The 72,089-nt window shown below is 43.2% G+C and overlaps 2 protein-coding genes across 2 annotated transcripts; both read right to left on the reverse strand.

Moving 5' to 3' along the window:
- Positions 1-19,950: 19,950 nt before the first annotated feature.
- Positions 19,951-29,008, reverse strand: CD2 (CD2 molecule). Its single transcript, XM_010224554.2, has 4 exons — positions 28,681-29,008; positions 25,513-25,755; positions 22,228-22,347; positions 19,951-20,160 (listed from the first exon to the last, which is right to left on the reverse strand). The coding sequence occupies exons 1-4, from the start codon at positions 29,006-29,008 to the stop codon at positions 19,952-19,954; spliced, it is 900 nt and encodes a 299-aa protein (XP_010222856.2). The 3' UTR covers position 19,951.
- Positions 29,009-40,541: 11,533 nt separating this feature from the next.
- Positions 40,542-49,826, reverse strand: LOC104577111 (uncharacterized). The gene is made up of 6 exons (XM_088533277.1): positions 49,593-49,826; positions 48,575-48,853; positions 46,418-46,669; positions 43,420-43,557; positions 42,662-42,781; positions 40,542-40,816 (listed from the first exon to the last, which is right to left on the reverse strand). The coding sequence occupies exons 1-6, from the start codon at positions 49,651-49,653 to the stop codon at positions 40,656-40,658; spliced, it is 1,011 nt and encodes a 336-aa protein (XP_088389403.1). The 5' UTR covers positions 49,654-49,826; the 3' UTR covers positions 40,542-40,655.
- Between the last annotated feature and the right edge of the window lie 22,263 nt (positions 49,827-72,089).

Raw genomic sequence — 72,089 nt, forward strand, 5'->3', positions numbered from 1 at the left:
TGGGCCAGCCTGTGTTTTTAAAAGCAGCACGCAGGTTGCCCGACCTTGGATGGCTCCCTCTATTCCTCTGCGTTCTGACGTGTTCAATAATTCAGAGTGTTAAATGGCCCCTTTGGTTCAAACAGAGCTTCCTACCCCGTAGGGAGATGAGACAGTTCAGGGAGAAATGAAGCTGTGAGCACAAGGAACTCAGTACCAAAGCCTCTGGCAAGGAACACGCAATGTTCCCGAGTCCAAGCTACTCGTAGTGCTCAGCTGCCCACCCAGGCAGGAAGTCCCCCTGCACCACCTGGGGAAGGCATCCATCTCCCTCAGAACACTTCCCCACAGTTTTCCCTAATTTTTGAGGTGTGGAAGGGCTGCTCTTTCCTTAATATAAAAGGACAAAATAAAAGGACAACAGGAGTTTTCTTCTGCGTGTCTTCGAAACACTGCTGCCTGGCAAAAGTAGCTGTGGACATAACACCTGTCTGACCAAAGGCCAGACTGTCCCACATGCTTTGCCACCCGCCATGCTTTCTTTGGCTCTGTTAAGCCCCCCCCCACCCCCGGCTTTTTCCTAAGAGATTTGTCCCTGTGTGGCGAAATCAGCTGCTCGTGGGGCCTGCAAAGCCCTGTTCAGCTGCTTGTTTTGTGTGTGAAGCCACAGCAAAAAGTACTATGCACGCACAATATAGGACTTTTAAGCAATCAAAATGTGGTCACCAACCATCGCCGCTGGTGAAAACTGAGGGAGTTTTCCACAGCAGAGGTTATTTTCCTGCCTAATTTCAACCTTTCACTCTCCCTGGTTTTGGCCAAAGGGCTGCTTAAGAACGTTGTTTGCACTTCCTCGCAAGCCATCTGTTGAACCGCATTTCTTCATACTTTCCAGAGTCCTGCAAAGATCAAGGCTGAGGCAGCAAACACTGTTTGGAAGATGATCATTTTGAGCAACTGAGGAAAAAAGGGTCAGAGAGAAAACTGGTCCCCAAGCTGGCTGAGGCGCCCTGGGGTGCCTTGCCTGCCAGCCCCCCTGTTGTGTAACCACAGCTGCTGGCTGACACTCTCCTTGGCAGCAGAAATGAGGCAACCATAAGGCCTGTTTTCCTGAACATATAAGGGAACAAAAAAACTTTCCATTCACTGCTTCAGGCTTCTTTGCCGTTAAACTCTCAGGTGATGCTTCAAGCCCATCTTTGAGGTTTGCTCACATCTTCCTTTGGTGACATTTCTGTGGCTTTTCTGCACGAAGCAATACGGCCCCCTCCCGCTGCACCCGGCCTCCTGCGCTTACCTTCGGTTTCGCTGGTCCCGATCACACCTCTCCTCGCACGGGTCAGATACCTGACTCACCGTTTGCACAGCTCCCCTAAGTCCAGTGTGTTCCACAAATCCACCTGTTTGGGTCTTTTATACACAGCTTGAAAAGAGAGTGGCTGTTACCAATAGCTCCTGCCAATATCCATGCTGCTACCAGTTTGTTTTTAAATAGTGCAACTAACAGGACTTGAGACCTAAAAAAACTACATCAAAAATATTGCATGACTGCATGCTTCTGGGTCCTGAAGGCTACTTTTTTTTGTTTAATGTTTTCTGTGGCACTGAGTTCTTTCTGAGACAGGGTCAGGAAGAGAAGAAGAGCTCCTGAGAGACTTTTTGTTATTTTCATTATAACTACAGATTAAATAGGAAAGAGAGAGAAGGACTGTGTGAAAATTCCCTTTTTTCAGCTCAATTTGTAGTGCAGAGGCATTCATTATCTCAAGGTAAATCTCCTTCTTAGTATTGGACCTTGCTTTTTCTAGGCACGTTTCTCCCTCATTGGTTAATGTTCATCAGTTTACTGCTAATCTTATCACAGACTTTGTTCCACTCCTTGGCCAAAGTCATATCTACATCACATGACTCGTTCTTTCCTACAAGAGACCAGCTGCACTGAAGTGGTAAAGCTTTCTTCAGCGTATTTGCAGATCTAATGACACCTACATTTCATGGGCTCATTACAGTCTACTTAACTATTCATGTTAAAAAAAAAGAAAAAAACATGACCAAGCAACTCTTCAGGCAGCCAAAAGGTTTCATATGTTAAAAAAAAAAAAGAAAAAAAAAATGACCAACCAGCACTTCAGGCAGCCAAAAGGTTTCATATCTGTTTTCAAAGTAAAGCATCCAGAGCATTTTTTGCATTCTTTTCTAAAGCAAAAATCTCAAATCTTATAAAGAAAATTATATGAAATATTTTTTTAATTTGTCATTTTTAAATTAATCTGTTTTTTCTTCATCTATTTTCCTTTCAGGGGCATTTCCAGAGGTTGTGACAAGTTTCCAGAGCTGAGCTGCATGGAAAACTGTTTCCTGAACAGGGGTCCAAGCAATGTAGGCTCCTCTCCTATTCTTTTCCAAGAGGTTGCATGCACCAGAATATTATTCTAATCGAAAAGCATTTCCGCTGTAAATGATGGGCAGTTTGTCAAAACCCAGCTGGCCTTGGGCTGCCCAGAAGCACTTACAGCATTGCAGAGCCTGCACGAGCCATGCAGCACACTGACACATTAGCATCTTTGCTCACTGTGGGAGAGTCCTCTTTTGCCTAGTGGGTAGCCCATAACCACCCAAGCACTGCTGCCAGCATCTGAATTGCAAGTTTACAGTACATCTACATTTCCGTCCACTCTCCACAGATCTCATTCAGCGTTTCCGCTAACACCCTCTCGCTATCTGTTTCAAATGAATTGCCCCTGAAGATTGAGTAGATACATTTGGCTGAATTATTTCCTGCCAAGCTTCTAACATATATAGATATCATTTTTTTTGAAAGGAACATTCTGGCAGAGTATCAGAAAGGAAAACTCCCTGACGGGTGCAATTATGCTTTAATATGTAATAGCCATCCAAGAGAAGTTGGGAAAGCCCTGGAAATTTGGGCATGTGAAATGCAAGTGGCTGCTACACAAGGAGAAAATGAAAAATCCACTGGAGGCAATACTGCAGCTGGTGGAGGTGAATGGGCTCCATGTGAGTTGGCAGCTCATTTCCATTGCTGCCTTTAATACTGTGTGATAGTTCATGCTGATGAACGTTGGCCACTGCAGGAATATACATGAGTTGGAGAGTCTCTCCTCTTGGCCATAAGCCTAATGGGAAAATAATACCAGCTTGCTCTGATCTTTGGTTCAGTGACATTGATGGGGTAAGAGGGGGGTTTAATTCAAAATGATTGACCAAAACTTTACACTTTACATTGCTGTCACATATGATTAAAGCTGGTCAGGTTGCTCGCTGCAGACAAATCCTCTGACAAATGCAGCTCTGTTATCTGTCCCCGAGTTATCAGCAAGTCTTCTGTCTTCTTAAAAATGGGATTGCTTTTCAAACAAATAGTTTGTGTGAAGATGTTTTAAAGCATGGCTTAGTTGGGACCCTGTTGCTGAAAATATTCTACTCCTGAGTTGCTGTTTACATTATGCCTTTGGTCATGTAAGTCGTATTGTTTCTAGATAGATGTCATGTTTCATGCCCAGGAGAAACATCCTTCTGTAGTTGAAAATTATTTGCAATCATGCCGAATTGTTCAACAAGCCTTTTATGCTACTGATAGCGCTCTTCAAAAATGGTTCTGAGAATAATGCCAGCATGAGCATTCCATTATATTTATTCACATTACTCTAAAAGATAGCTTGCTTTCATGAGCGTCTTTGTGGGTAGAAAATTATTTCAAGAGAATGTTTGGGAATAAAATGGGTCACAGTCACTAAGGAAGAGAGTCCACATGTTTTATTCACAAGCACATTTTGTGAACGTTTATTGCTATACGCCCAGCTCACTGAAAATGGACATCCCTAGTTTTTCCCTCCGTTTGTCCTCTCTTTGTTCTCATTTTTCTCTCTCCTCATGTTACCTGCTATGGCAGGACCAGCCTGGTGTCACTGCCACCAGTCACGACAGTGCTCCCAGAGCCCTTCGGTTTCCCCCATCATCAGGGCTCAGGGCACCTTGTTCAGAAACACCTTGTTCAGCCTTTCTAGACACAGCATGCTCGCACTGCCAGGCTTTCAAACCAAATCACAGCGGGACTCGGTTTCACCATGACCAAATGCGAGCAGTACTAGTCACCCTGTCGCTCACAATCCTTCTCTCTGGGCAGCTTGAGGCACCAATTTCCATAGTGCCGTTTTCAAATTTGCCACAATTGCCACACCAGTGGCAAGAGAAAAGAGACCAAAAACATGTCTAGTATTTTGCTGGGGGAACAGAGGCCGTTAGTCGGGAAACAGCGGGGAGGTGGCTGCAACATTCCCCACAAACACAGCCAACAAGGACCTGAGGAGTCACAGATTGAGCATCCCCAGGCAAGGAGGAGAAGGAAGAGGAAGAGGAGGGGTTTCTGCCTTCTCCAGGTCTCTTCCCTGAAGGCTGTTCTTTTCCTCAGGGTGGAAAAGAAAAATGAATGTTTAAGCCAGCTCTAGAATAAAGATAACTATGTCTTTGCTGGAAGGCAAAATAAAAAGCCTAAGTTTATAAAAAGGAGGAGGAGGAGGGAAAAAAAGAAAGAAATAGTCTCTTGAGTTTTACTATATATTACTATCTTGGGAAATGTTCATACCTGTGCGGAATTTTTTCATTGCTACCTCTCTCAGACTCATCCAATATTTGCTGAGGAGCAGATGTGTGGTGGAAAGCACGTGGGGAAGTGCTGGTTTCTGCCAGGGTGCCGAGGAAGAGCTGCAGGTGTCTACAGGGGTGCAGGGGCTTGGGGACAGTCCAATTGTGTGTCACAGTCTGAGCTACGGCCGCAGAAGCTGCTGCTCATCTGTGCCTACAAAGGCCCATGGGGAACAGCAGCCTCTCAGAGAGGTCACTGGGCATCTCTTTTCTATAGGAGGACAAGGAAAAGAGACAGAGCCACAATGCTCTCACACTTAAAAACACTCACAGCCCCCTCTGCATGTGGTTTTTATGGGTATTTTACAGATGCTAATTAATTAAGCAATCCCAACCACTCCTTTTTAAGGTCCTAAATTACTGTTCCCATTTTACAGGTCGGGAAGCTAAGGCAGAGTGAGTGAGGAGGTTTGTCTGTGGTCCCATATGGTCTCTATCACAAACTGTTGCACTTCCCTGTTGCACTTCCCAGCTGCTGTGTGACTCAGTTGAAGTGCTAAACAACATCCCACATTTGCTGTCCTCATCCTTCCTAGCCAGAGAAGTGGGAAGTGCAGCTGCAAGTTAATGCTGGCCTGGGAGGTCCAGAGCAGGACCAGGACCTCTGGGAGCGAGCGCACAAGGCCCCAAGAGCAGTAAATCCTGCCATAGTGACCTTTTTTTGTGGATAAGATATGCCTCCTAGGGGACAGGCACAATAGCACACTGACACTAGCAAAAGGGGACACTGACTTTCCATAGAGGCAGGTTTCTAAGCATCTTCACTCCCTCCTTTCTTTCCCTTGCTGCAGGAGGATGGCAGGCGCGGCACACAGGATGTCCTCGCTTGACATGAGCAGCATCAGTGAGACAACACCACCACCCACACGTAGCTGCAGGATGTCGAAGTCAATGTGACAGCCCTGTGTGGCCTCCTGCCAGCCACTCTGCTCCTAGGTAAGTGCTCGGTCTCTGACCGTGCTTATATTACTGGCAAAAATCCCATCAAATCCCAGTGAGAAAAGGTTTACTCCTGGAGTTTGTCTCCTCAGCAACACAGTGATGCCGCACAGTCTTCTGGCTTCATTTAGGGGTTCAAAAATGGCCTCCAGGAGGTCTCTTCTAAAACAAACTACACTGTGACCCTACAATTCTCTAACCCGAAGGGAAGATGACCCAGAGAAGAGGAGCAGTTTGAGCAGTGCCACTCCTTCCAGCGTAATCACTTATATTTTCAGTGCATCTTTGAGAGAATTGTTCTTGGTTTCCACTTCAAGAGCGACATCCCTGTGGAGACACAGCTGCTGCTGTGTTAATATGACTGGTCACCCAGAAATTTCTGAAGAAAAATGGAGCATTTTAATTCACTTTACAGCAAGGATGCTGCTTCACTCCTTGCATCGAGTTTCAAAGCCATGACAGAGGTATGAGGGGAGTTTTCTGTGTGTGAGTTCAGATTACCCCAGACACATACAAATACACACACAGGGCCAGGGTGGATTTTGCAAGCAAAGTAAAAGGCTGAGGCCTTCTCATTAGCACTGGCAAATCACCTTGGCTAATACAGGCATTTCACAGTATTCATGGCTGCATCCAGCGAGATCCCAGAACATACATTACATTTGAAGTGACATTTTCAAGCTTAATCACCTCCTCAAGATACGCAAGGAAGCAAAGAAGAGATTTTTATCTCCTTGGTTAGTCTGGGTGTTCACCTAGCACCCAAAGTCAGTCCAGAGGAGCTGCACAAGACACTACATGTGACTCTACCACTTACTGGGGTTCATACCTTCCGCTGTGAAGATAAAACTTCAGTTTGTGCGAAGCTTGTGTAAGGCCAGTCATGGCTTCAAATTGAAATACACTGTGCTAGCTGCACCCCCTTGGCTGTGAGCTTTCCCCAACATCCTCTTCACAAGAGCTGACATCTACGGTTCTTTTAGCTTCCTGTGGAGATAATTCCTTAAAACGTGGCTGAGTGCCATTCACCCACGTCCAATTCAAGCCACTTGTCTCGGCCATTGAGACAAATTAATGTGCTCCATCCCCGTCTCGCCTGGCTCCTCCGCACCATCTGGACCAACCTTTCACCTTCCCACACAGAACAGCTGGTTCCATCCGGGCTCACATGCCTCTTAGGAACCTTCTGGGGGATGCACCAGTTTCCACTAACACTGCATTTTCTTTATGTCCGCAGGCCTCCAGATCAGTGAGCTGCCATTGCAACTGCAGGGCCATTGCTCTGCTGTACGCAAGATGCATTTGGCTCTTGCCTTTGCTTTGGCTGTGAAGCCTGTGCAGGAGCAATGGAGCATGGGCGCAAAGCGAGCTGGGGCTGCTCCCCACTGTGGCAGCACCAGTCTCGGTGTCAGGCACAGCAGGCTCACTGAAAAACAAATGACTTGCACAAAACCTGGCTCTGTTAGACATAAATGTAGCTCTGCTGTGACTGGCTAAAGGTTAAAATGAAGGGATGAAAAGAGGCAAGAAAGAGGAAACAGCACAGCTATGACATCCTTATAACGAAACCCCAGAGATCCTGTCCGGTAGATTGGCTGCTCGGAGGAGACCAGAAATGTCTGGTACATGTGCTGGCCTCTGTTTCTTTCCTTATCTCTCTTTTGAACAAGAGAGAATAAAATCATAGCATGCCCAGTAAAACTATAGAAGCTGTTCTGCTCTATAGCTGTGCCTGGGCTCCTCATTGATTTCAGCTGATGTACCTCAACTGCATCATGACCAGGACGGTATGGCAACACATCCCTGGGCTGGACAGGATCTGTGCAACCCACTAGCAGTGAAAGATGGGTAGTTTCTGCCATGGTAAAAGCCTGGGTGACACAGCTGCCTCTGCATCACTGCACTGAGGTTGCAAGGTGGCCTGTGTCCCCTGCCCTGCTCCTGCTTCATTAAGGGAGCTGGAGAGCAGTGTGGTGTGAGGGTGAGCCCAGGCAGGCTTGCTACCAGCACCTGGCCTGTCTCAGCAGGAGCCTCTCTTTCCTTGGAGCTGGCGCAGGGAACTTTGCTATTGCAACAGGCTCCAAGGATGAGCTGCCCCCCTCAGCTGGGGCACAGAATTGGGAGTCAAAACACTTTGTCAAAATGCCCCATCAAATTTTGTACCCTTAATGTGAGGACAGGGGGATTTGAGAGAGCAAGCACACAAGGAGCCGATTTTAACTGACCCTAAGTTGCCCCAGGAAAAGGCCTTGGACAAACACACCTTCAATGAGTTTGTTGGCCACAATTTGCAGCTTAGGTGAGAGCCTGAAAAAGCGTTAAGGAGAGCACATCCAGAAACAAGGAGAAAAAAAAATTAAGCAGGGAAGCAGAGGCAACCTGACAACAAGCTTTATCTGTTCAGGAGCAAGGAAAGTAAGTGTGTCTGTGCAAGAAAAAAACAAGCATGTTTATACTTCAAGTTGTATGGACTAGGTGAAAAAGGGGCCCATGTGTACATAGTTTAGAGTACGAGTTTGTTACAGAGTATTCAATGCCTCGCGTTCAAACAGTGGATGTGTACACATAAGCGTAAATCGTCTGTGGGTTATTTGGGCATGTCTATACAGCATGAAATATTTATTGTATGCATGCATTTGCTAAGAGAGCAGCGCACTCACCTGTGGAGGGAGCTGCAAGGAAGTGATACAATTAGTGCATGAAGCAAATCACGAAAGCACATAGCAAAGCATATAAAAAGCATTTGCTGGTAGAGATTTCATGCTTGGATCTGCAAGCACATATGAGAAATGAGGAGGAAACTCTGTGTGTGTGTGTATGTGTGCGTGCGCGCATGTGTATATATATGCCTATGCGAGATAAGGAAAGACCACTGGACGTTTGCACTCCCCGAAGGGAGGCATGGCAAGGATGCTGTATGGTTCTGTATGGTGAATGCATGTCAGAATTTGCTCTCAACAAACCCCAGGAGTTTTATAATCAGGATTATATTGGCACAGCACCCAGCCATCCCTCAGTGCAGCAGAGTTCTACACATTTCTCAAGGCTGACACCTCCGATTTGAAGGCTGATGTGCAGGATCTCTGCTTCCTTGTTTTCAGGCTATGAAAACACAGCTTTTCAGACTGCAACATTCAACCAGCAAAAGCAAAAATAGAGCCAGCACGTAGTGGCATTTCAAAGAGAGAGTAAAGCCCAGCACTGCCTTTGGCTTGACATTTGTGCCTGCTAAGGGTTGGCTTTTTTTTCTCGCCAGGCACCACTGTGGTTTGAATACAAGTGCTGTTTTACTGAGGTCTGCATGTTCCAAGGAGCTTTTCAGGTGTAAAACACATCCATTTTTGGCCCCGCAATTGCTAGTTTCACAGGGTGGTCACAATATACTTATACACATATGTGCGTTTTGTAGATGACCACATTTCTCCATTCAGACACATGCAAAATGGATGTGGACAATGGGTGAGAAGAGGGGACAACAGAGCAGGAGTCAGGGAAACTGCATGCTGCTGGCTGGCAGGGGCAGGCAAGAGAAGTGCTGCTATGGGCAGATAAAGATGGGTTTGTGCTCTCCTGGCAGGCCACAAATCAGGAAATTCCCCAGAAAATGAAAAGAGCTGTCAGGGGAAGAAAGGAAAAGGAAAGGGAAAAGGAAAAGGAAAAGATAAAAGGGGAGCCCAACAGCATACATGGCTGTGCACTCATCAGTTGTTTTCAGGTGCCCTCTTCTGGCCCTTCTCGGTTTTCTCTTTGCTCCTTCCAGGCTCCCTGTGGCCACTGGGCAGGGGTCAGCTGAGCTGTCCCACAGTGTCCCCGGCCACCAACAACACAGCACCCAAAGCCCTAGCCCCAGAGCAGGGTTGAGCAGGGCCCCAGAAAACCGCAGCTGTTCTTGGAGAGCCACAGCCAGCCTCCGAGCAAGGGCCACATGGTGGCTCTTTCCAAGGGACAGGCAAGCCTGGTACACAGGATCAGGCCGAAGTACAGAGAAATGCACAGGAGAAGTTAGCTGAGCTCCAGGCAAGGGCAGACAGGGCTGGGTTTGATGTCACAGGAGCTGGGGCAGGGAGTCTGGTGCAAAAGTGATCTCTGGGGCTCCCTGTAGAAATGGCTCTGGCAAACTGTCATTGTGGGGGAAACACCAGCCCAGAGCCCCCACCACTGCTGGCGGCACAGGACAGGGTGCTGAGGCTCGAACAGGCAGCCCACGGGTTACTGTCTCTCTACTCTGGCTCCAGCCACTCAAAGTGCCCTGTGAAGATGTGTCCCTGTCTAGAGATATGCACCAGAAGCTGAGTGATAGGTCCTGTGCTAAAATAAGGCATCCCTAAAAGCCAGCCCTCAATTTCCCCAAGCTGTTCTCTGAACAGTGCTGGGCCAGATGCCAGCCCACCTCTGCATCTGCTCCTTCTTCAGTGCTGTTCCCAACGCCAGGGAGAGGACTTAGTCTGGGAACGCTGTAGAGAGCCAGCCTTGGATGGGAAACAGGCACCGCATCAAATTCTCCTGGTTCATGCACATAGTATCCCCCACATAACATGCACAGGCTGCTCTTGCCTGGGAACACATCCAGCAGCATAGTTCAGGTAGGATTTCCCTATTGGCTCAGTCCAGGTTCTATCAAACTAAAGGGATAACCCTAAAGTGACAGCAGGTCAGTGTCCAGCCTTCTTAGTTCCCAAGAGACCATGGCAGATACTCCATGGACTGGGCTCCTCGTTGCTACTAGGTAAGTTTCTGCTTCCAGGACACAGCTGACCCAGGAGACCATTCAACTGCTCTGCACGTGCCAGTGTGATGCCCAGAGCTGTGGGAAGGTGAAAAGCAGGCAGGTTCCACACTAAAGACTGGGCAGGTCTGTCAGGTTCCTGCAGCCTTGCCCATCTCCAGACGCAATCCACATGTTTTTTTGCCTTTAGTGCTAAGCCTTAGGCATCCCACAGGGAAGCACTAGCCATATTGCTTCTTTCATTCTTCCTAGCTACAGCAGTTTTATTTTAAGAGGTCACATCATCCTCACAGAATCACATGATGGTTGATATTGGAAAAGACCTCTGGAGAGCACCTAATCCAACCTCCCTGATCAAGTAGGAACACCCAGAACATGTTGCCCAAGATCCTCTCCAGATGGATTTTAAATATTTCCACTGATCTTCTAGTTATACCTTGCAGAAGCAGAGCTTTTGGTTTCCTTCTGATCAAGTCAGATCCACAAATAATTCCTCAAAACTATTTCTTATTAGGACTTTGGAAGTAGCATGTCCTCTCTCCTTCAGGAGAGAGAAAGAACTAGTAGTTCTTGCTATTTGACATATGCGTACCTATGTTGACTCTGTTAAGACAGCTGCATTGCTCCCCCTGGTAGTTAAGCACTTTTCATCTCCAGATAAGACACAGTGCCTGTGTTTGCCGCCGGGTGCTGCATTACAGGTGCTTTCTTCCATCACAGATGCTTAGAGAGAAAGAGCATTCACATGTACTTCTCTCACAATTGCCATTTTGCAGTGTCCCTGCTCACTCGCCCACATCTCATCTAAACCCAACATCATCTGTGACTCTTTCTGGAGCTGCTCATTTTAGAGCATTCCTAGGGCTGAACCCATATTCCTGACACCATGTTCCCAGTCCACATCCGAGGCCAGGAGAGGCCTATCACCTCATCAACCTATGGCTGTTTGCAGAGCAAGATGGTGTGGGCTGACCCAGTGCAAGAGAGTCAGAAACACACGCTCTCCCCAAGAAGCCTGCTTCTCCCATCTCCCCACATTCCTCATGCTCGGCTTCAGGGAGCGATGGGCACACCTGGCACAAAGGAGGATGCTGCTTCCAGGGCTTGGGGTCGGGAAAGGAGGAAGGCCTCCCACCTCCAAGAGCAGCAGTTCCTAGAGTGATCCAGATACAGCCATGGCCCAGTCCCAGCCAGGGCTGCATCCAGAGGTGGGAATGGTTTACAGTCAGTCAAGTGTAAATCCAGCCTCTCTATCTCCTTTATAACATACCCCAGGCAAGCATTTCTGCGGTACAGGGATGACAAGGAAGCATGATAGGATGTACAAGAATGAGCCTGATAAGCAAGCATACTTTGGCAGCAATAGCCAGGCACACATTTGCTGTTGTCAGCACTGCAAGATGAGGGAGCCCACATGCTGCCTAAATTTCTAGGTAAGATGAGATGTCTGATAAAGAAAGAAGGCAAGGACACCATTTATTTATACTTGTTTTTGCTTATTAAACATACCTTCTGAGAAAGGCCTTGGATTTCTGGTAATTCCTCCAACGTTTAGAATTTAGTTTCCACTACAGGGCCTAAAGTCTCTGGAAAAATCACTTGCTGTGCAGACATTTCTTTCCTGTCAGTGCCTTTTTTGATGCTTAATATAACACATTTCCTCTTCTCTCTCTCTTTTTTTTTTTTTTTTCCCCTCCAGTAGCTAGTTCTTGGTCAAAGTTATTTCCTTCTTCTATCTTTTTTTTTTTTTAATGGTTAAATGAAAAACAGTCTATAGAAATTAAAAGCTCAGCAAAATCATGGCACAAGTTTTGCATGGCTGAGTTTTGAGTTTACACACAAGCACTTCCCATGTATTGGGGGCCACATCTTCCTTCTGTCATTCACTCACGTTGGCCCTTCTACTGAAATCTCAGTGATGCCATCTAGCCCTGAAAGTTTCACTATCACAGTGACCTGTGTGTCACTGGTACTTGGCCTCTTCAGTCACCTTGGCCAGAGCTGTACAGTCTTTCTCAGGGACACAGCTCCCTCAAGTGGTTCAGTCAGCATAGGTAAAAGCTCCAGGAAAGCGGGAATAGAGTTAAATTAGCTATTGCAATGCAAAACTAAACAGATGACTGATGTGCAAGCATTTCCTTTGCAGACACGAAGAGTAACCAGTACCCCGTCCCCAACAGGGGTACAAAGAGAAACATCACTGAGGCTCCTCAAGCCTACAGATGCCCTTACTCTCCCATCTAGATAGCAGTGAGAGCCCCCCAAGGGAAGTTAAACCAAAGGTCAGGAGCGAGAGCAAAGGAGGGCAAGTCTCCAGATGGATCAATCGCTGTTATCAAGCTTCCTCCAGGGCAGGCAGGCCAGCAATTTCCGTGTCCACAGGACCTGTGCCACAAACCTGCAAACACAGCAGGCTCTTGGGCACCTCCTTGGATGCTGAAGGGACGAGTGGGCTTGGAAAAGACTCCCCATCATGGAAACAGGTGAGATGCAGGTATGTTTTGTGGACGAACAGCATTAGCAAACACCACATCTCATTTCATTCCCATTCACCCCAGGAAAGTTCACCTTGCCTGGGATTTCCTGAGAGATGATGTAAACACTCAGGGAAGCAATGCTGTACAGAAGAAAAGGGATTTGTCTGACTCAGGCAGCTAACAAGAGCAGTCCTGGACTAACTCAAAGGACATCACTTCCCAGGTTCTTTGAGGGCGAGTTGTGTCAATGCACCGTCCTTTCCACCTGTCCCCACATCATTGCTGTTCAGCGAGGGCCTGGTACATGTAGAAACATCCCATGCAGGCCCAAAGTTTCAGGAAGCCTGCCATCACTTTTGGTGCAAAGTTGCTCTACTCCAGTGGTTCGCAGCCCATGTATCCCACAGTTACACCACGCTCTCACCTGCGCAACCTACCTGGAAGGGCTAGAAATGAAAATGCCCAAGAAGTGGGTATTTGCGTGGGAGGCCAGGCACAAAGTGCCTTTGTGTGAGAGGCCAAATGCAAAATGCTTTCCTCCCGTTATTATGCAGGCAGAGAAGCGGATGGCAAACAACCAGTGACTGCTCCTGGCTTCGTTGTTTAGTGGTTATCTCTTCCTGTTATCTTAGCTAAAGTATTTCTGAGGCACTGAAAACAGAGGCCATCTAACAAATGCACCCAAAACAAAGGCGTACAAAGAACCAGCACAGTTTTGAGGTTGGTGCGTGTTACACACAGCCGAATCAGACTTCCGCTTACTCATTCTCCCATCCTAGTTTTTGTCTGTTCCTTCTCTCTACAGATGCTTCACTCAAACCGCTACCCTGCCAGCGATGCCACACCACACTACCACACACTCAGCGAGACTTCAACAGAGAGGAGGACAGAGAAAACACGGTACTGAAGGGGTTTCAGGACAGCAAACGACAGGACGCAGAGCAGCAACAGAGAATCAAGCAGCAAATGCTGAAAACTGCCTGCAAAATATCTCTTTAGCAGGAATGCATGGCAGTCAGAGTCACACAGATAAGCATCAACTAACCTGCTATTTCCAGAGCAGGCAGACAACATCAGTACCTATTTGCCCATGCTCCTTAAGCACCCGAACGGCTCATGAGCTAGTGTATATAACAGTACAACAGGATGCTGAGGTAGGAAGGTCTCAGGATCCACCTCCTCTGGATAGGGGCATTTGGCTAAGGATTCACATGCAGCCCAAAGAAGACATAGAGGTGCTGTGCATCACAGGTGACCTGCCTCCTCTGTGAGGAGATGCACTCCTCTGCTTATCCTCAGCCTTTTACGAGCTAGCAGTTGTTTCCAACAGCATGGATACAGGCTGATCATAGCAAAGCGCCCCGGAGAAGGATTGCCCACAGCAGGCACAATAAACAGGAATCACTCTCTGGAGCCACTCAGGGACTTTGCAAATCCCTTCTCCTCCTCTGCTCAGCTGGCACATTGTCTTCAGACAGAAGCATATGCAGGTGAATCACAGAGGTTTCAGAGGAAAAATAAAGTCAGAGTGAGTGGTTTGTACGAAAGTAAAACAAGAGGAGGAGGTGACGCCAAAGTAGTGCTGTCTGGGAAAATGTCACGGGCGACAAGAAAAGTGAAGCTCATTCCGAGACTACAAAAGGAGGGGGAGGCAGGAGGCCCAGCAGGGCACACAGGATGTGTCACCACCAACCATTAGTCCAAGGGGTAGGTCACAGCACGGGCAAGATCTCCGCACAGGGAAAGAAGCCCCACACGAGGACTGAGAGCATGAGAGATACATGGCTTAGCTCTTGCTCCCCAGATTTTCAAATATCTGAGACTAGACCTCTGTCTCTCTCATAGCGTGAGAGCAAGCCCTCAGTCTCTCTGGGCCCAGAGTGACCACTGCTCAGCTGGGGGAGCAGAATGTGATGGCCCTGCCAGCTCACCCGCTGCACTGCTTGTGCCTCCATGCAGCGCTCACCCACCGAGGTGTGCTCTGCTCCTGCTACTGCACGCAACAGCAGGGCTGTGATCTGCAAGACAAAATCAGCATTTGTTGAGCCCATTGGAAGGTTCTGGCACAGCTAGAGAAACAGTGCCCAGTCAGCCAGAACAGAGAGGGGAGCTGACAGGCAAGGGAGTCCCAGCTGAGCTTTGCCTCTACATCAAGGCCTGAAGATATGTTACAGAATAAGGATGAAACAGGTCTCTCTTTCCCCATGCTATAATTTTGGCAAGCACTCCAAGACAGACATTTGAACTAGCCATGAGCTCCTGCTTGACCTTTCACAGGCACTAGGTTTTCTTTTAGAAATGAAATTATCTAACTAAAGTTCCAACACTGCCTCACTGCCTGTGCCAGAAAGAGGCCCCTCTGGAGCAGCTAATGCTCAGGTAAGATTTACAAGCAGGTTTTGTGTATTTTACTAGAAAGGCCAAATTTGGGCAGCAAGTTCTCCTGATGTTAGTGGAATCAAGCAACCCAGAACTGGGATTTAAGATAAAAAGGCAGGCCATTGCTCTCGTGGGCACCTGCTCAGACCACGTAATCAGCAAGCACTGTGTGACTATAATAGCACTACAGCCCCACTCTGATCCCAGGGTTGCACTTGCCTCCCATTCCTTCAGTGCTGGCTCTGCAACACATCACCAAACAAAATGGGCTGCTGATACTATCCACAAAAAGTAAGCTGCATTTCCCAAATCTGGGACAGATAAGCCAACATCCTTAGGAAACTCAGCTCACCCTGTCAATCCTCTCATCCCATTCACCTTGAGAAGTTTGGGGACAACACCTTGGTAAGGAGTAACTTGCTGAGAGATGTTTCTGCAAAAGAAGAACCAAGAAAGGCAGCACTCGGCTCAGCACTTCCTGTCATTTCTTACATCTTAATGTCAGCTCATTTTCCAGAACCGAAACATCCTCTGCAACATAGAAGGTTAAGATTTGAATGTTCCATGAGACACATTTAGAAAAAGTGCTACCTTCACAAATATGCACCAAACAGGATGTACAGGATACCCTCCTCAGAGTGCACCAAAGGAAATCTGAGACATCAGAAAAGTAATTGTGACTATGAAAGAAAAAAAGAGAGAAAGAGACAAAGAGAGAGACAAAGAGAGAAAGAGAGAGAGAAAGAGAGAGAGAAAGAGAGAGAGAAAGAGAGAAAGAGAGAGAGAAAGAGAGAAAGAGAGAGAGAAAGAGAGAAAGAGAGAAAGGGAGAAAGGGAGAAAGGGAGAAAGAGAGAAAGAGAGAAAGAAAGAAAGAGAGAAAGAGAGAAAGAGGGAAAGAGAGAAAGAAAAAGAAGAGAAAGAAAGAAAGAAAGAAAGAAAGAAAGAAAGAAAGAAAGAAAGAAAGAAAGAAAGAAAGAAAGAAAGAAAGAAAGAAAGAAAGAAAGAAAGAAAGAAAGAGAGAAAGAGAGAAAGAGAGAGAGAGAGAGAGAGAGAGAGAAAGAAAGAAAGAAAGAAAGAAAGAAAGAAAGAAAGAAAGAAAGAAAGAAAGAAAGAAAGAAAGAAAGAAAGAAAGAAAGAAAGAAAGAAAGAAAGAAAGAAAGAAAGAAAGAAAGAAAGAAAGAAAGAAAGAATCAAAAATAAGTACTGCCCTAAGGAGAATTCCAACTGTGTGGTACTGTGTTCTCATAGTGTATTCCCTTGTCCATCTGCAGGACTGTCTGCATTTCTGTGCAGCTCCTTCCTACTTAGCCTGTGGTATCTTGGCACCTAGGAGAGAAGCATTCATCTGAAAAGCATCTTAGCAAGAGTATAAAAACCTGGAGGAGCCCCCAGCAAGATGCACTGAAACCAGAAGTGCTTCTTCCAGCCAGACAGAGGGCAGTACTAAAATAGGTATCTCCACCTTTTGTTCATTCCTTCTGCCGCATTCTCTGGCCTGTCTTGGGCTCACAGTGTCTGCTGGCAGCCCTGCTCTCCAGGAACAGGAACTGACACCAGCATTAAGGTGCGCTCAGCCTTCACACGACTGAAGCTGAGATAAGCTTTCATGGTTCAGGTCTCGTAAATGGGTAGACTCAGTTTGTAACCAGTGGCAGCAAAGCTTCTTGCCTCTCATTCCCAGGGCTTATCGTTGTGTGGCCATTCCTTGCCAGAAGATCTAATACGGCCTTGAATTCGTCACTGCAGAGCTCCTCTGCACACCCACTGGTGCCTCCCCACAAGATCCTGTAGCAAGTGTCACCCCACAGGCACCACGGGAAGCATGGTCCCAGGCAGCAGCTAACAGGAAATGTAGGAGGGCTCATGAAGCGTGCGGTTCATGACTTCCTGCTGTGCACGTGTCAGGTACAGAGCTCTTGTTCTGCTTGCAGACCACTGCCTTTCGCAGTCAAAGGTGGAGAAAAGGGGCAGGAAACTCACAAGATAGAGTATTTTCTGCTTGCAAGAGGACTAAGCAGAGAGCTGTATGCCATGCCCTGGCTCTCTTCAGTTGAGGAGGAAAATGAGGAGCTGAAACCGAACCCAAGAGTATACTGCTGCTAACACCCTGACTAAACCACAGAACACTCACAGCCTAAGAAGTCAGCAACAGGGATCCAGCAGAAGGTAAAGGCTTGCTGCATGCTTCATAGAAATGTCAGTTGCAGGGAAGAGCTCAGCTGCAGCAGAGTAGGTAGCTCACTACACACTTACTGGACAGGTGCTTGTTTAGCTGCTACTCCAGAAAGCCGTAAGCACAGTTCAGCCGTGTCACGGGCTCTGCACAACTAGTCCCAGGTGATGAAGTAAAGAAGCCTGGCACAAAGCAGCACCTGAAGGTATCCCCACCAAATAAGCCAGAAGAGCTGATCTCATGGCATGTACAAGTAAACCACTTCACAGAAGCTACACCAAGCCTTAGCACCTCCAAAGAACTCTTACAACAAAACACTTATCTCCAGCACCAAAATGTCCCACCACACCTGCACCTCTTTCACATATTCCAGGCTAGGGATGGGACACCTTCACAGCTGTCCCCAGGTGTATGCAGGTGTATGCCTCTTAAACGGTTACCACACTTCCTCTCCAAAGGTACTCACGTGGAGGGAAAAGCCTAGAAGTTCTCAGACAGCCCGTTATCATGCCTCCCAGCCCAGGAGGATATTTTAGCCAGGCAGCAGGGAGGCTCAACAGTGACATAGCTCTACCTCAAGACTCTCAGTCCTCTTTTTCTCTGAAAATCACCCAGATATGAGCATAGTACTTTGTATTAAGGCTATGACTTCTCACTTAGAACTCATTCTCTTAAGCCCTGACAGCCCTACTCAGTGGCAGTTGAGTCAGAGGAGGAACCCTCACTCCCCCTCGGGTCACAGTAAGCCTTCTCCTCTCCCAGGAATGACCAGTGTTACCATAACTGCTCTCAAGTCCCACTTCAGCTGCTGGCTTTGCAGAGAGCACTGATAAACCTCTAGCCACGCACAATGGACAGAGCAAACCAGCACAGCAAAGAGGCTGGCCCAGGGTCTGTGCTCACCCTGCTAACCTGAGCCCACCAGCTGCGAGTGCTCACATGGCCACTGGGCCCTTCTGGGATCTGTATGGAACCTCCTGCATGCACGTTTTTAGCTCAGGGACCAAAATGTCTTTCCAGTCTCCTTTGTATCAAAGTGTAATGCAGATACATAAATGTCATACCATCACAGGTATGAGCTAAAATCCTCTTCACCCACTCTTATCTTTATTCATTTACCATTCATATTACAAAATAAACTACAAAATATTTACTAAATGCAACTTTAAATATTAAAAGCCCTAAAACAAGCTGCAGAAAGCTAAAGCAAGAACAAGTAACACTATAATTCCTGTGTCCATGGCTGGAGGAAAAGTTAAAGCAAAGTGACTGAACTCTGGAAGAAGAGGAACTTCCTTCATTGCAAGTTACATCAGGGCCTCTGCCAATATACCAGAAGATAAAATAGCCACTTTTCTAAGGCAAGATAAAGGATTAATGTTTAACTCCCCAAGCATGAGGATAGTGCCTAATGATCAAAATGGAGGTCAGATCTCTCACTGTCTTTGGCTCTGGTAGCTCACTCTTTTTCTACCTGTCTTTTACGCCAGATACTCTATTTTACCCATTCAAGTGTTGCTCTAAAGGGGTCTTTCTTCTCTTGGCTCCAAAGCTCCCCAAAAGAGGAATTTGTAGACAATTCCAAAATTAGAAGGATTAATATCATTGTTAATCAGATTGTTGTTGTTAATCAGACTGCTGGGAGATTTGGATATCCAGAAAAATATTTTGTCGCAGGATAAGTCTGGTATCCTTTGGCTCGTGAGACTCGTATTACAAACAGATCTGTGCTGAGAAAAAAAAAATTCTTCACAAGCATGTAGTCATAGAAAACAGAGCTGAAGTGGACCTTGGAAAGGTCATGTAGTACATTCCCCTGGTTCTCAGCTGGATGAGGATACCTTATAGATGGTTGTCTAATCCATCCTTTGAAACTCCTGGTAATGGAGATCCTCCCCCAGAAATCTATTTTGCTGCTTCATTTGCCTGTAAGAAAAAGACTTCTTGACCTGCTGCAATTTAAGACCAAGTTTTCTTGTTCTAAACATGGTAGAAACTGAATAGCTTACTCCTTTCTCACTTGCTTTTTCACTCTCCCCCACACAAAGGCTCTCACATCTCCCCTCAGTTTTTTTCCTGTCTGCATTAGACAGGACCAGTTCTTTCAACACCAGGTAAGCATTTAATTACATACAACTTTACAACTTTTTTTTTTTTTTCTGTCAAGGAGATCATGGATTTGATGCTGAAGCCAGAGGGCCATCTGAAGCTTCAGAAGCAGAGAAGAAAAACATGCGACAAAACCACATCAAACCAGTAAGCCCATGTTGTCTCACTGGAACTTTAGATCCTTCTCGATATACTCCATTCAGAAAACAAAAAGATAATGAGGTGCAATAAAAATAAATGAATCGCAGATAGATGCAGATTTCAAGGTTCAGTGCTCTATAGCCTAACCAAGAGTCACTTGAAGAAGAATGGCCACAGGGATGAACCTCCGTCACTACAAATCTTCTGTACCTGGACCATTTGAAGCATTCTCTAATTTTCTGCAACAAAAGCTGCTATTTCATAGCTGAGCATGGTTCAAGCCTAGGGCAGCAAGGGTTCCTCTTTGAAACTTTCCCGTGAATCATAGAGAGGAGAGTCTGTCATCCTGCCCACAGCAGCCACTTAGGGTCTTCCTCTTGGGTGGTTTGGAGTTCGCTGCTGTGTGCGTGGCCTAGGTCGTGGGGGTACTGCTTGCTGCTGCATCTGTGGCTGTGGCAGAGGCCGCTGCTGCACATGCAGCTTCTTCGGGGTAGGGTTGGAGGGTGGCTGAGGGATCTCCCGGACTATCATTTCTGTGTCCACCTGGCGAATTTGCATCATTCTCTCTTCATCTGCAATGATAGAAGGCCCAAGCAATCAGGCACAGACTAAAGTCTGACCAGAGACAGACTGTTATTTATGGTGAGCACCTGGGGAAAAGTTTTTGGCCCAAGCAAGAACACATTAAATGCTGGTCTTTCCTGGAAGGCCGCTGTCAGTCTCAGATAGCCCTGCTACTCCAGTGGAACAACCGAAGTCAGCATTGCCCGCTCCCATCAAACAAACCTGAAAGCTTTTTGGCTGTCTATCTGAGGTCAAGCCACATGTGGACATTTGGGGCAGCTCTGCCCTCTCCATTCTGGGGGACCTGACTCTGCTGGGGAGGTCCCATTTGTGTCCAGCAGAGATCCCCAACCTGAGCAGCTCTCTCATGTGAAATGGTTCACTGAAGGGAAAATGACATGAACCTACAGGCAGCAACAAAAAAATGTGTCTTGTCACTAACCATGCTGTGATGGTCCTGAAAATTTCCAGGCATCTGGAAACCTGAATTTCTACATTTTTCCAGCATTAATTTCCTCTCATTCATAAGACATAAATTCATGCTAATTGATTTTTAACGACTGACTTATCGTTTCTGATATGTCAGTCATTTTAGTTTAGGAATTGAGGAATTTACCACTTTACTGGACACTGAAATGACCTTAAACACACACTGAACTGTTTCAGACAAGCTGGTCTCTCTCTTATCTTCTCATTTTCCCTCACTTGTGCGCTTCTTGCTGAAGCCAGACCCCAGAATTGAGAATATGCTATCACTGCACTTTTGAAGGCAGTGATTTATCTTGATCAAACAAGAATAGACATAATGTAAACAATACTTAACTACGTTCCCACTGGCATTGTGCTCACAAACTATGCCACGCTTTCTGAGATGGTAATCCGTGCTTGTACTATCATCAGCTTTACTAAAGGACAGGTAAAACACTTGTCTATTCTTTCTGGTCATAACTTATGGGAGAAGTGAGAGAGCTCAGAGAGTGACCCATGCACAGATGGAGCAAGATTGCACTCCCGTTCAGTAAGGGGATAGGTTATGCTCACCCTAGCTGCCAGCCTGGGCAAAGCACCTTTGAGATATCAGCTGGAGTTTCTTTCAGACTTTACCCTCTTTATCTGGACAACACTGTTGTGATCTGAAAAGGAGCTTTTAACTCCATACTGTAGTTTGGCAACAGACTCACAGAGAGATTGACACTTGTTTAAGACCACACAGGAAGCCTGGCACAGTTTGAAGGTCAGGGGACTTGAAAGCAAGCCTTTGAGGCCAAGTTGCCTTCTCCAGCTGCAGCACGACCTCCCTGTTGTTTTAGACTCTTCTTCAGTGTGGGTCAGCAGACTCACCTCATACTGCAGCTCAGCATCCTCTTCTTTAAGTCTGTCTAGCCACCCAAATTAGGGTAGGCAACTCGTGGGTTACACCAGGAGTTGTCACCAAAACAAGCCATACTGAGAGAAGGGTTTGACAAGTCTGAGAACCTGAGTTCTCTCTCAGACTCAGTTCTGCAGTCTGAGAAGCCTGAATTTCAACAGATGAATTCTCTGTCCTTTCTGAAAACCCAGGCTCTTTAAAGTGTCCCATAATGGACCTCCAGCATTGATGGCACTTCAGCAACTTTATTTTTCAGGGAGGACGGGTTGTATGAGATGCCTGCACAAATTCACAAGAGACAAACAAAAAAAGTCTTTCTTGCCCCTTCCCCTACTTGCCATGTTTCTAAATGTGACTAGAGATTTCATGGATCTTAATTTTACAATTGCATAAACAAAATGAAAAAAATCTGCTGACAGGAACCCAACATCTTAGATTTATCCTCATAAATGTTCATGGCAGGTGGTCAGGGCCAAGTTTTGGAAGAACAGTTCTTCCTTCATGGATAAACAAAGGGGCTCAAAATCCTTTTGTTCAAAGCATATATCAGAAACCCAGACTGACAATGGCAGCTGACGCGCTGGGATTCACCACCTCCCAAACAAAGTTTTCACTCATGGTGAGACAGATAGCATGCTCCTGCTCCACAGGGAAGCTCTAAGATTTTACTTGGCTGGAAAATAATATAAAGTCCTTAAACACTTACCATCTTCTTCAAGACTTTCTGCTCTCTTCTTCCTGATACAGTAAATAAGCAATATTATGAAGATAACAAGGAAGATTACGCCTCCTACTATGCCTATGATGAGATAAAGGTCCAGCTGACCTAGTTAAGAGAGTAAAAAAGGGTGTTACAGGGCGAAAAAAATCACTGCAAGAGTAAGCCTGTGGTTCAGGCCTGATCTGACAGAATGTATCTATGACATTAATACATTTCTGATGCTTTTTTGGACCACAGTAGTGAGAACACTTCTGTAAATAAATAAATTCAATATAGCCTCCTAATTCACTGATAACAAGACCCAAGGAATCTTAAGAGGCAAAAATATCAAATAATTAGCCTACAGACCCAGAAGGAATGGCAATGTTTAGACTAGAAACCAGGAGACCCTACTCCAGGTGTTAAAGTCATCTGACCTGGCACAGAAGTCTACATCTTAGTCATCCAAACTTGCACAACATGTACCTGAGACCATTTCATGGTGTGACGCTGGCTCTTCCTAAAATCAAACGAATAGCTACCTAGTATTCTGTATTTTTCCCCATCGACACAGCCCAGGTGAAAGAACCCACCCTTTGACTTTTTTCCATACACAACAGAAAATTACCAGCCCTCACCCTCACTGGGGAGAATTTGATTTCTTCCATCTGGATTTAAATTATAAAACCAGAGCATTGATGTGTGCCAATACATTTTATTTAAATTATTCCTAGTGTCCTTCCCTGCTAACAATGGACAAACACAAAGACACTTTGATAACACAGCACAATTTATTGATATGTCTCAAACCCTTATAAGGCAGTGAGCATCCAGAGCATGCTCAGCATCTAAATGCTAAAAATATTTTTTTCTAAGTACTTCCTACTGAGCTGGAAACACTGAGACTGGATTGCCTCATACTGCTTTGGCACTTCCTCTTTAATTTTTGGCTTTATGCAAATTTAAAATAGCGAAGAAGGAAAAGAAAAATACGTATATTACACAGATTCACGATTTGTCTGGTGAACAAATATTTATATGACTGTTCTTTACCTTGACCAGATAAGGCTTGCTGGATTCTAGCCTTTGGGCTGTCCAGCCAGCATTTTGTTTATGCTTGAGAATGGGCTCTGCGAAGCAACAAAAGAGCTGAACGGAAGTACACTCGTCTTTGCTCCTTGCCAGACAAAGCTTGAAAGGAGGATATAACACTGGTATAACTCTTAACATTCACTGGGCAAGCCCATAAAAGGCAGGTCATGACACCAAAGTTGAGGTGTCTACATTACAAGGGCCAACGTCTGCCTGGGCTTCCTTTTGGAGATAGTGGAGAGAAATGAGGCCCCTCAGTGATCTGACTCTTCTCACTTATTTCAGCCACTACTTCTGAACTGAAATGTACTTTTGCCCCTTAAATTCCTGTTCTTCCCAGTCAGCTGTAAGATGAGCCCAATCAGATTTGCTCCTAGTTATGCTTACATGAAAAGCAAGCTGAGTTGAGTCTCATCTGAAGCTCGCTGGCAGTCAAAATTTAATATGATTGTCCTCAAATTCAGGCCAAATTAGGCTCTTCTAAGATGGAAATTCTACAGCAGATGAATTTTGAATAGACACTTCATATTCCTTAGTTCCAAGAGCTCCCACTGAAATGCAGGATGGGAGAAGTTTAGAGTATGTAAACATGGATTTTATCTAATTCTGCCTGGATAGAGGAAAAGTGAGACAGTAGCCAAGGGCAGCAGCAGTGGGTACATGAACATTTCTCCTTCCTGGGGCATCAGGGTTGGACTCAGCCTGGTACAGAAGGTAAAAGATTAACCCCATGGCAGCATGCAGGTCAGTCTCACCACTGTGAGGCTCAGCATACTAAGGGCCAGCAATGGTGGACAGACTTCGTAACTTTAAGAACAGTACTCATACCTGTTACCCAAGGGCTTCAGTTCCCTCTAAGTGATACTCATGATGATACTCACTATGATACTCACCTACTCCAGTTCTCAAAATATTTTGACACTCTCAGACACTTTACTGATTTTTCATCACTACTATTTCCTGGCCGGCCTCTGAAGCAGACAGACTTGCTTCCCTAAGATGTTCAAGGATGGCAGTAGAGTGGGAGGGGCGGTTGACTGAAACTTGAGGGATTTTTAATCTACCATGGAGCAGTGCAATATCCTATCCCCATACAAGAACATCTGTGAAGTTTTTAGTTTAAGTAAAAAAGGTAGTGCTATGTGGTTTGGGTGTTTTCTCACAGTTTTACACATGGTATATTTGTACCATAATGTGTCAATGTGTCAAACATTTTACTACTTCACTGTTGGTAATTTGAGAGAGAAAAGCTCTTCCACTCAACTCACCCTGTGCAAAAAGCAAGAACAAAACTTCTCAAGAGTGACCAGTTAAACCAAAATATCTAGCTGAAGGATCATGCGTGCTTGCACCAGCAATGCAGGCCTAAGCTTACCCTGTCCTTCCTTTGGGAAGTAGTGCTGGTTTTAAAGGAGTAAGTAAGGATAAAAATGAGGGGAAAGTTCTTTCCGCCTCTTGCAAACTACTGTGTGCCATTAAAACACTTTTGCATGCCTGCCTCCTCAGTTTCTTCATTATTTTGTTGCTTTACCACTACTGATGGTTGACACCATTTGAATCTGTCAGGATACCTCTTGGTCTGTAGTGATGGAGGGCAGGTTGCACTGGTATGAGTGAGCAAGATTCTCTCTCTCGTTCCCTAATGCCCTGACTAGCCTGGTCTCTGTCAGGCTGCAGTTTCCCCTCAGAAACCTCCTCCCCAGGTGGAGGCAACATGGCAGCGTGCCCGAGGCTTCTCTGCCACCCATGGGACTCTCACCCCCAGCCAAATCTCTCCATTCTCTAGCCACCCCACTGGCCCACAGGCCACAGGTCCCTGCTGGTGGTGGCACTCTGCCACAGGAAGGGAAACACCACAGGGACAAGGGGGAGCACAGCCCCCGTCGCATCCCTCCGCCCCTGCCTTTGTGCTGCTGGGGCAGAGGTGCTATAAGGGTAGTGGTGGGGCAGGCAACAGCGAAGTGGGGAAGGCAAAGGTGCAACAAGGCTCTGAAATGCCGAGCAGAGCGCACAATTTGCATCCAGGATGCTGCAATAGTGTCACCTGCCAGTAACGGCAAGGTCCAAGGTCGTTAGACTCACAATAGTAGAGGGTACTGGGAACCCTTCTGGCATCTGGAACAGCCCTGGGGATACGTACAACTACACCAGGCTCTGTGGCGCAGTGTTAGGAGAATCGGGCAAAAACAGATTTTCTACCTGCACAATCAATTTTCTTCTCAACTGTTTTTTCACTGACTTGGTTCTTTACCACACATCTGAACGTCCCAGAATAAGGTGTAAGAAATTCCACTTTTGTTGCATTCTTTTGGATTTTTTTGATTTTATCTCGTATAATTTCTGTCATAAATATATGGTCCTTAGTCTTCTGCTTCCCTTCACATCTCACCAACATGGATTTATTAGTACAGTTAACAGTGAGGTCTGGCTGAGGGACAGGTTCTGAAAAAGAAAAGAAGGAACAGACATAATCTGAGAGATTTCTCCTCTTAAAAAGCTCAATTATTAAGCAAACAGAGAATTGGCCATCAGTAAGCAATGAAAAAATAACACCAGCTAATGAAGATAGAGAAAAATGAAGAGCAAATGAGATATTCACCAGGGAGCTAGCATAGCAATAATAAAGAAAATGCAGTATTTGGCCTAACAGATTTCTGATCTCTCCTTCTGTACCATTGTACCATTCTCACTGCTGTGTTGGATGATTCTTTCAAAAAAAAAAAAAAACAAGAGGAGGTGATTGTTTATGTCAATGAGAGTATCAGTACTCCACCTTCTCCTGGACCCATTTTCAGTTCAGTATTATCTAAATTTATAACCTGAGTTTTATCCCTAATATTACTTCTCAATAGACGTATGTAGAGTTCACATCATAATGATCTTTACAGTCCAGATTGTTAACTATATGAAGTCCAATCTGAAAATCAAGTGCTGCTATAGTTTACTTCGTTATTTTGGGGCCAGGTGAGGAAGGGGGAAAGATTACTGCAATGGGGACAGAGGTGAGAAGCTGTGTGCAGCCACAAGGCTGCTTGCTTTGCATATAAATGGATCACTATCACTATGCAGTTCAAATGACTGGTGAGGGTTTAAGGGCCAGCTACCTCGTCAGCTCCAACCCTGCGGCCAACATGCACATTCGTATCAGCTACTCTGTTACTCTAGAGATACTCAGGTGGTCATGTCTGTGGCCCAGCCAGGCCAGGGTAAGGGAGGAAGATGTTTGTTGGGGAGGACATGATAGACTATGGACTTGGAATCATCCTCTGCAATTCTCATCCTGGGGTTCTGGCGCAAATGAGGTCAGCTCTTATCTGCCATGCCCTTCAGGTAGCTACTTGTGGTGCTTAATGGCACTCAACTAGCATGACAATCACAGCATGAAAATTCATCAGAATAAAACAAATTAGAAAAGAGAAAACACAACAAACAAACAAATCAAACAGAAAAGCCTCTTAGGTCTTGATGATATGAAGGAGAAAATTAGTTTACATTTTCTGTGTCTTACAAATACCTTGCTACCTTTCATTTGCAGATTCTCTATCACTGGTGATGCTGCATGAAACAGAAAAGCCTTGCAGGACTTTCCTCAGTCACAGTCAGTTGTCAGGAACATCATATGGAAAAACCACCTACAGATATAGGTGGTGTAAGCTATGGAGAATGTACATTTTAAAGCCAAGGATGGCTGACTGAAGCAAAAAGTCTGAGTTCACAATGTGATATCTGCAATCTCCCTTTCTTCCTCAGACCTGCTCCTCTTCTGCAAATTATAGCATATGTTTTTGGGGGAACCCCAAACATGAAACACTGCACAGTGGAGTTCAGGTCCTGATGATGAAGTTGTGGGATTATGTCATCAGATAATTATTATTTTTTTTAAAAAAGCAACTGTTTTCCCAGCTATAATAATAAAGTATAATTTGGCTGACAGATGACCCTAGCGCCTCAAAGTTACTAAAGGCTTTTACTTTCAAAACTACATATCAGAGGTGGAGGGGTTTCCCCACCTCACAGTAGATGAACAGTTGCATCACATAGCTAGGTTACAGCCTATTGCCCTTATTCAACCCAGATCACCCGAATGAGTCAAGCATGAGTCAAATAAAATTCAGGACCCTGATGTGGACAAGACTCCTAATGAGTGGACAGTTTGTAGCAACAGTTCGCGGTAGTGAGACACACTCTCTTCTCAATGGTTCTTTAGATAAGGGGAACATTCCTTATATAAATATCCTTTATTTAAAGGATAAAGTGTAAGATTCCTACTACACAGAATCAGTGCTAAAAACCATTCCAATTGTCTTTGCTGCTGACTCGCCGAAACATTGTTTCAGTGGTGCCAGCTGATATCATGGACTCAGTGTTGTTTGGTAGAGATGTGCACATCGGCTGAGGAAGGTCAGGGCAAAATCATCCTCTGGCTGAAAAAAACCCACCCTACATTATGGCTTTATCATCTGGAGATGTGGTATCAGGCATAAAGGGACAGAATAGCCAAGCCCATCTTCCATCTCTATCCCAAAAGCTTTGAGTTGCGATTTTTCCATTCTCTGAGGACAAGGCACAGCACAGGAATGATACCTCAGTAGGTTGAGCCTGCCTCCATGCTTTGAATCCGTGTAGCTGACTACTCTGGACTTTAAATAGCATGATCTTTGCATTTGCTATATTATGCTATCCAAGAATGGGATGCAAGAGTCTCCTCCCCCTGCACATACAAATCCTTGACTTTTTTGGTGCATCTTTGAGCAAGGGGTGTTCCTGGATATTTGGAATAGTGGAGGGAAAAACCATGAGTGCAATCATATCATTTAAATACAGACATCTAGTATCACCTACACTCCTGAGACCTCCGTATGGAGTCAGCAGATATAACACAAAGATTAGCAGCTACAGGTCAAAAGATACAACTCAGTACAGACAAAATGGTCAATGTGGGTCAAAGCCCACATTGAGGCAAGTACAGAACGCAGCAGCAGCACATAAAAGTAGGTTATGCAGGCTGCTGCTGGAAGCAACACAGCCGTTTTCAGCCCAGTTCACAGTAAGCACTCTGAGCAGTGTGGGCACTGTGTGTCACACTGCAGCATGCCCGTACCCACACAGGTGCTCGTGGCTGTTTTCTTGAAAACTGATAGCTGATAAAGAGAGGAGCCAAGCTGGAAAAGAAGACCAGAGGGATTCAAGAGCAGCAGTGCAAGGGAAGAAAAGAAAAACAGATTGCTGTCAGAAGAAGGAAGAAAGAAGTATATCTCACTGCAGTTTCCCCTAATATGGAAAGCGGGGAGAGGAGCAGGTGGCAGCGCAAACACCAAGTCTTATTCAGCTGTGGTTGGGAATCATATGAGAAGAGCAAAAACTCACCCTGAACAATGAGCATGGTTTTCTCTTCTGTCTTGAACTTTCCATCATGGTCATAAACAACTACTGAGTACTTTCCACTGTCGCTTTCTACCAGCTGCTGGATTTTCAGAGTCCCATTCAGGAATATCATACATCTGCACTGGTCCTTGTTAACATAATACTTGGGTTTTTTATCTTTTATCTGAAGTAACTTCTGGTCTCTACTCCACGTTATTTCACGTATATTCCCGCTAAAAGCAGCAGCAACGTTAAGAAGAACCGAGTCATTTACTGCCACGTAAATCGTTTTGTTGACAGCACCTTTAAAGGGAAGCACAACCAACCTCATCAGTGCATCTCGAACAGCCCCCACAGGTCCTGTCAGCAGCAGCAGCAGCAGTTGTGTTTTCTACTCCAGTTTCCCTAAGCTTCTCTTCATTACTAAGACTGCTTTCGTTTCATGCTCCAAAGTTTTTCTTGACCCTTAATTAGTTAGATGCCAGCACTTGATTCAGAGACAGTAGGAAGTCAGGGGCCTGGTTTTCAGAAGTTGCCTTTATAGTTTGCCTGAGTTATTTTTACAGATTTTGAATGTCTTGATTCATGGTCACCCACAAACTTACAAACTTAACTCTGAACTATTCCCTTCTAAAGATCAGGTCTGATCCATGTTTTGTACTTGACACTGCTGACAAACAGAGTGCTCATCACTTTAAACATTACTGTGGGTAGCAAGAAAATGAACTAGTAGAGGCCCTAGGTAGAAGGAACAGTAATAATAGTGATGGCAGTAACAGCAGCAGCAAAAATTTGCCAGTGTCAAGCTGTAAGTGAGCATGAGACACGGCACTGGATGAAGACCCAGCACTGGCAGCTTCCAATGATAGTTTCATGCTGATCTCCAGGACCCTGTACCTCCAGATTACTTGCAGTTGGTATCTCTAACACAGAGGTAAATAAGGGGTGAAGAAATGAACAGCTAACTGCAGCCTTTGAACTCACAAGGCATTGGTGATATTAGGAGATAAGCAAACAAAAAGATTTTTTTTTCTTTGAAGATCTCATTTGATCATAAATTCCTTCTGCAAAATAGTTAAAAATAACCTGCTTCACAAAGGTGCTAGCAAGACTGGGTAGCACTTACTGTGTGACTGTTGAAGATGAGTGTAATTAAGAAAACTAAGGCTACTAAGCATTATTTGATTAGGAATAGAGATCACCTACTCTTCACATGGCACCTGAGTCTCATGCCTATCTCCCCAGCACTGCTTTGCAACCTTTGCAAGGCACACTCATCTCTGTAGTGAACCTAAAGAGCCCACTGGGGCTTCTGTATGCACGTGTTGTCTGGAGGTCATTTCAAGTAAGGTAGTGTCTCCACCCTGATAGTGGGTGGGAAAATTTCAAAAAAGCGATGGAAAAGTACTTACAAGTTTCAGATTAAATGTGCTCTTCAGTAACTGAATATACCTTCAGAATCAGAATTTACTTCATTTGTCATTTTCTATATTTTTTTCTCTTCAATTTATAGAGTATAGCCGTTAAGTAGGATCAGATTTCTCTTCACATTATCAGGTAGAGCTGATTCTGCTCTAATGTTACATATTTTAAGCACTTCTTCCCCACAGAGAAAAAAAAATGTTTATACATTTTTTATTACAGTTCTTCAGTATAGAATATAATTCTTTATTCATTGTGCCTAGGACAATCATAAAGTATGTCATAGAAGGGAAACTGAAATCAAATTGCTACTTCATAAAACTAACAATATTAGAGATAACCAAAGAATTAAAATTCTCTGCGGCAGGAAGATTACACTGAAGTGTTCCCAGCAAGTTGCCCAGCAGTCTAAGGAGAAGTTATTCGTTCGCTATCACATTTCTTACAAAATATTTGAAATATCTAATGAGATGTTCTGAAAAAAAACTACCAGTCAAACAATTTGAGAACCATCGATCTTCCATAGAGATGACACACCAGATTATATTCAAATATTTGAATTCTGGTACTTGTTTCTGTTCGCAGACCGACAGATATTTAGAGCTAGTAGAAGGATTTATTCCTTCATTTTGAAGTCAAATATATATATATATATTTCTTTTTCTTGGAAAATTCAGTGGCATCCCTGTGGATATATCACCTAGCCATATCTGGTCACTGTTTCACAAATCTGCAAAGTCTCACTGACAGAACGCTGAAGATCCTACATGAATGATACTGAAAATCTGTTTAGATAATAAAACAGCGTTTCTGCTAACGCCAAAAAACGTGTTCTTCGAAGGGATCGGAACCAGTGACATGGAGCTCACTTGCAGTCACAAGAAAAATCAGATCATTCACAGGCACAGAGATGAAAACAAAGGCTCCAAAATAGCTTCATAAAAGTAAGGATGTCTTTTGTTTTAAGGTTTCGTATATATTTGAAACAAGTTGTTCTATTCAAGTGAATGATCTTTGGTTTTGCTACACAGGATGTTTTGTATATCAAGTACAAAAATAAATTCCTTATTTATCTATTCATTTTGTTCTGAAGGAGAAAAAAAGCATTAAAAAGCCATACATATGATCTATAGTTGAATGAATGGAAATAAAATCTATGAGCAATGGTATTGTCTGCATCTTTTAAAACCTTCTCCAATCTGTGAGTTAACACCTTAATTAAATTTTTAGATTAACATTTTTAAAATAATGAGTGCAATAATGCACAAGAATACAACAAATATGTATTTTCTTACTGCTTTTCACAGCCTAGACTCCTTCAACTCCACTTGCGTCTGTCAGGATGTATTACTGTTTTTGTTAGAATTTATGGAATAATACAATTTGCACTTTCAACAGATTGAGCAAATCTTTGATAAGAAAAGGAAATTACATGAGATAATGGCTCTACACAATGCATCATGAAATGGATCTCAAACACACTACAAGCTACCTTGAAAGCAGAGAGAAAACAACTTGCTGACATTTCTTATTATACATGTGTAAAATTAAGGTTCATAAACTTAAAACCAGAACTGTTTACAGATTATTATTATAATAATTGGAATAAGAAAACTCAGGTCCGGCCCTGTCCCTGGCTGAAAGCTAATAATAGCAATACCCTAAAGATGTCCAAATACTTTATCCATCAGGAAAGCAGAGCTAGTCTGTTATCAGTCGTGGCCCACCAAGCTTTAAATGCTTTAAAAGGCAATGTTAGCAAAGCTACGCGAAAAAGTAAAAAAAAAAGATAATGCAAACTCACATTTTACACTGGAAAATAAAAGCAGTAAGAACTTGACAAGGAAAAGTCTCCCAGAGTTCATTTTCAGGGTCAAAACTCCAGCGCCTTCTCGCCCAACGATAGCTGCTGGCAGGTGCAAAACTGTTGTGCTGCGCGGAGGCAGCCGTAGGATGTGCCTGCACAGCCTTCCTGCCCCGCTCTCCTCCTCCCATCGCTCGCCACAGCACATCTCCTTTCTTGCCCCACCACAGCAGTGCTGACAGAAATACTTCCTCCTCTGCTGGCTCCTCCAAGATGGGTGACACACGTCGAGCAGGGAAATGGGCGCTCCCCGTGGGAGGAGGCACCAGGGTCCGCCAGGGTCCAAGGCCTGTGGGAGAGTTGGTCTCCCACCACCGTCTTGCGAAGGCATCACACAGAAGAGAGAGGCAAGGCCTCCTGCTGAAGCCATCACATCGGCCACTTCGCGGAGATCTCTTCTCCGGAAACGATGGAAACATGGCCTCGGTCTAGGCAAAAATCGTCCCCTCAGCTGATGTTTGAAAGGTGGTGAGAAGAAAGCTGGGTGAGGGTGTAGTGAGCAGCAATAGGCAATGGCTAGAGATGGTGAGGATTTTGTGCCAGTTCCTCCTTGGCACAATCTTTTTGCAACCGCAGTCAGTGAAATCTCCCAACTAGATTCAGACAAAGAGAGGACAAGAGAGAAAAGCTGCAACACATGAAATGTTAATTTTTAAGTAAACCTTTCCCTCTAATCCCTGTCATTCTCCTTGAGGTAATAGCAAAACCCTACAAGACCCCACTCTTTCTCTGCCTCTGTCATATTTGGAGCGGCACCAAAGCTGGTAACAACTTCCCTTCTTGCATAAAAGGATAAAAATAATTGCTAGACGTAAAACACGAGGAGATCAGTCAGCCCTGCTGTCTCCCTGCAGCAAACCATGCTTTCCTTCCTTCTTTTTGCCATTGTTTCCTTGCAAAGAACTGCAACAGAGGTACACGCAAAGGCGAGAGAAAGCTGTGGGCGCAAGACACGCTTTGGATCCAGGCTTTGGACACTCACGCTTGGGTTTCCCCCAGTGGGGACATTGCCAGCACGCCCCAGGCTGGGCCCTGACAGTACTGTGGGACACTCTTCCTGCCCGAGCTGGCAGTGATGGGCCAGGTTTGTACCACCAGGGCTGCAGGCAGTGTCACCAACCCTGACCTCTCCTGCTCTTTGCATGAGTGACTTCTGATCTTCACCACACATGAACAGCAGGCAGGAAGGTTTGCTTCTCAGGGCATGTGGTGCACATGGAGCGTGCACAGAGCCTTCCCCTGGTCCATCTGCCACCCTGGGAGGTTGGTCTTGATGAAGAGGGCCCTCACCAGTGCCCTTGTGCTGCCCCAAGGCTCTGAGGCAAGGAGCAGCTGAACGTGCTAAAGTTCATAAAACAGGGCAAAGGGAGGCCCCCGACGTGCTGAAACCACTGCCCTCACTCTTGTCTTGGTGTTTTATTGAGGCAGCACCATTTAAAAGCACCTTCCAGCTAGAGTATCTGTTACCACAACCAACGTCTCAACAGTCAGGTTCAGGATAGTGTCACCGTTCTTTTTGGCCATCCCTCTTTATTTTCATTACAGAAGAATAGACTTTTTGTTGACTGCATTTCTCTTTTTTTCCCTGTACACATCACTTCGGGCTAGTCATAAAAACTTGCTGAACCTTAGAGGCCACTTTGCAGAGCTGCAACTCTATAGTGTAAGCACAGTGGAAATTTACTGTAGATGTTTTGTGCCATGCATGTAAGATGCAGTAGGTCGGAACTATGGTTCTAGTGGTTATTTGTGTTATGAATCCTACCTTAAGCTATGTAATTCACTGTATCTTAATAAACGCAAACATCTACTTTCCTCTTTCACTGAGGTTGCTTAAATAATGCTTTTTTAAATAGATGGTAGCAAATTCATGTCAATGTTAAATCCTGCTCATCTTCTCTCCAGAAGAGCCTTCTCAGAAGAGCCTCTCCATCTACAGCTGGTTCTCCAGAAAAAGCAATAAACAATCATTTGCTAAATAACAAAGTTTTAAACTATCAGCAACAGATTAAGGAACAAAATTTATCAGAAACAAAAGCATCAAAAGAAAAAGATTCCCAAGGGCTCAACAGCTGGGCAGGAATATATCCAAACAAATGTGTAGCTTGCACAACTGTCTTCATGTCTTCCTATCACAGCAAGAGAAAGCTCGACCAAAACTATGCCCGGCGAGCAAAGGGAAGTGGCAAGTTCTTATCGTTCCCCAGTATGCCTAAGCTTGGTCAGAATCTTGGCTTCCTACCACTCTTCTCCCATCACATTTGATACCACTCATACTGGAAAGTGACATCAGCAGAAAATCTTGACAGCCAGCTAGAATTAGTCAATACAGAAGGAAAAAAAAGAATGGTATTTCTCTTTTGCCTCTGTGAAAAGATTTCCTTTTGTTCCTCTTGGCTGGCTTATCAAAACCACCACAATATATTCCCTGCAACTGGCTCACAAGAAGGATGGAGAGGGGTGAGCAAGAAATGGCCAATGACCAAGGCCGCACATCACCAGAGAGGCTTTTGTTCAGGCTCAGGAGAACTGTAATCTATCACAAGGAGAAAAGCACTTGTTTGGGGAATGTTTGGCATCAAATGTCAGAGTAAATAAGAAGAAGTGGCAATGGGTACTGCTTTCTGGAAGAAAATATCATATTTTACAGGATGACAGAAGATAGACCTTTTCTGAATTCCCAGAAGACTCCTTACTCTTGAGGGAGGAAAAAAAAAAAAACCACAAAACAAACAAAGAAACAAAAAACAGTATATGACTCACCTTTGCTTCTGCACCCCTGATAATTATTCCACTGTCTTTTCTTCCTTCTGAATCCTCCACAGGGGTCCCTTTGTCCTTTAAGGGATCCTTCTCTTTTAGTCCTGCCATGATTAATCCTGTGGTGAGAGGAAACCAGCAGTAGAAGCCATCCCATCCAGCAGGTGAACTGCTGCTCTGGGCCCAGTGTGCCATACAGGAAAAGTCCTCACACATCCCACGTTTGGCAGGCAGTTCAACATTCATTAACACTGACTGCCAAACAGTCGACAACCCATTTACCTACGTCACTACTGCTCAGGCAAATTCCCCTTGCTGTACTGAATCCTATGATTTCAGGTTTGACACTTGTTTCAGATGAAAAATTCCTTACGCTAGTAACACTGTGATGAAAATCTCTGTCTTAATAAGCTTTTAATGCTCATTGTTTTAAGTTATATATTCCTTTATGAAAGTCACTGTTGCAATTCTTGTTTATCGTTTGCTTACCATTTTTTTGACTTTTTTCTTTTTTCATTTTTTTTCATTTCATTTCATTACATGACTTTTACCATCAAATAAAACTTTCACTCCTTAGCCTTGGGAACATACATCTTGCCTTCAAAAAGGACTTTTTAAAGCAAAGCTGAGCCAGTAACACTCAAAAAAAATATAGCCACTGAATCGTATTTTTTTTATTCCGTCTCCATATGTGATACGTGAATAGATGGTAATTCCCTTGAATATACTGTATTTGTAATTCTAAATGACTTGATGAAAATTATCTCTGAGTAATTCTTGATCTGTAATACCTCTAGTTTTTAAAAAATTAACTGATAGTGAAAATATGAGTAGTTGTGATCAGTTTAGATGAACTTCAAAAAAAGCCCACAGAACTCAGGTTCAAAGTTTTTCTTTTTAATTAACATTCAATATTAACTCTAAAGTGCTCACTTCGAGAGTCACATTAGCAAATACCTATGATAAAATATTTACATACGATATGGAATATGCTAACTAGGAAAAGGAATCCATTAAAAAAGCCCACACTGGCCATCCATATTTGCTATGTACAGATAGACACCTTCCATTTACTGTTTGCCTTTGTACAACAGCATGAGAAGCAGAATAAAGATGATGGTTCCCAGTCCTGCAGAGCCCATAAACCAAGCAGACATAGGCCTAGTATCCCCACCTCCTAGAAGGAAGACATTCCCTACATTCTCACAACTGCCCCCAGGAACACACAGAGTAAACTAAAAACCCACAAACCTGTTTTCAGCTCAGTTTGGGGTATCAGACATTCCTAGGTATAGATCAGGAGGTTGCTGAGCCTGACACGATGCCAGACTGGAAGGAAACTTGAAGGTGAGTGGAGGCACAAAGGGACATGGATGCCAGCATTAACTTTTGCAGCAGAATCTCTATCTTCAGAAATATCTGAACATGGAGACACAGAGGACAGAGAGAAGAGTCAGATACCTAAACTTAGATTGTAAACAGTTTGATGAATTCAGGTTCACCTGGACACCAGGCAGTCAGGCCTGAAAGAAAGAAAGACAGAAAGACAGAAAGAGAGAAAGACAGAAAGAAAGACAGAAAGAAAGACAGAAAGAAAGACAGAAAGAAAGACAGAAAGAAAGACAGAAAGACAGAAAGAAAGAAAGACAGACAGAAAGAAAGAAAGAAAGAAAGAAAGAAAGAAAGAAAGAAAGAAAGAAAGAAAGAAAGAAAGAAAGAAAGAAAGAAAGAAAGAAAGGCACGAATTTACTATGCATGAGCCTAAGACCTCAGTTTTTCTTCAGATTCACAGACCGTTCCCACCACAGCATGAACACAACCACTGCTCACATTTACAACACAAGCTTCATAGGTGCCCCCTATGTAACCCAATAATTACATACACAGACACTAGGACATCTGTACAGCAACATGGAAAAACGTTGGAAGATGGGGTATTACTGTTTCATTACCGGAACATAGATCTTTACTAACATGAGATGATTTTGTAGGGATACATAGATTCTGAAAGGTAAAATACATAGAGGGATCATTTCCCTTTTCTTACTTCATTATTATACATTTTTGCTTTTTGCTTCTACTTATCTCTTTTAGTCAGGTAAGAACTTTCCTATTGTTTCCCATTTATGTTCACCTACAGCATGAAATACATTATAAGAAAAGTGCTTACATATTTTATTTCATGCCACTTACTACCTAGCATATGCTACAAGTGAGGTTTTTCTCTTCCCACTACAAAACTGACACTGAGTCAAATCTAAGTGTCCACATTGTGAAGTGCTAGAAATCACTGTCGGCTTGTCTCAGTTTCCAAAGAAATCACATCCCAAACCCACACTTCCCATAGCACAGAGCTTCCCTTGTCCACTGAGCACTCAATTAACACAGCAGGGGACCCTGCCCCACGCTGAGCCCCTCGAAGCCAGGGTATGTAGGTCCCAGGACCCTTGCACAAGGTGCCGCCATCAGCAGCAGCTGGAGGAAACAGCCCGAACAACAGCTCGCCTCGCCTGGAGGGCAGGACAGACTCATCCCACAGGCACCCTGGCTCCATCGACAACCCAGAGGGGGCAGGACTGGCACAGCGTGGCCTCGCCAAGGCTGCCAGAAACCCTGAAGAGCCAGCACAGAGATCCTGGTTTCCGGTCAAATTCCCGACGGCAACATAAACATCCATATACTCCTGTTATTCTGCCAGACAGGGCTAACCCTACAATGGTAAAGTCAAGGGATTTATATTATCATGGAAAACACAGACATTTGATTCTACCCATTGTCTGGGTCCACTGGTCTATGGGCTAGTGTGAGAATGTCAGAGAGTTTCATTTCTTTTTTGGAGAAAAAAAAAAAAAAGGTACAGGCAAGCATCCCCTCTCACAGCTAAGGTGAGAGGTGTCACCAAAAAGAAAGAAAAAAAATCATGGCTAGATAAAGAACTTCTGCACAAGCAGCCAGCAGGACTGTTTATACTCATGGTAGACATTCCCTGTTTGGCCTCAAGGTGAGGCCATCTCCCTGCATCCCCTCCCACCTCAGCAATGCACCAGAGCCAGCCTTGGTGTGCTGCTAGCACACACAGAAGTGCAGACACACAGACATGCACACACACGCACTCTGATGAAGAAGTTACCTGATACTGTCCCACAACCTTTCACACAGAATCCCAGAATGGTTGAGGTTGGAAGGGCCCTCTAGAGATCATCTAGTCCAACCCCCCTGCTCCAGCAGGGACACCTAGAGCACGTGGCACAGGGTGGCAGCCAGGCGGGTAACAGGGCAGGAATTGCCATTTAGTGCTCTGTAGCAGGTGGATGTGCTCGGCAAGTTTCCAGGATTTATAAACAAATGTCCATCCCTCTGATCTCTGTTCTATAAACTCATGCAGTGAGCTCTGGTCTATTTGTCACCATCTTCCTTGTTTTGGCATAGTGGAAATATGGAAGTCACTCCTTGCATTTTCGGTGAAAATCATAAAGAAATGTTTATTAAATAATAGAACTCAAACATTTCCAATACAAGTTAGAAAACAGATAATTTTATTAGGAACAAAATCATTTTACAGAGAAAAAAAACACACACATACAAGATGAGAACAGCTGGGCATGAACATGTACAATTTAAGTATAGGGTGCACAAATATTCTCCTGACCTCGCAGCAAGAGCAATCTTCACCCAGCTGCCACACAGGCACTTCACGGTAAAAGGAAGGCCAATATGATTTATCTGCTTCCTAAAGATAATTGAAGTGTTAGATTCCCGTCTTAATGGGAAAAAAAACCCTTCCCAGACAAGGATTATACCAGTGACAGTGCTAGCATACGTAGGCCAGAGTTTGCTTACAGCCCTCCCAGGCTCACAGCAGCATGATAGCACGGAGACAAGATGCACGCGGGATGCAGCAGCCCAGCAGGGCAGGTTGGTCCCACTCTGACACCTCACCCCACTCACCATGTCTGATATAAATCTTTTCCAGTGCAAGTGTTCAGGCTATTTGGGCCCGAAGGTTAAGCATCTGCTGGAGTTGGCTGTCCCCTGCCTGTGCTTGCCAGAAAGTGCAGAAGAGATGCACAGCCAAAGCTGACTACATCTCCCAGTTTCTGTTGCTCTGGCCCCCAGCTGCTGAGTGCTACTTTTGCAAAGCAAAGGCAATTCCAGTTTCACTCTCTAGGCAGCACACCGTGCCCTCCAAAGCATCCAGCATCACATTTTCGTCGTTCAGCTCATGGCTGTTGAGGAATGTTTGTACTGAAAAGAAGACAGCACAGCACCATGAGAAGAAGAATTATCCTCCTCTTGCTGTTGAAAAATCTAATCACTACAGTGTCCCTAGAAAGCACAGATAGACCACCAACATAGCACACAAAATCCAAAATCCCAAAATCTGCAAAACAAAATCTTAGAATAAAGAAACCACAACAAGCACAGTCCATGGCTGGGTATAACCAATACAAAGCTTTCCCATTAACAGATACATAAAAGACTTTCACGTAAGCATGTAGCTGTCCAGCCAGCTCCCCCATGAGGGGAATGAAAGCATTTGGCAGGCTTTTGCTTTTGTCTTCACTGGGGTACTTGCAGACTTCGCTGCGCAGTATTTACAAAGGAAATCTTATCCTGGATTCAGGATAAAACATTAGCATGATGAGAAAAATGGACAAAAAACATGGGAAGGAGAAATGCAACTCACACCTCTCCATGCATTTCAGTCCTGATCTGTATCATTTGCTTTTATTCAACCATGTCTTTCTAGCCCAAAGCTGGCACATACTTTAACACTCATATGCCTTGCTTCTTGTTACCAAAATACTCTTAAAGAGTAAAACCTGTGTTCTGACAGTGTGTCCTGCAGCCCACGGCAGCCTGGCCGGCAAATCAGCTACGCGCTGGCAAGGACCTAGTCCTTGCACTCTCCTTGCAGGTCTGCTCCACCTGCTCCTCTCCTCAATCTCTCCTAAGCAGAACAGGATGCACACAGCAGCAAGATTTTAGAGATTCTATAAATTGCTACTGTCCGGAGAGATAAAACAACATAGAAAAAAAACTATACACACAAGCAGTTGGCCACCTTAAACAGCCCACAATAGCTAAACCATTACACTAAAGACACTAATGCTCTAAGGCTTGCACTGATTTATGATCTCAGTGCAATATTCAATGTTCCTGCTGAAAAATCACACACTCAAGCCCCCAGGAACTCTTCTGCTGAAGACAAGCCAGCCAATGATTCAGCTGTTTTAACTCACTCATCCAAGCAGGTAACCTGTGGTGAAGGGTAACCTGCGGCCCACCACCATCATAGCACAGCAAAACATAAGCAAGCCCACATGACCTTTTGCAATTTTTATGCAGTCACAGTCTGTATCATGTTCCCTAGCCTCATGGTAAACAGCAGAGGCCTAAGCACAGAGGATTCAGAGAAGCCTAATCATCTGAAGCCTAATCATCATCTCATCTGAAACCTCTGCCAAGCTCTTTGCAGAGCCTGCAGAGGCTCTTTGCAGAGGATTTCTCAGGAAATTACTGGAAGATCCTTGTTTTGGTCTAGGACTGGCATGCTGCTTCAATCTGCCCGTCATGCCTGCCCCTTTCAGCAATTGCAGGCTGGCAAAGTCATAGAAGGGCACAAGCTGGGCAGGGAGCAGGAGGAATCACCCATCTTATTTCAGGCTGTCTTCTAGAGCTCCACTGTTCAAGTGCAGATCTATTAGTGGACAAAGCATAAAGGAGCTGCCAGTGTTATTTGTTGCTGAACCTGCCGGCTTGCAGCAGCTCAGCCTTGAAGCCACACACTTTGTGATTAAGTTAGCAGGCTTGATGCCCCAGGGCTTTCCTGCAGTGTAATTTTCCAGATCAATTCTTACACAAAATGAGATTATGGGATGCAAAGGATGGGTGCCATAGGCTTCAGGACAGGATGGGACAGCATGTCAGATTAGGCGTCAGTTGGATCTGGGAAGCAGTCTGATGCATTTCCCTGGCTTTCAACATCAACTATGACTGCTGGATCTGGCATTTCCTCAGGCTCAGTCTCCACTGGGAAATTTTCTTCCACCAACGGCTGGGGCTCAAGACTTTGACTAGTCTGGGCAGCATCTGGAAAATAAGAGAGAAATGATTTATAAATGCATGCACATCTCCATGAAAATCCTCTCACCCTTGCTTTCCCTAAAGCTACAAGGTGCCTAACGATCCTACAGCCAGCTCCCCAGGCTCCTCCAGCTTGTGCCAGCACCCCTTACCAGAAACTTGTGTGCTGCCTGACTCCACATACCAACTACCCATCCTGCTCAAATGCCTGTTCACCCAAAACCACCATAACTCTGTCTTCATTCTCATTTACTCCCACATTTCTCCAGTCTGCTCCTTTTTGCATAAACAAAGTTCTTTGTCCCTCCTGCATGTCTTCCTGATCACTGCTGGAACAACAAAACCTTCATAGGACTTCCATATACGAAGTCCTCTATCCATATTCCATATTCCTCTGTACCCCTCTCTGCTACGTCACCTTTGAATGTATTTTCAAACCATTGGAGCAAAAGTATTCTTTCTTTCTTTCCAGATCTTTCCATCTGTTGCTCTGTCTCCTAACATCATTCGCTTTTGCTTTTTGATGAGGACAGCTCCTACAAGCAGCGGCAGAACCAAATTTCACTGTTCTTTTTAACTGCTTGTTTCTTGACTGATTCACCATGACTTTCTCCATCGCTTCATCATTGTGCTGAAACCCTTTTGGCCCAGCAGGACAAAATGCAATTTAAAAGAAACCCTTAAGGCAGATTCAGTTACATCTGAGTAATAAAAGTCAGATAAAGTAAAGAAAGCTAATATGTTCTCACCTACACATTTTGCACATGCATCTCTGCTTTTGCTAGCCTATTCGTAAAAAATTTAACTATGGAATATTTCTCTTTAGTCAAAATGATCATATTTTGTCTGTTTCTAACAAAATTTAATTCTATATTTTTTAATACGCTAATGATAAAAATTAAACAATGACCTGGATGACTTTTCACTTACTAGTTTTCTTTATTGTGGCATACTCATTAGTAGCATCTTAGGATATTGAAGGTAGGGAAAGGAGAGCTCATGGAAAGGGACAGCTGAGCTGCTGAGAGGCTGTGCATGGTACAGTGAAGGACATAAGAGGTGGAGGCAGCAGAGCTGAGACCAAACTTTTGACCTGTGTAACTTTACTTGAATTAACAATGTCTCTGCTAGATCTACTTCAGGTGATGATGCATTACTGGGGAAGGTACTGCCCGCCTTCTTGTTTATGAAATAAAATTGAGAAAATGTAAAGCAAGTTGAGCATTAGTATCAAGCATTCAGAGCAGATTTCTCAAAGGCTTTTACCACTGCATTCACTTGACCATCCCATATTAAAGATGTATTTTTAACTCATAATTTCTTCGAAGGATTTAAAATGTGAATGTAATCCTACTTTAGCACCAATTTAAGGAGTCACGTAGGAGTCTGACTTCGATGTAATTGAGTTCAGCATAGTGGTCAATACTGTCTTGAAGACAATTGCTAACTAAAGCAATGCTGCTTCTTATAAAGTGTTAACAGGTGAGTAGAGAGGGGCTGATTAAAATTGCAGGAAAACTGCTGAACTTCAGAGGGGTTGCTTTTCTTTTTTTAATTAAAGACACACTGCTTTAGCACAGGGCATACTGGAACAGATTGGGTGTTATCTGCTGCCACTGCATCTCATGGCTGGGTGAAGGCAAGAACTATTCTTTGCTGAAAAAGGGTACAAGTAATATACAGATACATGACTTGCTGAAACCTTTGCTCTCTAGAGAAGACAAGGATATCTTCCCTACCCAAGTCACACTTTTCCAATCAGCTCCTCCCCATCAGTAACACATGACCATTTTCTCCTTCAGCCTCCTAAACAGGTTATTTATCTGACTTGAAACAAGTAACTGGACCCACCAGGCTTTAGAGGACAGGCAGTTTGGACAGCTTGAGCATCAACACGATCTCCATTAGGGGGACTCTTTACACCTTCACTGGAGACCACTGACATTGTTACTCCATCATCCTTTTCCTCCTCTGTAAAATGAAAATCGGAGACATGAAGGAAAGAGGCTTCCCCCGCATCCCGCTGGCCCAGGCACGCTCGCTGAGGAGCTGCACCACCTCCACGCACTTGTGTCTCCGCCTACAGTGGCACTGGCTCCATCCCCACAGCAGAGAGACACCAAATTCAAAGAGCTACCACCAGCCTGGTACTGACTGGCTCAGCTCTACTAGCAGGATAGCGCCTCGAGGTGGCCCAGGTGGGCCTGAGCAAAGAGCACGGAGGGATTGGTACTGACAAAGAGCTCACATCAGAAGCATTTAAGTGCTTTCAGGACAAGACTTGAGCTGAAGAAGGAGCCTTACCCTTTTTTTTTTTTTTTTTTCCCCATAGAAAAGGTTTTGCGTGTTTCTTTTTGGCCAGAAGCACACAGTAGCAAGTATGAGGTGAAAAAAGAAAAAGCAAAGTTTTTTTCAAGACCATGCTGGATGTAACACTTGCATATCAGTGAGCAGGTTTCTTCTCCGCTGGACACAGCAAGGGAGGACTAAATAGAAGACAAGAGAAGCTACAGAGTTGAGACCAGTTTTACACTGATGCCATTTCAACCCTAGCCTGCATAGACTTAGTATTTTATGAAGCTCATCAAGTGACAGTATTCTCCACTCACCTGAAGGCACTGGGATGAACCTGTGTTTCCTCTTCATGCAGCAACATATAATGGAAGACACAATGATGACTAGAACAACTGCCCCTCCTGCACATCCTGACACGATGTAAATGAACCACGGATTCTGCAGCAAGTCTCCTGCAGGAAGGATGCAGCAGCTTTAGTTACCAGGCTGGCCAGGCTCTTTCTCCAAACTGGAGAGACCCTGCAGTTAGTCTAAAGCCTGGGAGCATTACTGTAAGTTTGGTCTGGAACAGAGGAGTTGGAAATCGTGAACTATGGCACATAATAATTCATGGTACATCATTTAATTATGATAAAGAATTTCCATTAGGAGGCTTGTGCAATTATGCTATCTGTGCATATTTGTATGTTTCTCCCTACTCAGATTAATAATATTGAAAATAATCATTAGTTTCCATCAAATGTAAAAGAGAGGGTGCTCATGTGAAAGTGTATTTAATGAAGCTTTATGAAATAGCCCAAAAGAGCAGAGAAACCAAAACTAGTAATACTGCTGAAAGCTACAGAGCTCAGCTCCAGAGAATCCACTTAAAACAGTAGTATTAAGCGACAACCTCAAAGGAAGCCTGATTCAAGACTGCACTTCATCAGACACTGGAGAATCCAGCCACCAGGGTGAGCCATAGAAAACCAACTGAATTGCTGCTCATGGGAGGACTTTTCCGATTCTCCCTCCCTACCTGAGAACACACCAAATTCCTAACATGAGGTTAAGGTTACAGATAGCTGAGCACAAGGCTACATACAGGTTGGTGGTAATTATTACATTGCTCACAGTCCCTTGCTCAGATACATGCATTTTTACAGGTCAGACCTGCACATACATTACAGCTGTAGTGAGAACAAGTACACAGGCAGGTAGGGGGCATCAGACACTTAAAGAAAAGAGATCCATACAAAGCCCGTTTATTAGACGATTTGTTCAAACTTGGGGTAATCAGTAGGAAAATCAGTAGGAAAACTTATCTTCCTAATAAAATAAATATCAAAAACAAAAAACAGAAAACAAACAGATTCACACCATACAGCTCAGATATCACTATACTATATATTGCTTAGAAGTACTGTAAACGTAAGACATCATTTTTATGATCATTAGACCTCTTTTCACCTATTTTCTGCCTTCAGACAAGACCTATCCTTCTGTCCAAATAACTATGTAGAGTAACTACAGTAGCTTGCTCAGCTAGACTGAACAGTTAGCAACTTGACTGCCTAAACAGAGTATTTCTTCACTTACATTGTACCTCTCTTAAAAGCAGTGAGTAAATTCAGAGCAGAGCCATTCAGATGTCTCTAGGACAGCTCAAGAAGACCTAGTTCCTGAACTGGATGCAACACAGCTACACTAACACAATTCACTTGTTTTACAAAGATGAACACATTTGCATAGCATGTTAAAAACACATCCATTAATTTGAAGCTCAAAAGCAGCATAAATCGCTATGTACAAATAGCTGTGTACCCCCTAAAGATTTGGAAACATTTCAAATTGTTCCAAAACATGTAATTGTTCCACACAATGTAATATTCCACACACTTAGAAGAAGAGGAAAAACAACTGCAGACAGCCTCTTCTACATATGCAAAGATACACTTAAAAAGCACTCTTTCCAGTCTGTTAAAATTAAGCTTTTAACAAATGAGAAATCATTTCAGTAATCATTGCTTCATTTTTGGCGAAACTGTAGAGAATAATGTCAAAGCTGTAAGTATAAGCTGCTAATATTTTCTTGAATATTTCTTCCTCATTGTCATTTGTTGGGCCATTCTGAGACAAAATATATTAAAAACTGGAAACAAGCAATAATAAAACACATATAAGGATTTTATTGATTCATATGTTGACTTGTTAACTTCTGAGTCACTGATTTTAAATCCTGCATAATCAGAGCCTGTAGGAGCCTAGGTGTTGAATATTTCTGCTTAAGTGTTTTATGCTAACTATTATTCTGAATGAATTTCATCAGCCAGCAGGTTGCCCAAATAGGTCATTTTACCTTACACCTACACCAGAACAACTGTGGGAAAACAGTATTGAGTCATTTGCTAGGAATAAATAATAACCCACAAAAATAATGAATTTGTCTTTAATTGATTTAATTGAACTCATTTGTTTCTTGAATTCATTTCACTGATATCCAGCAGTTGCTTTAGTTCACTTTTATAAATATGGTTACATTTGGTCTCAAAAAAAAAAAAAAAAAAAAAAAAAAAAAACAGAACTGCTGCTAGTTTTTGGCTTCCATATCCTTTCACAAATATGTTCATGCGTGTGTTCATCCCAACACAGTTATCACTAAATTCACTTGTGTGCTTTTGAGGAGGAAACCAGGAATTGATATTACAGCAAGGACAAGGGCAGCCACCCAGCGTAAACAGTGGTAGCTGTCTGCACTTCAATGCTTTATCACTGGGCTTGATTCAGAGCTCACTATCTTTTGCGTTCTTGCTCCTCAGGATCTCAGCTGATTTTGGACCTGACTATGCTGAACATCCTTTTACTGCTTTAATTGGACAAAATTAAGAGCACAGTTCCACAGTCCCAAGTGTCAAGCCCATACAGATCAGCCAGGAGGACTGATATGATCAGATGTGAGCAACCCACAGCATTCCTACTGAATGCCAGAGCACGGGATATGGGATATATGTCTGTGTTTTTCCGAAGTGCAGGACTCGGCACGTGGCCTTGTGGTACCTCATATATACAATACTGCTTCTTTGGACCAAGATAGGGTAAAAAGGCCTCCTGAAAACACTCCAACCTTGCTGTGATGACAAGCTGTGTCAGTATGAGATAGAGCAGGAAGAAAGAGAGGAAGTAGAAGGGATGCTTTTTAAAGGGAGAATGTGGCAATTTTAGAAGGCACCCATCAGAGGAGAGGACAGTTCATTCTCACATAGACAGCAACAACTCCTTCGATTTCCCTTACAAGAGACTGAAAGAAGGTATTCTGTGGCTGCTCTTACTCACCATAGTAGTCACAAGACAGTGCAATGGGTCTGCTTCTAATGATGCTATTCCCACGGTGAATCACACAGACGAAGTCCCCAGGCACAGTTTTGTCCAGGCGAACCTTCTTCCCACCATCCTTAACGCAAGCCTCAGGGGCATCCAGCCCAACACCGTTCAGTAGCCACATAAACCCAGTGCTCTCATTGCCAGTTACATCACAGGACAACTCTCCAGTTCCATTAGGGAAGCATCGGATACTAATGGCTGGCTCTGGTCAGGGATAATGGGATGAGGAGAGAACAGATACATTGAGTTGACTCAGCAACAAATGCAAGCTAGGCAGCAGCTTCCCTCACCACAAGTTCACCGTATTTGCTGCTAGTCAGGAAGCACAGAATTAAGTCACCAGACTGAGAAGGTCTCTTCAGTATCTGCCCTCAGCTCTGTAATAAATGGAAGTGCTCACCCAACCCAGTTAATGACTTTTGGTTCCTATTTTCTTCAAGTAACCTGGCACAAGTTATGTCAGATCAATCAGAAAAAACTTTGATAACCCCTGTTCTGAGAGATAGCATCTACTTCAGTGTTAAATGTATTTGCTTTCCACAAAAAAAAAAAAAAGAAGTGATGTCTCTGCTTTTTCCTTGTTGAAAAATGTGGAGTTCAAAATATCAGCCCATGAAACGAGGACTTTGAACACATATTATGTATCTGGTGGCCCCAGGCTTGCTGTGAAGCTATTTGTCCAAGTAGCTTCAGAGGAGATTCAGCGCTTCTCTGGCTGCGACATGTACTTTTGCTGTTACTGTCTCTTCTTCCTTTTAGATGGAAATTAGTGCAATCTATGCCCAACATAAGTATCAACGCAAGACACCTGTAGATAGACAGAATGACCCACACTGGGATAATCTAAACTGAACGAATGAATCACACTTTCCTGAATTTCTCTCCTTTAGTGTTTTGCAAGAAGCCAACCTACCTCCCACACTTGCTGCTCTGCAAATGCAGACTAGGCAGTAGTCACGTGATTTTCTGACAATATTTTTAAAAATTGCAATGAAGATGCAAACAAATATTCATGTAAATTAAGAAATTAGTTTCCTCAATTATGGTATCATCTTCAACTAAAATTCACTACTTCTAGAAAATACCTTTGCTGGGCAATTGCTTCACTAACTTAGGCATGGCAACAGGACAGAAGGCAATAAAAGCTCACAAATGATGTCAATTCACAGAAATAGAAGTTTAAACTAGACTATTTCTTCAGTCTTTGCCCAGTTCCCATCTACAACCCTGATCTTCATGCCAAGGAGCCACATCCTTGACCTACTCTGTGGCAGTTTCACTTGTTCACACTAGGATGACATAAGGATTCATTTGTCTTCACTGAGTTCAGTCTGCTCTAACATTTTCATTAAACTCATATGCTTCAATTTCTCTTAGAAATCTGTGTAAATCAAAGCTGTAAAAGCAACAGCAGAGAAAAGCACCAGAACAACACCCTGTCTGATTCTGTGGTCTTTTTATTCCACAGTCCGGTGGCCAAGGTGCAGCAATCCTGAGGCCACAGCAAAGATGAAAGGAAAACTGGCAACGTAGCTATTGCTAATCTCTTAATAAACCCAGAAGATGCTGACATTTAAGATGCAAGTAGGCAGCTGAGAGTCAAAAAGTCACGCTTGGATTCCTTTAATTCCTTTTCTTAACTACATGACGTATGAAACTCCGGTTTTCTGAGATAAGTCACATAGGGTTAACTTATTGGGAAATTTTGTCTACAGGGAGCAAAATGGTGCCAGATAAAATGAGAGCTTTTGAGAGCCACCAGGAATCATACTCTGGAAATGGACTGAAATTTCCAGCTATATGTCTACATGGTGTAGACTGAATTACAAATGCTTATTTTAAGTCAGAGAAAGTACATACTTGAAGTGACTAGTTACTTTAAATAAGGCTCATCAGAGAGGGGAGGCTAATAAATTGGATACAAAATGCATCCTTTGATTTACACACTGTTCCCTGCAGTGCCAGTGGTTTGCAAAGTTATGCCTTTTGTTCCAGAGTTACCTCGACCTCCCTGCAAGCTCAAAAGGTTTGTTAAGAAGAATTGCAAGGCAGCAGCTTCTGGCCAAACTCACAGTTTCAACAGCATTTTGTCTCTAACAAAACACTTACCAGACACTTCCAGTATAAAAGATATGCTCGTGTTGTGAAAAACAAACTCATATTTTCCTTCATCCTCTTTCTCCACATTCCTCAGCACCAGAGAACCATTCTGCAAGTTCAGACATCTAGCAGAAGAAGTGCCGCACCTGGCCAACAAGGTATCGTTCAACACAGACATCGAGCATTTTGCATTGCCCTTGCTCATTTCAGAGATGCTCTGCAGGCTTTGAATTCCCAGAGAAAAGACTGCTGAGCTGCTGCTGAGCGCAATAATCCTGGAAGCAGAGGCTGAAAAGAAAAGCACAGAGCAATGACAGTGAGCTCGCCAAGTCCATCCACCCCTCTCCCAGCTGTATTCCATAAAGGCCACTCCACCCCAGTGAGAGACTAGGGGCACCAATAACTGAAAAATGGGAGGGGTAATATTATACCAACTTTTTCTCACCCTTAATATGACAATGGCATACACACCACACACACACAAGGAAACAAGAAGTCTCAATAGTTATTTCCCAACCACCACAAGGTTCACATAAAGCTCATTAACACCCTGCACCTTGTACAAACGGTAACAAAAACAACTTCTGCTTGTGCAGCCCTGGCTCACCCACATGAAGTACTGCTGCGGTTTTAATGTAGATAAGTCTCACAGTATCCCTATATACTAACACTTGCTGTGTCGAAACCACAGGCAGGTAAATGGCAGGACAACAGCAGCTCAGGGACTGACCCAAGGTCATACTGAGTGTTATGAACTCAGAGCAGCATCCTGCACATAAGGCTCTTAAGTTTTCTACTGAAACAGTATTACAGATGGAGCACGCTGAGGAAGTACCATACTGCTCGTTATCATTAGTTTACTGAAAAAACATCTATCTTACTTTGGTCTGACTGCCCTGTTTCATGCATTAGCAGCTATACTATTTAATGTCTCCTAAAACCTGGCAGAGCCCTTTAAAGATCTCAAGAAAAAATTAAAATGACCGCTCACCTACAGAAATCATACAGAAAAAAAAAACCCACTTACCATTAGTAACAGTTACTATCACGAGCAGGCACTGCAGGATAAAAGAAGAGTTGAAATCCATTTTTAAAGAGCTCCTTGCATCCTATGCTGAGAAGACAAGCTGGCTACAGAGCTCAGTGAATATAGTGTTCAGGAAGTGATGTCAGAAGCAAGAATAGAAAAAAAAAAAAAAAAGAAAGAAAGAAACCCATACTGGACAGATTGAATAATGTTTTTAAATAGTCCTGCAAGGTTTTGGGTGACTGAGCTCAGACCCAAAAAGCATGAGCCGCAATGTGCTTTGCAAAGTCTTGCACCTTGGAGCTAGCTGCAAGTGGGACTGAAAGGTGAGGAGGAGAAAAATCCTCCTCACCTGGTCAACTTACCCATTCAGATGAGGTAATGCTGGGAATAGGCAAAAGGGAAACACCTCTTTCTTCCACCTTTTTTCCAGTTTATAGCACAGCATCCCCATACAGGGGATAAAAAAACAGTCAGATAAAATGTTTCATAGAGATGAGCTCATCTTCTGAAACACCAAAAATCAACCACTGATAGTATGATATGATCACTCTCGCCACTTCGTAGACAAAGGCATGTCTGAACTTCCTGGAGCTCTCCAAGGGACTGGATAATACTCACCATGCAGGAAATGGCTCCAGGCAACCCAAAGTAGAGAATAAAGGTTACACAAACTTGCCTGGGATTGCTGAGCTGGACCCCAAAAAACTGAAGGCTACGTTGCAACTAGTCCGAGTGCAGCTCACAGAGCCTCAAGAGCCCATCTGAGGTATCACTGTCAAACAGCTATCTAAAGGCTGCACCAATATAACTGGAGCAGATACTTTGTTCGCACTCATTCAGACGGCTTAATCTGCTGTGTTGCTAATATATGGTCTCCTCACTTGCACAGAAAATACCAACAGGCTTTATTTTTTTCCTCCAGTCAGTGAGGCGAAATTTATCATAGCACTAAAGCCTTTGATCTGTAAGACATGCTTAACAGATGTGTTTAGAAATGACTGCAACAAGTTTGGGATGCAGCCATGAATATACTTTTGTGTTGTCTGGACACAAGTGTATAAACAGTTCACTAAAGTAGCTCCTCAGTGTGGAATTATGTACATACACATTTCTAGAAACTGTTAATTCCCTTGTGTTGTGGTTTACATTTTATTTTTCCACAAATACAGTAATTCCACAATTCAGATATTGGTTTCAGTCACTGCAACTTCTCAGCAATGACAATTAAATCTCATCTCCTGTTCCCAGTGTCTAAAATCTATTAACTTGTTCAAGGCTGCAGTAGCACCATCTTGACTTTACCATACATGCACAAGACAAGCCTAAATTGATCTAAGATGTGACAGAAATAACCTTCTCTGAAACAAGCAGTGAAGCGAGTCTTTAGGCACTCACAGTAGCACAGAGCAATGGTGAGACAAAAAATTATTTACAGTAAGAAATACTTTCATTTCCTTCTGTGTTGCTCAAGTTATTGGAGAAAAATCTCTCTTCGATACCATTGCAGGACTGAGGCTTTAGATGGGCACTTCCACCTTCATTTCACCTTCATGTTCGAAGGCAAGGGGCTGAGCTCAGGGTTGCAGAGCTGTGGTAGAGGAAAGAGACATGGAGCTATGTCACTTCAAAAATAGAAACATTAAGAAACACATTAAAAAAAAAAAGTCAAAAAGGTCTGTATGCAAGGAAATCCAGCAAAAGTTCACCTTCTCTTCTCGCTCAGTGATAGCAGCTGCACAACCTCATTTGCAGATTTGCTTGCTATTAAATGAATACGGCCTTTCTCCTGTAGCTCCATGGTTAAAGTGATTCTGCATGACTCTGACATTGCGGTGTCCTGTATTTAGTCTCCCTCTCAGTGACTCCAGAACAAATGAGTACATTTATGAGTTCAATTCTTCTGACTGCTTAGTGCCCCATACATCATCCAATATATTAAGTCCCATTAGGCTCCTTCTGTCCCTCACATCTTCACTAGTTGAAATAAGGAAACCACAGCCTGGATAAAAGTGATAGCACATTCACAAGCGGTGTTATAAACAAAGCAGTATTTTGAAAACAGCAATCTTTCCAGATTTATTTCATAAAGAAATTTTATTACATGAGATTAGAAACTAATATGTAACTTAACTAATGAATGTTCTCATCTCCCTTGACTAGTCAGACAAATCACTTCTCCTTTTTTATATAAAGATGCATAAGGTTTTGTGTCATCACTGCAAGAAAAGAAAAAGTCTTCTGAGACTTAACAGAAACCAGCAGAAAAAAAAAGGAAGAAAAAAAATAAAGAACAGAACATGAAGTTGGAAGGTGAACTGAAACCCTTTTTTACCTGATGAACTGTAAACTCTCAGGGCCATTTTGTCCTTCCAGCCACTGATGGCATCGCTAACCACTTAAAGAGCAGAGATTCATTCCCTACATGACATGAGGCACAGGAAATTGAGAAACCTGAGAAAGTAAAGTAGGAAATAAGCTGTAGCATTACAAAGAGAATTTTACAAACTAAGTCTGCACATCTTCTTTAAATAGGCTGGTAACTTTAAGCAGTGCACCATTTTTTACTACATTAATGCATATCAGCATTAATTGACAAAATATTAATGCCTAGCTTTATACAGACAGAGATGGTAGAACTAAGTGCTAGAAAGTGAATACGTCAACATGAGAAATAACACTGGCTGCAGCAAGGCAGAGAACCAGCTCTCTATTCCATCCCAGCAACAGCCCTGGGCCAGAAAATACTTTTTTTTTTTTTCTTCATGTTGAATTCCCCCAAGATAGGACTATATGACCTTGACCACATAACGGCATGCCACGGCTTGTACGACCTGGATTGTGCAGCACTGGGGAGACAGACAGCCATATTAACCTTCCTGTCTAGTCCACTTCTAGAGCTATTTGTGCATAATACTTTTTTTTTTCTTCCAGGAATATACTGTGGCCCTGGTCAGAATTAGCTCAACACCCATAAGGCAAGGCAGGGAAGCTTCTGTGTGTGGTTATCAGGATCCCAGAGACTACAGGCTGAAGATGCAGGGGAAAATAAATAATAAATAAACATGAATTATTTCTTTGTTAATTTCAATTATCCAGAGAGCTATGCTTGGACTCTGAAATCTTTCTTGACCAATAAAACCAGTGAGCAAGCTATCAGAGAAAAAGACAATTTTTAAATTTAAATGGCTATAGACTGTCATGCATTTCATCTCTTTAACAGTGAAGTTAGGAAGACCACAGCTACTCAACTTCCTGCTCTGGAAGTAGAAATTCATAATCAAAGTACTCCATTAGATTAGGTTCAGAAGAAGTGACTTTTGGATAAAATATGATGTACTGGCTTAGCAGGAACAACCAGAACTTCTGGTATGGAGTCTATAACCCTACACAACTGTAAGGTGGGAAGGTACCCATACTCCCAGCTACAGACAAGCAGGAAGCTGGACTGTAGGATTTCCCCAAGAGCCCCAAAGACCACACCAGCCACAGGCCATGTGTTCTGCATGAGACCCAACTCACGTCCTTGCCGTGGCACTGTCATACACGACAGCAGCTGTGCTGTTTTAATATCCAAGACTCAGCAGGATATGGCAGTTCCAGACAGCTGGTTTATGTGGTCCTGGAGGGGCAGAGGAACTGAGAGGCTACAGAGCTGCGTAACTTTAAGTACGGCAGCCTGTTCTGAAAGTTGACCCATACCCTAAGTGTGCATTCTTCTTACTTACATGGACACATAACCTTGATCTGATAGGATGCCTAAAAGATTAGGTTCTCTTCCCAATCACATGAACCAGAGCAGAGACAACTCATATGGCAGGCCAGGAACAGGGAGGAAAGTCACTAACCTATGTTCTGAAATCATCCATTCATCACATTTCCATAAAAAGTAGCACCTGAGTAATTTCTCCTTACTATGTCTCACCTGCATACTGAATAACTCAAATCAGAAAAACCTGATGAAACTGGACTTTAGTTCACACTCCTCATACTTCAGCCTCAGAAAGAGTCTGTGGGTAGACCCTCTCTGTAGGGTTCATTTAATGTTTTAGCTTTATATCTGGTTATAGAAAGGTTAATGCTAGGGTCGTTTGGGGGGGGGGGGGGGAAGACGTCTTACAAACAGGATCGAATGCAGATAAAAGCTACCAGAGCAGTTTTATAACCACAAGGTCTCAAATGGCTACAACTAGGATTCTCCACCCTGTCACAGAAAATTAGATGCATGCAACACATTGAAGTGTACAAGAATTTTAAGAAGTTTATTTTTAAAAGCACAAATATATTCTGTGATCAAAAAACAGCTCAGCTAGCTTTGCACTTCCATGGTAAATGTTTAAGAAATACAGGTTAAGGTTTTCCTTATAAAAAATAGGCTTCCTCTTAGCAGACTGAAATTCACTGGACAAGGACTAGAATTCCAATGGAAAACATGTTAAGGACCACAAACTTAAAGAGGTTGAAAAGCTCTGTTGTAGAGGATCAAAACTGAACACATGAAAGCCTGAAGCCATGCAGCCTAGAAACTCTGCTTCAGCATGCAAACTAGCATTTAAAGAGCAGGATGGAAAGTCCTTGTTCATCTCGTGCCAAGAACACCAGGCAGCACCTTGTTTAATTCAACAAGGCCAATTAAATAGGGCTTTTTTTGACTAGTTGATTTTTGTATACCTAAAAAACATGAAATTAATTAGATTTTCAGAAATTGCAGGCATTTTTTCTGTGTCCTTGGTAGTGCCAGAAGTGCCAAATATTTATCTCATACTCTGCTGCAGCAGATGTAGTCATCTAAACTGATGGTTTAGTTCACAGCAGAATAGACAGGGTCAACTCTGATCATGAGCGGGGGTGGAATAACCCAATGCCCAGTCCTCTGCTGATGACATGATCCTTGAGCAGGTCCAAAACACACTGCAGTAACGATGCTCAGCTCCATGGAAGCATAACTCAAGTATTGCCAGATTGAAGCATTCTGAAACCCATGAGGGCTAGCGTCAGACTGGCATTTGCATCACAGAAGTTTAAAGATAAGAATTGTAGGGATTTTGATCTTGCATTTTCCAGTCTGCAGGAGCACTTCTAAAGGTTTTGCAAGTGTGGACACTTAGTTATTCTAGTGCAAACCCATATGCTGTCAAATGAGTTTCTGATGATAATGTTCAGAACAACTAGAAGTACTCCCTGGATATTTCAGGGATGGACAGACCAAGTTGAGACTCACCCTCCGGTAACTGAAATATAGCGGATTTTTTTGTTTGTTTGTTTCTGGGTTTTTTTGTAGAGCAGATCATCAGATAACATCATATTCTTTGACAGTGGATTATACTGCATCCTCTTTCTACGCCATCTTGAGAACTAAGGTCCCTTAAGAAGGACCTGAAATTTACTGCTGTCTAAAGAAACCCAATGGGATTGTTACTGGAGTGCAATACATTTCTGAGCAACAAGATAAAGTGTTATGGGGAAGCTGGACTCTAACTGTAAGATGCAGAACTGATTAGGAGCAGAAGTTCAGGATGTGGGGGCCATAAATAACAATGCACTGGTCATGGAAGAGACCCAAGTCTCTCTAAAGCAATTCCATGTTGTTTCAGCCAATGTAAATGGATCCAATAAACTCAATTTGCAATTGCAAGGCATGCTGCTACTTAGAAGCATGCCCTGTACAAGTCACTACAGCAAAACATGTATACAAATGATTCTTATTATACACACATGTACTTTCCCCAGGACAAAACCTCAGAAAGAACAGCTGTATCCTGTATCATCTGCATCATCTTAACTGGTAGGAAGCTACAGGAATTTTTTTAGTATCTACAGCAACAGTGCAAGGCTACCATCCTGTGTGTGCATCCCCAAGAGACTATTGCCCTTTCAAGATGGAAAGAGCTACCTCAGCAACTCATATATTTTGCATGTGGAAGCTTATGACAACAGACAATTGTACACAGCCTGCTGTTCAACATTTGACTGATGTACAATACAAATCCTTTACAAATAAAAATACAGAAGGGGAGGAGGGGGAAAGACAGAAGAAATCCAGAACTAATGCTTCTGTAATATTTTGCTATCCTTAGGAAAACCACATTCTAAAGTCTGAGTAAAACCATCACCATGGAGCATCGAGACCTGTATGCATATCTTGTAAAAGAATTTTTTTGTGCAGTTTCTGCACAGAGCTCCCCAGCACAACTGTTAATGTATCACCAGGAAGTGAAACAACTTAGAAGAACTGAGTCTCAATTGCCAGTCTTAAATGAGAGACAGGCTACTGTTCCTGTCTGCAAATGAAAGTCAAATTGTCTCAAACACCTGCAAGTACAGGAGCCTATAAAATGTTGAATTCTGTAATAATTTTAAAGTAGCTCATAAAACAAAACATTTCATTATTAAAGATTTAAGTGATTCATGTTTCCATAATAAAATATGCATTTGTTTATAATTCAGTATGTTTGAGGCTAATATTATTTTTTTTGCTTACATTTCATTACATACAGTCCTGAGACGTGACTTCCATGACTTCAGTAGATTGAGCTTTTGCACTGTTCACACAGCTAATGCTGTGCACCTATTCTAGTACTGCTGCTTCTATTTCTTATCTCTGACTGCCTTTTACTAGGAAGTTTCTCTCAGAACATTCAAGCCTGAAAATTCCAGGCCTATAGTATTCTGATCACATTTGGAGAGCATAAAAAAAGCATTCTGTGTTCTGGGCATGTATCGAGAAGACTCAGGTGCACCAAACCACAGGGGTTCCTCTGCCTCTCAGAGAAGAACCAGGCAGTAGTCTGAGTGACTCTTGCCTCATACTCAGTCTACAGCACAAGCTGATACATGAAATCCAAACAAAATGGTTCAAAACCATCTCCCACATTTCTGTTGCAGTTTCAGCAAGCAGCAAACCATTATGTTTCCACCATCCTGTTTTCAAACACACCACTCAGAGCTTACCTGAAAGGGAAAAAAACATGCTGCTAAGCTACTGCTTCATGAGGGGGAATTGCCTTCCCAAAAGGTGGGCCTTTTGATGTAAGAGTTCCTCATAAGGGGCTTCCTGAACATAGCAGCAACCAGATGTGCTCAGCTAATTGGAACAAAAGCAGCAAAGGAAGGTGATTCCCCCTGGAGCGGCTGAAGAAGCATTAGAGCAAAGTTTGGAGATAGTTCAGCTTAACAAGTGAACTATCCAACAGATGGGAGAACCACCCTGAGGTCAGGAAAATATCCCACAAGAATCTTATGCTCCCCTTCCAATTGCTTTTTCTGTCACTCCATTCTGCTCATTTCTCTCACATCTAACTTCTGCTTGTATGTTTAACAGTCACTCACTCCAGAAGTGACATGCAGTAAGAGCTACCACTGTATGCCACCTAATCACAACCATTTTCTTTGTCGCTTTTTCTTAACCACTGTATGATTGAGACCTCATCTCATACTTCTCAATTTGGTCTAGCATCTGAGAATGAGCAAAGGCTTTAGAGACAGCTTGAAAATCACAGACAGGCTATTGCAAGTATTCATTGATCGTCTGCATATCCAAAAAAAGGTTCTTGTCTCACACACACACACACAAAGAAAAAAAATGTGGCTCTTTTGCATAAAGAAGCTCATGTTCGTAGCACAAAATGCTGTGCTTATTGAAGGCCTGTAGTTTTCTTTCACCAGAAGAAAAACTGCTTAGGTAAAGAGTATAAAAGTAAGGCAACAACCATGTTCTGAAGCTTTGCAGCTATAAGAATATCTGAGAAATCAGGTCAGTTGTTCTGGGAAATCACAAAATTAGGTAATCACAATAGCTGCATGCAAGATAATTGTGCTAATACAGTTCAATTCCAAGGAACGTTGGCTGCCTGTGAAAAGTCTGTAATGCGTATGTTTTGAAATGCAAGCTGGGATACTAAAATTAAACACAGGGAAACCTTCACCCAATCTGCAAAGACACATTGCTTTGATTGGTCATTTGATTTGACAAAAAAAAAAATGATTTGCATTAACATTATATATGGAAGTATGCTTATCTATGCAAGAAACGATCTTTAAGCAGGAGAGGGCTTTCGTCAGGTACAATGAAAGACCAATACCTTTATGATTTCTTTGAAATGTCTGTGGATTTAAATGCCCACCTCCAGGTTCCAGTTTTAAAATAATCAAAGCATCACTGAATAAGATAATTATATTTTGCATGCATTGCCAGTCTCTGAATACTTCTCTTTGCAAGGTTTCCACTCTATTTACACATTTGAGGGGGGTTTGGTGGTTATGGTTTTATTTCTTCTTGCAGAAGGAATGATAAACAATGTTTGAGAGATTCAGTGGTGCATTTGAGATGGACTGATCGTGTCCACCTCTAACAGGACACTGAGAACATGCAGCTTTGTGGTTCTGTTAATTTTAGCCACACAGTGTAAAGATCAGAGCAAGCGTTGTCCAAATTAGGTCACACGATGCAGGGGCTGTACGCTAACTCCCACAGAACTGCTCTGACTATAGCATCGGGTCTCCTCAAATAATATTAATAAAATTATGTTCATGTTTGTTATGTGACTGCTTATGCAAAAACTTTCTCTAACTTGACTGTTAGCAGGACTGCCCGATTGTTCCATATAAATGCTTTCTGCAGCACCCTCCTATTGGAAAAAAATAAAAAATTGGTCTTTGTTCCATTTATCTGCAGCTGTTCCTATTTCCAAGGAGAGTGACAGAAAGACACAGTACAGGCTTGAAATAAAAACATTACACTTGGAATTATACAAGAGGTTTTCACGCGCAAAGCAACAGATGTGGTCTTAGGCCACATCTATGCTACTGAAGTTGTGGATTTGCATCAATACGCATTCCATTTCAGAAATCTACCTCACATCTAATTAATCCTAATCAGAGATTTGTCATGGGTTTCTCTCTTGCCTTATTCCAGAGGTAATATTTGGAGGCAGTAATGAATAGCCATGCAACCTGCAGAGTTTTTGAAAAAGAGCAAGATGGGACTAAGGCTAGCCTGGCCCCTTTCCTTGCCTTTCCTGTTTAAAAGTCTTCCATATCATGTTGGCCAGCCAATTGGAAAAGATACATGCGCCCATTTAGTCACGTGGATCCCATCTCTCCCAAGCAATTGTCCATCTGTTGCTGACACCAGCTGCACAGCCAGTTGTTAATTTTGAGTATCTGCCTACTCCTCCTTCTATGCTTTACCCTCATGAGCAGGGTCAAGGGAAAAAAAAAAAAACAGGTCCTCACACCCATGACCACCCTCTGCAGAGCTATGTAATCTTATTTGATACTTTCTGAGTTGCCCTTGGCCATTCCTTTGATGCCCATATGGATGAGCAGCAGGGGAATAGTCAAAAAGGTGGACAAGCTGCAGCAGTCTTTCCACAACATTTTGGATCTAAGCATTTATCAGGCAGCAGACCTCTCTGCACAAGAGGTAACATCTCCAAGTGGGTGCCTCTGTCCCCTGCAACAGGAGTAGCACAATAATCACTCACCACTTCTACCACAGATTCTTGTGTGCTTCACTTACACTATGCTGAGCTTCTCCTCAGCTTGGAGGGTAGCAACAGTGCAGAGCCTGCCTGCATCTCCACAGCTCCTGGGGGCTGAGACTCTCAAAGCTGTAGAAGAATATCTAAGAATATCCTATCTGTCTCTTACTCATTTTCTTGGCCTCCTGACTTCTTCCTGTAACTCCTTAGCCTGGTAAGGCAACTAAACCAGAACAGACAGACACTGCCCACCACACTACCTCAGCCAACTGCATCCGGGGGCCCAGCATTTATACAGGCCTCTCCCTACCACCAGCTAACAGGATGCTTGACCCACCCTAAACAAGGTCAGCTGGAACAAAGGTTCCCAACCCCCTCTGATCAGGGCAAACAAGAGAGCTCATTAGCAGTACCCACACATAGCTAGAGCTTCTCAGGGGGCCTCCTGTAACCGTCCTTACCCAGCTCTCCCTGCCTGTCAGCACTAAGTACCCTCTAGTCCCTCAGAGAGCCCCCACAACCTTCAAGGTTCTCAAACATTTTAGGCAGGACTCAGACGCTGCTGCACAAGCTGCAGCTTCTGCTGGCTGCCTGTTAGCTGTGCTGTAACAAAGGTGATAACTGAAGCCCTCCTTATCAAAGTCTGCTGTTCTTGCAAACACAGAAAAATAAACACAAGAGAGAAAGGAATAATGCAGTGTGATTTGCTTTCAGGAGGAATAACAGTACAAAAAGACGTCCGCTTGCAGCTCTTCATGTGACATAACATGGAAAAATTAATTTTTAAATTCATAGGGCATTATTTTTTTCAGTGCATATACTACCCACTGCACCAAGATAAAACACTGAAACCCACACATGCAAGGAAGTACACGGGTTTGGAATAACAAGGGTATCCTCTTCAGTTAAAAGCACTAGGGGCAATTAATACAATAAAATTGTGTAGTTTGGCCCCAAAAACTTAGTAGTTGTATTTTTCAACAGTGGTACCCTTGATTGCCCTTTATTGCTCCTAAGGGAAACTTTTTAAAGGGATAATGATATTCAAACTCCATTTCATAGACATACAGCTACAAATTCTTCATAGAGGAGCTAATGTTCAGATTGCACATCCAGTAACTCCAACATCAAGCTTTACCTGACTTAAAATATTTAAATATTGGTCAGTTTGGACTCATCATATTCTACTGAAATTTGGCTTAGATAGGAAGTTAACTTTAATATTAGCTGAATGACAAATCTCCTTACACATCCACCAGCCCTTATCCTCATTTGGGTTTTGTGTAGGTGAGAATCGTATGTTTTGCTTTTACTCTCCATTTTTTCAAAAGAAGGTCAAATGTTTTTATATTGCCTAACAGGTAAAACATCTCTGTTACATCTCTAACTACCAATTTTATTTTGCAGGAAAAAAAAATGTTAAACTTGCTTAAACATACATCAAGCTGTGATCAGTTTTACCCAGCAAGACCACATCTATCTGGCCTGTAAAAGTGAAAATTACACCTTGGTAGATATAACTTCTGGAACTGTTGCATGCATTCACTTTTCCTCTTCTTTTTTTCCGCTGCATTAGACAGACTTGATGTTTCATTTGGTTTGGATTTTCCTGTACACTCATGGCTGCAGAGTTCAGAAAGTTGTTTCACTTTCTTGTTAACATCTTGTTAACATAGCTTGGTAACATCTTCCTTTTGAGTAACATTAGCAAGGTCTTAATTTTCCAAGTGAGAGACCATAGCCTCAGCAGTATAACCCAGCAGTATGATTATGGCCATCAGAAAGAACCACGTAATATGTAACACAAATCCTTATGTGACAATATTCTTTAATGGCAAGAGACCAGAGATAGGCATGTCATAGAATCATAGAATCATAGAATGCTTAGGGTCGGAAGGGACCTCTAGAGATCATCTAGTCCAACCCCCCTGCACACGCAGGGTCACCTAGAGCATGTGGCACAGGACTGCATCCAAGCGGGTTTTGAAGATCTCCAGAGAAGGAGACTCCGCAACCTCTCTGGGCAGCCTGTTCCAGGTCTCTGTCACCCTCACTGTTAAGAAATTTTTCCTTAAGTTCCTATGGAAGTTTTGGTGTTTCAGTTTCCGGCCATTTCCTCTAGTTCTGTCGGTGGCCACCACTGAAAAGAGATCATCACCATCCTCCTCACTGCCTCCCTTGAGGTATTTATATACACTGATTAGATCCCCTCTCAGCCTTCTCTTCTCCAGGCTGAACAGGCCCAGCTCCCTCAGCCTCTCCTCATAGGGCAGATGTTCCAGGCCCCTGATCATCCTTGTGGCCCTGCGCTGGACTCTCTCCAGAAGCTCCACATCCCTCTTGTACTGGGGAGCCCAGAACTGGACACAATACTCCAGATGCGGCCTCACCAGGGCTGAGTAGAGGGGCAGGATCACCTCCCTCGACCTGCTGGAGACGCTCTTCTTAATGCAGCCCAGGATCCCATTGGCCTTCTTGGCCACAAGGGCACACTGCTGCCTCATGGTCAACTTGTCGTCCACCATGACACCCAGGTCTTTCTCCGCAGAGCTGCTCTCCAGAAGGTCAGTCCCCAGCCTGTACTGGTGTCTGGGGTTATTCCTCCCCAGGTGCAGAACCTTGCACTTGTGATGTGATGTGATCCTGTGCCACATGCTCTAGGTGTCCCTGATTGAGCAGAGTGATTAGACTGGGTGATCTCGAGACGTCCCTTCCAACCTCAACCATCCTGTGATTCTGTGATTCTTTGTGAAACAAGACTCCTGCTTTGTAAAATACAGATACAGGTGCACCCACTCCTATTTATTTTATTTGCTAAAATGAGTTTAAAAATACATCTACCTTTTTCCTCACTGTTCTAAAGCTTCTTCCACTTTTTGAAAAAAAAAATAGGTCCAATGAAAGAAATATAGTGCAACCATTCTGAAGAACTCTAGGAGAATTTTATACTTGCCTTTCCTTTAAAAAAAAGTAGAAAAATATCAAATGTCATGAGTGATTCACAAGCAACTCAGTTTATTATCCCATCAAACACTTTATTTATATCATTTTCCATTTAAAAGTCCATTTTTCCTCACATTAGCTTTCATCAAATTCTATGTATGTCATTCACAACTTTCAAGCCCAGGACACCTTACTCACATGAGACCTTGTTTTTCCATTCATTATCTTTGCTAAAAGAAACTGAGTACCTCCAGAAGAGTGATGTATTGCAACTGTAATACGATGAATCTCAGTGGATTACATTTCAAACCAACTAATATGCATTTTCTTTCAGTAGGCAGAGAATTGGATCTTTGAGTTACCAGACATATACGTTTAAAATATAAACAACTACCAATTGCACATTTTACCATGAATACACTGAACTGGAAGGTAAATTCAGACAGCATGTTTCAAAATGAAGTGTTCTGATGGTAACTAGAAGTTGATACCTGGACTTCAAGTGCTAATTACTCAAAACACAAAAAAAATCACTTAAAATACAACCGGCTTATATGCCTTAAACACTGAAGGTGCAGATACAGTTAGAAGCTTTTAAATTATTTCTTCATAGTATCTGAGCTGTTAGACCCTAAGGGCCACTGGATATTCTGAGGCAGGTATCTTGCACCTTTGACCATACAACAGTCAAATCCATAAGGAGCACTATTAAATACACCTATTTGTCATATTGCTGCCATTGACATGGGAAGTTATGAGTTAAGTCTTTACACACTAAGAATAAATCTGAGAAAATTAAGTTTGTCACATCCCCAAAGTATTAGCCCTGTCCATAGCAATGTTATCATCATTTAGAGCTGCTGAAGGCCTCGTTCTGTAGCAAAGCATCTCTGGCTTCCAACTATGGTACCTCTCTGAAATAGCTTCTGGGGATTTTTTGCTACCACAAAGAGCAGTAATAATATTCACAGTGCACATCCTCCATATGCTAAAGCATCGAGACACCCTCTCAGAGACCTCACACATTTTCTGGGTTGCTATAAAGGATATTAAGAAGTGTGAAGAATAGTAAAATTCAAAAACATCATAATTTACAGTTACATAAACAGCAAGAGATCTGAGGGTGGGAGAGTAAGTAAAGGTTCTGTGACTCACTGGCAATAAGGAAACAAAGGAAAACAAAGAAGTGGCACAGAAGGCCAAGGAATAACAAGACACGTATTTTTATTTTTTACTTCACTCTTCCTGTTTTCAGATATTTACCTGGATTTATTTCAGGTTAATTTTAACAACCAGGGATGGGGGGAGGGGATGGAAATAACAAGGAAAAGAAAATAGGGGAAAATAAGAAAGCAGGTTAATGAATTAGAAAAATTCAACTTTGCAAAGCCTGATAAAATTTATTAAAAATATTTTGGAAAATAGCCAAAGCAATCTCTAAATCACTTTAGAACTCAGGTGGGAGAAGAGATTTCCTGAAGGTCTGAAGAAAGGGGAAACAGCAGAACATAAGGAGATACTGAGCATCCATTCCCACTTGGGTACTTGGAAAAACACTTTTGCAAATTGGTACAAAATCAAATTATAAACACTTCTAGGATAATAGTGTCATAAGAAGCATGGATCAGAACTGATTAGATCATGTGTTGTTTTTTTTTTCTTCTTTCCTTAGAGTAACTGGCTTAGGGGAAAACAAGTAACAGTATATGATACATCCTCACTATTAATGCTAGTAAATATGACATTGAGGGGCAAACAGAAAAGTTTATCTAATTGAAAAAGCATATACTCTATGAATTTAAAGCTGCCCCTTTAAAATAATTACCAATGGTTAGCTATCAAATCAGGGAGGTATTTCAACTGTTCTCACAGAATCTGTATAAGATTGGTCTCCATTCAAAGTTTTACACTAAAATTTTGGATTACAGAAGGGAAATAATGCATAAAATCAGCAGTGGGGGAATTGTGATTTTAGAAGAATGTGTTGAGGATTCAAGAATTATCTAAAAATCAAAGTGAAATTCACTCCAGAGAAGTGACAAGGAGACACCAAAAAACAAGTACAAGTGTAAACCAGGCATGTAGTAGCTTGTGCGAGCTAGCCAGGTGATTCATTCCTGAAAATACTTCACCCTAGCAGTGTGATAGCAGTATCTTTTATCAAGTAAGAAGGTGGTAGTCAGCATCTGTTTGATGCTCTTAAATATGGAGTACTAACATTAAGTTTTCAGAACCACATTTTGGATAAAATGTGGACAAAATGGAGACTGTACTACAGCACAGCAGATATGAATTATTTCATCTTTATGATCAGTGAAGAAGGAGTAGAAGGGGTATTTTTCCTAGAAAAAAGGAAATCTTTTCCCTTACATATAATTTTACTAGTGAAACAGCAATAGTTTTCTTCATTCTTCGCCTGGAGAAGAACTAATGAGCTTACCTCCAATTAACAGTGTTTAAATAGAATTAAAAAAAAAATCAAAACAGTTTAGGAGAATAAAGCCCTGGAGATTTCATTATTAAAAGTTTTTTTTTTTTAAAAAGCTGTTTGTAAGAGACACCCAGTGGCGCTGCAGTGATAGCTCAAAGGAGGAGGATGACTCAGTTGGCTGTGCTACAGGAAATCCCGGTAAACTGTACAGCATCACAAGAGACGAGGCCAGACACGAGCGATTCACTCCAGCCAATGAAGCAAGTCTGGAGTAGCTGCCTGTGCTTCACATGAAATGCAGGACTCCTGCCAGGCCTGCTTGCAATCACTGTGCCCAGGAGCTTGTGTCTTTTAGCTTCCAGAATTATATGACCTGGAATTGAGAGCGGTGCTCCAGGAATGATCATCAACAGTTTCTCCTTCAGTTTGTTTATTAAACTGCATATGTTAAAAAGGTTGTTGATTGGAGTGCCCAACAGCATGGGAGAGTGACTCCCGAGAGCAAAAATATTGCTGCTGTCTTCCTGCACATATTTCTCCCACAGGAAGGAAATGCTGTGCCAACTCAAACAAATTAGCACTTTAATAACTGGCAGTGCATCACTGTACATAATAAAGGTGACACATTTTATAGAGATAATTATACCTCAAATAACATTGTGATTTTTATAGAAAAACACGGGAAATATGCCTGCTTATAAGGGCTATTAATTTAATGCAAATGAACGTGTTTAAACTGCAGCTCATTAACTACCAACTCTGAAGCCGCTTGTCTGAGCAAAACTGCCAATGGGTCTTCAAGGATGCTTCCTTCAAATACGCTTTACTTGAATAAACTATCAAATTGATCATACTTAAACAAACACATGCACTGAACTTGTATCACACTTCAAGTACAGTTTTCTTGACGAGTCTAAGGAGAAAGGCCAAGCTACCCAAAGGCACAGGCTTGAATTAGTCACATATTCAAAGGTACATTCAAAAGACAACATTGGACTGAGGGCAGGGCTGACCTCATTCATTCAAGACTTCATGAGGTAGGAGACATTAGGAATGAGAAGTTGTTTTGAAAACTTCACAAAACATCCAAGCAACATTGGTGGTTTCAGCACTTCCAATGATTAGTTTTCTACACATATCTTGCAAAGGGACCCAAAACCAGATATGCCAAAATATACACAGCAAGCCAACCAAAAAGAAATTAGTGATGATTAATGCAGTTACAAAGCAGAACATTTTCTGAAGTGTGAGGGTTTGGGGTTTTCTGTTTGCTTAATTTGTCGGCCAGTTTAAACATTGAAATGGTGGATATATACTCCACATTGACAATGCTTATCAATATTAGAGACAAATGGAATTTAAAACATGAGCCATTGTCTGAGACAGAAATATGAAATAGTGATAATGTGAACTCTACAAAATCCAAAACAAAGTGGAGAACTGCATGTCCTGGGAGTCATCGCTTCACTATAAAAGGAAATTATTAGTTGCTGGGCTAGAGATTGGGACAGAAAGGTCTAAATTCAGTGTCATTGCTGGAGTGGTCAAATGCCCCTGCAGAATGTCTGCACTTTCCTGTGTACACCAACAACCAGTCAGAGTAAAGCTTCAAGGCAAACGTGAGGACAGCTCCCCTGTATCACTGTGACCACTTTCCCTGTTTTGTGGGATTAGACAACAGCATGCCCAAGACTTCAACAGCCATCTTGTATACTGGTAGCATGCTGGCCAACTCAGCAGGCAGATCTGTCAGAATATCCACATCACTGGAAAAGGCAGGGCCCTCATTGTCTTTCACATAAAAACAGAGCCCAGGCGTTGAGAACAGGCCTCCAACTCAGACAGGGGCTTGAAGCAAGAGCGCTACTGTTGACGCACATCCCCTCTTGCCGAGGACAAGAGCAGGCCAAGAGAGCACACACAGCCTTGCAGGATGAGACCAGTGCAAGCAAGTGCTCACAGCACCACCTCTATTTATATCAGCTGTGCCTTCCTGCCTCTCACTCAGACGAAGAGGGGCAGGAACCTGTGGTTACAGCAAGACCAAAGCACAGCACATTACCCCCCTGGCTTGGCCAGCCCATGGACACTGCCATCACAGGGTGTTCCTCAGCTCCCACCACTGATGAGCTCTCATGGAAAGAGCTCCTGTGCTCAGTCTGCTGCTTGACTGAGTCTTTTTCCTCATCTTAATTGATCACACAGGTTAACATATAAAGGAAATAGAGCTTTCTAGGCTAGGTACAATAAATAGCTGGTTCTGCTAATGCTCTAAGCTGAATGACAAAGCCACGTGGCAGCAATATTCCCTCCTGCATCATGTGTTTCCACAGAACACCAGCTACAATCACACTCCTCAGTTCTCTCCATTCTTAGGGTGTCATTGATCCTAAGGCACAAACCACGGATGTTGAGATTGCAGTTCTCCAAACAGGAACCATAACTCCAAGCAAGCAAGGCTCTAAACAACCCCTTCTATGTTACTTGAGAAAAGTCTTCCAATTTTTCTGCTAGCTCAAAATACCTATTCATGAATTCTGAGATTTATTGAATATTTATATTTCCAAAAGGGAAAAAAACTTCTTAGTATAACATAGAAAATGTTTTAAATTCCATGAAAATGACAAAAAGAATAAATTTATTTCATGTTCCTTTCATAGAAGGATCCCCTTTCCCTTTCTAGCCTCAGAAATTCTATATCAACCCCTTGGGAGCAAGCTTGGTTTTGTTTTTGTTTTTTAAACTACTTTTATTGAGAGACCTCTACTGTAATGAATATAAATATATGTATATATACATCCCCTTTCCAGTGGTACTGCATTTCATTCTGTATCAGCAAGCATTTAGGACTGAGCTTACAATAAGCAGTACAGTTATACATTGTCACTATTTACACTCCAAGAAATCCACGGGTCAGATCCCCTGCAGAAGAACAGCTCTCCTTTGCAGCGCAGTCGATACTGTGACTCTCTGCTTACTCAGACTTTCTAGAACAGTGTTAAAATATCCACTTCCAGGATGCTGCTATAGCAGCACAAAGCTTAGCGTGAGCTGTAAAACTTGTCAGGAGAGCGGTCCAAGGTCACACTGACCTCCGTGTGATGATATCACAGGCGCTAACCCCATTCCTGAGGATAATCTGCAAAAAGCCAACTTGAAACCATACCCCTCATGCCCTCTCCTACAAAAAATGAGAACAGAAGCTAGAGCCCTGTGTGTTGATTATAATGTGAACTCGAGGACAGTGGTGAGCAGATTTTTAGTCAGGGCCCTCAGGAAACTGAGCGATCTGCTCAGAACATAAGTTTTAAAATTATCCAGTTTTCACAGGAACCCTCACTACAGGCAGAGCCACAGGTGTTGTTCCGGTATAGCTCTGCAGCACCCCTAATGAAGCCTGAGCACAACTTCCTCCTAGACTCACGTTTTCCCTGGAGAGTGACAGTGCAGAGGACAAGAGACTTTGTAAATATGTAGGTGGAGGTAGGAACTGACCCAGGGTCATAGGACCTTTACATTTGAAGTCTGGCTATGCAGACACATACTAATACTCTTAACACCTTTAGAGATTTCACATCCCTGACCAGCAGGACAGCTTTCTGTTTGTCGTGAGAGAGAGTTCATTTTAGAGTACAACTAGAATGAAGCCTGTGGAAAAACATATCAGAAAAGCCTCATATCTTTTCCCCTGGTACTTCAACCCTGTACAAAGCAATTCTGAAAGAGTCCCATCTAATCGATTTTTGAACCAAAGACATGATCACTGAGTGAACACACAGGCTTCTACTGAAACTATATTGTCTTAAATCACATTTAAACTTACTACTGAGCTCTGGATGAACTAGTTGCCTGGACAACTAAACCACATCCATCAAGAAACTTCTGTCACATATTTAGTGTCACTGCCCCACTGTGTGGGCCACACTGAGGCTGCCACTGAGTAAGGCAGAAGCTCTGCCACAATAACCACTGGGACCTACCCATTTGTCACATTTCTTTCAGTGACAAAAAGGCACACTGGGGCCAGCTGAGCAGGTGGAAAATTAGTCATCAATAATGCTAAGAATATGCACACATATTTGTTGAAAAAAGATACGTACAGGTAAGTATCTGCTTAGGGAACATATGCCAAACAATATATACTTGTTTGTGATCTCTCCGCATTTACAGACAGGTTAGCATTTTTTTTTTAGTAGGAGATCTTAGCTCACCTAACAGCTGTGCCTGTTTGCAGGAGAAATACAGCAATTAATTACGTATAGAAAGAACTTTCTTTTCAGCACAGGAAATACTGTTTCCTGTGGTAAACGCCCACTGAGAGAATAGGGTTTATAGTTGAAATTAGTTTGCAGGTAGGGGCCCTGATGGCTGATTTACAGAAAAGCCTTCTTGGGACTACTTATTGGAAGTGATTATTTAACATGTCCATTGTATTACTTTGAAAATGAAGCCTACTGTGTTTGATATTGTTCAGAAAAACCTGGACAAGAAAGATCAAAATTTAACAGTAGATGACCTGAGAAAATACCATGTTTTTCTGGATCCAGACATGGAAATGCACATTTTTCTATACAAAAATCCTCTCTATTTGTAGTTACTATTTTCCTGAACACATCCCACTGCTTTCAGACAAGTCCCTACATTGTAACATATTTACTGAAATAATGTATAAGTCATTTCTCAAACCGTGAATACTAAAATACTTTGAATAACTTTTCAAATTGCACTACTTCAACTCTTCCAACTACTATCAAATTCTACATGTTCTGAGTCTTCCAGATGTGATTCCTAGTCAACTGCTTAACTACATGAAAACAAAAAAATATATAACTTAAAATCCATAGTTCAAATAAAGCCTTATTCCCACAGGGCCTCTATGTCCACCTGTTCTCTGGATCATATCTGCATGAGTAGAAAAAACAAGTTAATCAAAACTGAAGAGGAATAATAAAATGCCAGAATAGCTACCTTCTCAGAATTGATTCTCAAATCCCCATTTCATGTTACAGCAGACATAAACTAGAAGCAGCCAAGACAACATTTTTACTAAGTAGAAGAGAGAAACCTTCTACCTATACCCTCAACCAAGGCTACCAATAAGGGAGGACACTCAGAACACACACCACAGATTCCTGCAGTGCTGAAAAGCTCCTGCTGTTTCATGTACCCTATTTCTGTCAGTAGCACAGAAGCCTGAAGTAAAGAGAAGTAGCACAGAGGCCTGAAGTAAAGAGATTAAGAAGGAAAGAGGAGTGTGCATACATCTTGTTTGCCTTGGGGCTGAAACTGCTCTTAATTGTTCCAGAAGTTAATCTCTAGAGCATAGTCAGAAAACATTAAGAAGCTGTCATCATTTGACACATCACAGCAGAAGGGAGCCAAACATGCTCTCTTACATAAATCACAAACCAGGGAGTCCCAGCAACCAAGGAGCCATCTGGATACCCAGGAACAACCCTGCTACAGAAAGTCAAAGACAGCCAAGCAGATGCAGAAGCACACATGCGCGTGCACGCACACCCCTCTGCAGTGAAATAGAGCAGGCTTGAAATCACACCCTGCCAGCAAGCACACTTTCCTCCTGAGCTACTGAGCTCTACTTCATGTGAGATTTAACAAGTTAATCCATTTTGGCTCTGTAGAGTTTCACCTGCACCTCCAGTGGGCTGAGTGAGGGTTATGGGCTGTAACCAGAGAATCAGTTGGAGCCCTGCTACCTTCACAGAACACCTTCACAGGAAGGTGTCCACGAAGGTCCCTATGCCTCTTCTGCCTCTTCTTCAGCCTCCTCCTGCTACTTTTGCAAGCTTCAAGTGAGCAGCATTGCCTTCTGGGGCAACAGAGGTAGAATATGGGAAGGTCCAGGCATACAAGCTCCATCGCTCAGATACTCCCTCAGTGCTCTGCCTGGGCAAGAACACCTTTCTCTGCTTTCCATAGCTCTTCTAGACACATGTGTACTCCTGCCACTCATTTCTCCCATCACCAAGCCTTGATTGAAAATGACATATGTGAAGGAAATTCCCTGTACTTAAAGGAAATGCATATATTTAAACCTCTAATTTTCCCTAAAGTATCTGTCTTTCAATTTGCAAGCACAAAGTGCAAATACAGTTAATCTTGTGCTCTCAAAGTGATAGCATAGGTTCTCAGACCCCTTCCTCACCTGCTCTGTGTGGAGCACCTGCAGACAGCCACCCCTCCTTGCTGAGACTTCCAAGATAGACTACAGCCAGGAGCTGGTGACTAGAGAGTCACCAGGATACCACCTGGGGCAGTTCATGTCAGGCATCCCTGAACCATCTCTTACTCAGCCAGGCTGGAGGAAGAGGACAATCCCGTCACAGCTTTTTCATTGTCCTGTTTAAATGTGAGAGAGGATTGTGCTGTGGACTCTATTGGCATCTCAGAAAAGCAAAACCTGCCTGCTGCTCTCTGATCCAAGCAGCAGAGCATGGCTATGATCCTGCCATCCTGGACTCTGTGGCATGTGCAGGAGGGCTGCCTGCATACTGTCAGTCTGAGGGCATGCTATACTGATCCCAGCGTTATGGACTGTATCACTGATCTCCAAATGGGCTCTAGCTACCAGCCTATATGCATTATAGGAAAGACAAAGTGAGCTGGGCCTGTTTAGCCTGGAGAAGAGAAGATTGACAGGGGATCTAATCAATATATATAAATACGTGAGGAGAGAATGTAAAGAGGATGGGGCCAAACTCTTCTCAATGGTGGCGGCCCATGACAGGACAAGGGGTAATTGGAATAAATTAAAACACAGGAAGTTCCACCTCCATGTGAGGAAGAACTTCTTTACTGTGAGGGTGACAGAGCCCTGGAACGGGCTGCCCACAGAGGTTGTGGAGTCTCCTTCTCTGGAGATCTTCCAAACCCTCTTGGATGCCACCCTGTGTCACGTTCTCTGGGTGTCCCTGCTTCAGCAGGGGGGTTGGACTAGATGATCTCTAGAGGTCTTTTCCAACATCAACCCTTCTGTGATGCAGTGACTATCAGTGCATTTCCCAACCCATACCTAGAGAGCTCCCCTAGTAAATGCTCATGTCCTTTGTATTCAGGACCCCCAGGGAGCCAAGGAGTCCGGACGCCCAGTGTGTGCATGCTGTTATCTGGGTGTGCATACATCTTGTTTGCCTTGGGGCAGAAACTGCTCCCAGCACTAGACATTTACAGCACTGGCTGCGTTTTGACACTTTACACACAGCCTCTGCTTCAGTTAGCATTTGTTTTAGACTACGGTGTAGTTCCAGTCCAGCTAAATTAGACCAAACCCCTAACATTTTGCATCAATTTCAGCAACAGTGAAGAGGTTCACATTAGAGAAGCTGCTGCCGTATCTCCCTGGCTCCTCAAGATACTTTTTATAGATTTTCCCTTTCTACAGGACAATTAACAGGTACATCTACCAGGTGACACTGATGCAAGTGAAAGAACAACGTAGATGTGAGATGGAAAAGTATTAACAAAATAAGCCTTCACGCAGCGCAGCACCTCCTGCTGCTTCCTGTAGCTTTTCCCCTATAAGCCCCTGTTCCAGCACTGCTACCTCATCTGTTACCCAGCCTCGCACTGTTCCAGCTTCATGCTCCATCTTATCTGTGCTCTTGGCTGCACATCCTACTC

The sequence above is a fragment of the Tinamus guttatus genome, unplaced genomic scaffold, assembly GCF_059628265.1.
Source record: "Tinamus guttatus ecotype Peru unplaced genomic scaffold, ASM5962826v1 Tinamus_guttatus_pri_ptg000035l, whole genome shotgun sequence".
NCBI classification, from domain to species: domain Eukaryota; kingdom Metazoa; phylum Chordata; class Aves; order Tinamiformes; family Tinamidae; genus Tinamus; species Tinamus guttatus.

Bases quoted from the DNA above. Each gene is read 5' to 3' on its own strand.
- CD2 (XM_010224554.2), bottom strand. From the start codon at position 29,008: ATGAGGTTGGTTGTGCTTCCCTTTAAAGGTGCTGTCAACAAAACGATT. The intron at 25,756-28,680 runs GTGAGTTTTTGC...TTTCTTTTTCAG, and splicing joins AACCATGCTCATTGTTCAGG to AACCTGTCCCTCAGCCAGAC. The intron at 20,161-22,227 runs GTAAGTGTTTAA...CTATCATTGCAG, and splicing joins AGAAAGTCTTGAAGAAGATG to ATGAAGAGAGAATGATGCAA.
- LOC104577111 (XM_088533277.1), bottom strand. From the start codon at position 49,653: ATGGATTTCAACTCTTCTTTTATCCTGCAGTGCCTGCTCGTGATAGTA. The intron at 48,854-49,592 runs GTAAGTGGGTTT...TTTTCTTTTCAG, and splicing joins GATAGTAACTGTTACTAATG to CCTCTGCTTCCAGGATTATT. The intron at 40,817-42,661 runs GTGGGTCCAGTT...CTTATTTTCCAG, and splicing joins TGCCTGTCCTCTAAAGCCTG to ATGCTGCCCAGACTAGTCAA.